The sequence below is a fragment of the Heterodontus francisci genome, chromosome 6, assembly GCF_036365525.1.
Source record: "Heterodontus francisci isolate sHetFra1 chromosome 6, sHetFra1.hap1, whole genome shotgun sequence".
NCBI lineage: Eukaryota > Metazoa > Chordata > Chondrichthyes > Heterodontiformes > Heterodontidae > Heterodontus > Heterodontus francisci.
The window spans coordinates 80,398,405-80,470,493 of record NC_090376.1 but is presented as its reverse complement, the minus strand read 5'-3'; the positions used below and the strand labels follow the sequence as shown (position 1 = coordinate 80,470,493).

Here is a 72,089-nt window from a genome sequence, read left to right as displayed (position 1 = left end):
TGAGTGAAGGAATGCCTCTTCATCTCAGTCCTAAATGATCGACCCTTTATTCTGAGGCTGTGCCCTTGTGTTCTAGATTCCCCAACCAGGGGAAACAACGTCTCAGTGTCAACTCTGTCAAACCCCTTCAGAATCTTGTATGTTTCAATGAAATTCCACTCATTCCTCTAAGTTCCAGAGAGTATAGGCCCAATTTACTCAGCCTCTCATCATAGAATGACCCTCTCATCCCAGGAATGAATCTAGCAAACCTTCGCTGAACTGCCTCCAAGGCAAGTATATCCTTGCTTAGATATGGAGACCAAAACTGCACATAGTACTCCATGTGTGGTCTCACCAAAGCCCAGTACAATTGTAGCAAGACTTCCTTACTCTTGTACTCCAATCACCTTGCAATAAAGGCCAATATGCCATTTGCCTTCCCAATTGCTTGCTGTATTTGTATGCTAACTTTCTGTGTTGCTTGTACGAGTACACTCAGGTTTCTCCGAACAGCAACATTTAAATGTTTCAGATCTTTTAGAACATATTCTGTTTTTCTATTCCAAAGTAAATAACCTGACACTTCCCCGCATTATACTCCATCTGCCACCTTGTTGTCCACTCACTTTAGCTGTCTATATCCCTTTGCAGCATCTTTGTGTCGTCTTCACAGCTTACATTCCCACCTGGCTTTGTATTGTCAGCAAACCTAGATACATTACTCCCAGTCTCTTCATTTAAGTCATTAATATAGATTGTAAATAGCTGAGGCCCCAGCACTGAACTTTGTGGCACTTCACTAGTTACAACCTGCCAACTTGAAAATGCCCCTTTTATTGCTATCCTCTGCTTCCAGTCCATTAACCTATTCTCTATCCATGATAATCTATTACCCACTGTCATGCTGGGTCCCCACCTGCCAAGAATGAGGCACATCAATTTTGTCATGAACATTGATTTTTAATTGTTGTTGGAGCAAAGAAATGACTTGTTAAACAGATCAGCCATGGCTGGAAAAAAACATTTACATACTGACAGACATTGAAGGTGAGGAAGCGCATTCCAGGGCCTGCTAAGGAGGATACAATCCACAAGGGCCAGGACTGGTTAGACCAGCTGGTCACAAGACTACCTGGCTGTTCCAGGATTTTCTTTTGAACTGGCCATAGAGAGTTTGAAGGCAGAAAGTCTGTTTGCTCCTGGACTGAGTAGATCTCTCCTGTCTGCTCCCATCTCTTTCTCACAAGCCTCTGAATCTACTGAAGGCATATGAACTCCAAGAGAGAAAGGTCTCCTACAGCGAACAAGGTTTAAGATGAATACTGGGCCCCAACGAAAAGCAAGATCTACCTACAATCAAGGACTCTACAGTGAACCTGAAAAACCATAACAACAACTCTTCAGATATCGCCTCAAACTTTTCTGCTTTATTTTTCTTCTGCTCTTTTCTGTCTCTTGCATGTGTGTATCGCGTATGCATGATAGCATGGGTGCTTCGTGTATCTGTCAGTGTTCACCCAATTAGAATAAATTAGTTGAATAAATTTCAACTTTTCTTCTTTAAACCTAAGAAAGCCTGTTTGTGCTTGTTTCTTTGCCTTATAATTGGAAAACAGTGAGCAAGGATTCACCAAAGGGAAGCTAAAAACTGTGTTTAAAAATAAAACCCTATTACAGTAAGACCAGGTGAAGGCTGAAAGGGAACCCTAGACCTCTTTCTCACCTGGTGGTAACACCCACAAATTCATGAGCTCTTAACTTGCATATTAATCTTTTGTGTGATACCTTTTTGAATGCCTTTTAAAAATCCAAGTATACCACATATACTGGTTCCTCTTTACCCTACTATTTACATACTCAAAAAACTCTAATAAATTTATCAAACACCATTTCCCTTTTGTAAAACCATGTTGACCAGGGTTGTCCAACCTTTTTGCATGGGGGGCCACATTACAATTTATGTGTTATATAGGGGGCCGGAGAGACAATTTCAGAAATATAAAGGCATTACCTTACTATTAATCAAAGCAACAACAAATGTGTATTTCTACGAAATGAGAAGATTAATTTACTTATTTACTTTCACATCACTATGTTGGACACTGATTTAGTGAGATACCTGGCATTTTTCTGCTTGTACAAGTCGTCAATGTTTGCCCACACACTTGTAGTGATGCAGAATATTCCGGATAGATGTCCATCTGTCAGGAGTGATCTTGATCACTCTCTCTCCCTCTCTCTCTCTCTGTCTCTCTCTCTCTGTCTCTCTCTGTTCCACCTTCTCTCTCTCCTCGTCACCCCCCTCCCTCCCTGCCCCCTCTCTCTCTTTCTCTCTGTCCTCCCTCTCTCTATCCCCCTCTCTCTCTCTGTCCCTCCTGTCTCTCTCTCTGTCCCCCCCACTCTCTCTCTCCCTGTCCCCCTCTCTCTCTGTCCCCCTCTCCCCCAGTCTATCTCTGTTCCCTCTCGCTCTCTCTTTGTCCCCCCTCTCTCTCTCTCTCTGTTCCATCCCCCTCTCCCCTGCCCCCCTCGCTATTTCTCTCTCTCTCTGACAGTTGCAGTGAGCGGCAGTGCTCAGCACAGCAGCTTTGTGGTTGGTCAGTTTTTTTAAAAAACAATAACAAACAAGTTTCACAGCTGACATCAGGAACAGTGGTTTCCCAACTTCAGACAGATTCGGCATTTTCCAGTGGGCTTTTAAAAATAAAAGTTGGGGAACTGACCGGAAAAAGCCCAAGTTTGTCTGAAGTTCAGAAACCGCTGTTGCTGATGTCGGCACCTGTCAGCTGTGAAACCAACTTGTGATTTAAAAAAAAAAGCCAGTCTGAAAGAAGAAAACAATAGAAAATTTCTCATCTCTGAATACAGCCCTGGGCTGGATGTAAACCTTTGGCGGGCCGGATGTTGACCCGCGGGCTGTATGTTGGACAATCCTGGTCTAGCTGAAGCCGAAACATTGATTTCTTGCTTTTGTAGCAGCAATGAAAAGGAATATCAGGGATTATCTTCGATTTTTCATTAAAAAGTGACACTATTTGGGCTAGTATATTAGTGTCATCGTGCTGAGCCGATTTGTCAGTTCTGGTCGTCAATTAATTGGTTTGATGTTAAATTTAAAAGCAATGTGAGAATCAAAGGCTTTGCACAAGGTGAAAAGCATTTGTTTGAAATGATATTCCCTAGACTGGAAATATGATTGTGAAAAAATTACTTTTTAAAAAGTTTAGCATTTATATGAATGTTATTTACGTTCTATTTTAAAATACATTTCTTCCTTTACTGGGAATGGTAGTGTAGTGGTAATGTTACTGGACTAATAATCCAGAGGCCCGAACCAACGCTCCAGAGCCACAAGTTCAAATTCCACCATGGCAGCTGGTGGAATTCAGATTCAATTAATTAATAAATCTGGAAGAAAAAAGCTACTCTCAGTGATATTGATCATTGTAAAAGACCATCTGGTTCAATAATGTCCTTAAAAAAAGGAAATCTGCTGTTCTTACCTGATCTGGCCCACATGTGACTCCAGACCCACAGCAATGTGGTTGACTCTGAAATGCCCTCTGAAATGGCCTAGCAAGCCACTCAGTTGTATCAAATTTCTACAGAAAAGACTAATAAGAATAAAACCTGACAGACCGCCCGGCATCAACCTAGACACTGGAAATGACAAAAGTACACCCTGCCCAGTTGACCCTGCAAAGTCCTCCTCACTAAGATCTGAGGAATTGTGCCAAAATTGGGAGAGCTGTCCCACAGACTAGTCAAGCAGCAGCCTGACATAGTCATACTCACCAAATCATACCTTACATCCAATGTTCCAGAACCCTCCATTACCATTCCTGGGTACATCCTGTCCTACTGGCATGACAGAGGTAACAGCACAGTGGCATGCTGCTGAGAGGGAGTGGCCTTGGGAGTCCTCAACATTGACTCTGGACCCCATGAAGTCTCATGCATCAGGCCAACATGGGCAAGGAAGCCTCCTACTTATTACCACCTACCACTCTTCCTCAGCTGATGAATCAGTACTGCTGCATGTTGAATATCACTTGGAAGAAGCACTGAGGGTGGCCAGGGCACAGAATTTACTCTGGGTGGGGGACCTCAATGTCCATCACCAAAAGTAACTTGGTAACACCACCGCTGGCCAAGTCCTGAAAGACATATTTGCCAGACTGGGCCTGCAGTAGGTGGTGAGAGAACCAACAAGAGGGAAAAAACCTACTTGACCACAATCTCACTAATTAACCTGCTGCAGATGCATCTGTCCATGACAGTATTGGCAGTAGTGACCAGCGCACTGTTCTTGTGGAGATGAAGTCTCCTCTTCACCCTGAGGATACCATTCATCATGGCACTTCCACCGTGCTAAATGGGATAGATTCAGAACAGATCTAACAGCTCAAAACTGGGCATCCATGAAGTGCTGTGGGCCAGCATCAGCAGCAGAATTGTATCCTCATGGCCTGACATAGCCCTCACTCTACCATTACCAATACGCCAGGGCATCAACCCTGATTCAATAAGGAGTGTAGCAGAGCATGTCAGGAGCAGCACCTAGGCATGCCTAAAAATGAGATACCAACCTGGTGAAGCTACAGCACAGGACTACATGCAAGCTAAACAGCAGAAGCAGCATGCAATAGGCAGAACAAACAATGATGTCAATGATGGGGGAGCACAGAACGTCAGTGCAAAGACAAGGTAGAAGCATTTGCAGCTATCTTCAAACAGAAGCGCCTCCTCTAGAGGTCTCCAGCGTCACAGATGCCTGTCTTCAACCAATTCTTGATATCCAGGTAATATCAAGAAATGGTTGAGCATATTGGATACAGCAAAGGCTACCGGCCCTGGCAACATACCAACACTAGTAATGAAGACTTGTGCTCCAGAATCAGCCACGATCCTAGCCAAGCTGTTCCAGGACAGCTACAATATGGCATCTACCCAACAATGTGAAAAATTGCACAGCTATGTCCTGTACACAAAAAGCACAACAAATGCAATTACCGCCCCATCAGTCTACTCTCAATCATCAGCAAACTGATGGAAGGTACCACTGACAGTGCTATCAAGCAGCACTTACTCAGCAATAACCTACTCACTGATGCTCAGTTTGGGTTCCACCAGGGCCACTCAGCTCCAGACGTCATTACAGCCTTGAACCAAACATGGGTCAAAGAGCTGAATTCATGAGGTGGGGTGAGATTGACTGCCCTTGATATCAAGGCAGCATTTGACCAAGTATAGCATCAAGGTTCCCTAGCAAAATTGAAGTCAATGGGAATCAAGGAAAAACATTCCACCGGTTGGAGTCATACCTAGCACAAAGGAAGATGGTTGTGGTTGCTGGAGGCCAATCATCTCAGCCCCAGGACATCACTACAGGAATTCCTCAGGGTAGTGTCCTAGGTCCAGCCATCTTCAACTGCTTCATCAATGACCTTTCCTCCATCATAAGGCAAGAAATGGGGATGCTTGCCAATGATTGCACAGTGTTCAGTACCATTCGCAACTCCTCAGATACTGAAGCAGTCGGTGCCTGCATACAGCGAGACCTGGACAACATTCAGGATTGAGCTGATAAGGGGCAAGTAATATTCGTGTCACACAAGTGCCAGGCAATGACCATCCCCAACAAGAAAGAATCCAACCATTTCCCCTTAAAATTCAACAGTATTACCATCCACCACTATCAACACCATTGACCGGAAACTGAACGGGACCAGGTCAGAGGCTGGGAATTCTGCTACAAGAGCAGGTCAGAGGCTGGGAATTCTGCGGCAAATAACTCACCTCCTGACTCCCCAGAGCCTGCCCACCATCTATGAGGCACAAGTCAGGAGTGTGATGGAATACGTTCCACTTGCCTGGATGAGTGCAGCTCCCACAACATTCAAGAAGCCCAACACCATCTAGGATAAAGCAGCTCATTTGTTTGGCATCCCATCCACCACCTTAAACATTCACTCCCTCCACCACTGGTGCACAGTGGCAGCAGTGTGTACCATCTACAAGATGCGCTCTAGCAACTTGCCAAGACTCCTTTGACAGCACTTTCCAAACCCGCAACCTCTACCTCCTAGAAGGACAAGGGCAGCAGACTCATGGGAATACCACCATCTGCAAGTATCCCTCCAAGTCACACACCATCCTGACTTGGAACTATATCACCGTTCCTTCACTGTCACTGGGTCAAATACCTGGAACTCCATTCCTAAAAGCAATGTGAGTGTACCTGCACCAGATGGACTGCAGCAGTTCAAGAAGGGGGCTAATCACCACCTTCTCAAGGGCAATTAGGTATGGACAGCAAATGCTGGCCTTTCCTGTAACGCTCACATCCCACGAATGAATAAGTAAAAAAAGCTTATATTATATTATAGAAAGAACATTAAGAATCCTACAATAATCAAAAAAAATCTCAAAGATATAAAATGCACTTCAGATAAAATGAACAGAAAGCTACAAATCAGAAAGCAAAATCCTGGAAATGTGCAGCAAGTCCAATCAGCATCTGAGAAAAGATACACTAAAATCTTGGATAGAGTTATTTTGTCAAAAGGTGTACCAATGAATTAAAAAGGTAAAAGTGACATTTCCTTAATAAAATCATTTTAAACTTTGTCCATTTTTAAGTTGTAGAGTTTTGTTCCTTTCTATCTTCAAATTTATACTATCCAAATCACCTTCTTTGTTCATCTTTTCAATCTGATGCAGACACAATGGCTTAGAAATTCTATCATGTCTGTAAACAGCTTGTGCACCTATTCACATGGCCCCATACAGCACATTGAATTCATGCTGGTCCCTTTTAAAATGATTCGGGTGTACAGTCCATGTTACCTGTGCTATTCATTGGCTGCATGCCTGTTTGCCGGTGCTGGTAATCGAGTGTTTTGGCACCACTCAAAAGCAGCCAACACATCATAAAAAGGGAGGTGCCTTTTGGCTGCAGACATGAGGAAATGCTTATAAGGAGAGAAATGGCACGCATGACCTGCAGATTGGGCCCCTAGATTCTTGGATGTTTCTTTAGAGGCTTGGTCCAGGGGATGGACTGGAGGAAGGTGTACACATGTAACATTGCAGCTTTAGTGTAAAAAGCAAAATGATAAAGTGGCCCAGAATTGACTCTTACTGACCAGGAACAGTTTACACTGGCAGCAAGACAGACTGTAATCCATGATATTTTCCATGGATCAAATAACCGATTGACCACCTGGTTTTAAGCAGAGAAGAATGCCATTTCCACCAGTGGTAAAGAAATGACAAGATATCCAGCTACATAGGGAAGCAAGGGTCAGAAACAGACAAGCAGAATCTCTGCATGTCTTTTGCAAATGCTGTATGATTTCCACTTCTGACCACAGGATTGCCAATATTCCCAAGAGGAAAGAGTGTTTTAAATAACAATGAAAAATGTTTTGGAAAAGTAGATGTGTGACAACTTCCTAGTTAATTTTTGAAAAATGGAGTTGGATGGCAAATCCACTGTCCATGCCCACACCATCTCACTGCCCAATTCTGCTCCTTAACTAGTTAATACTCTCAAAAATATTACCATAGGCCAAAGCAGTGGCAGTCGGCGGCGGATCTGGTAGGAGGTGGATCTAGAGCGGGACCTGTGGAAATAAAAAGAGGGGCTCAAGGCCCTCGCCTACCTCAGACCGGAGCAGTGGCAGTCAGCGGCAGACCTGGGAGAAGGTGGATCCAGAGTGGGACCTGTGGAAATAAAGAGCGGGTGCTCTTTGCAGTCTTTCTTTTCTTTTCTGCCTTTTCAGCCTCCACAGTACAGGGGAAGAAGCTGATTGGCAAGTAACTGGTAAGTTATTCCATTTATTACATTAGCAATAGTTAGTTTGTAAAGTTTGTAAAACTAAGTAATGGCTAGGTAGCTCGGCCAAGTGGAATGTACGTCCTGTGGTATGTGGGAAGTCGTGGATGCACCATGTGTCCTTGACAAACACATCTACAGCAAGTGTCATTGGCTGCAGAAGCTTGAGCTCCGGGTTTTGGAACTCGAGTAGCGGCTGGAGTCACTGTGGCGCATCCGCGAGGCAGAGCACTATGTGGATAGTACGTTTCAGGAGGTAGTCACCCCAAAGCTTAATAGAGCACAGGCAGAGAGGGACTGGGTGGCTGGCAGACAGACAAGAAGGTCAAAACAGGTAGTGCAGGAGTCCCCAGAGAGCATCCCACTTTATAACCGGTATTCAGTTCTGAGTATCGATGGGAGAGAGGGTTCCTCTGGCAAGTGCAGCAAGAGTCATGACCAGAGCACCATGGGTGGCTGAGCTGTGCCGGGAGGGAGGAGAAAGGACAAAAGAGCAACACTGATAGGAGATTCTATAGTTAGGGGAACAGATAGGCGCTTCTGTGGTGGCGGACATGATTCCAGGATGGTATGTTGCCTCCCTGGTGCAAGGGTTATGGATATCACCAAGCGGCTACAGGGCATTCTGGAGGTGCACAGCCAGAGGTCGTGGTCCACATTGGTACCAACAATATAGGAAGAAAGAGGGATGAGGTCCTGCAGGTTGAGTTTAGGGAGTTAGGAACGAAATTAGCAAGCAGAACCTTGAAGGTAGTAATCTCCGGATTACTCCCAAGGCCACATTCTAGTGAGTATAGAAATAGGAAAATACACCAGATGAATGCGTGGCTGGAGAGATGTTGCAGGAGGGAGGGCTTCAGATTTCTAGGGCATTGGGACCGGTTCTGGGGAAGGTGGGACCTGTACAAGCTGGACGGTCTGCACCTGAACAGGACTGGGACAAATATCTTTGTGGGAAGGTTTGCTAGTGCTGTTGGGGATGGTTTAAACTTGTTTGGCAGGGGGATGGGAACCTGAGCGCAGTCTTAGATAGGACAATTTCAGGGCAGGGAACAGAAGGCAGAAAATTAGCGAGTGACTCTGAAAGACAGAAGAAGCAAAGGTTACAAAGTGTGCAGTACAGGAATTTGGAAGTGTTAAAGGCTATTTATGTAAATGCAAGGAGTATCGTAAATAAAGCCGATGAGCTGAGGGCACAGATAGACACATGGCAACATGGTATCTTCGCTATAACGGAAACTTGGCTTAAGGAGGGGCAAGAATGGCAACTCAATATCCCTGGATATAGAGTTATCAGGCGGGATAGAGAGGGAGATAAAAAAGGAGAGGTTGTAGCATTATTAGTTAAGGAATCAATAACAGCTTTGAGGAGGGATGATATGCTGAATGAATCATCAAATGAGGCCAGGTGGGTGGAGCTCAGAAATAAAAAAGGGGCAGCCTTTTTTATACTATAGAGTGTACTATAGACCCCTAAATAGTGAGAAGGAGGTAGAAGAACAAAATATGTAGGGAAATTTATGAGTGCAAAAATTATAGGGCAATAATAGTTGGGGATGTCAACTACTCCAATATCAACTGGGATACGAACAGTGTGAGGGCACAGAAGGGACAAAATTCTTGAACTGTGTTTAGCCTGCACGTAACAAGTCCAACGAGAGGGGGTGCAATTCTAGATTTAGTCTTCAATAACGAAGCTGGGCAAGTAGAGGAAGTAACAGTGGGTTACCATTTTGGAGATGGAGACCATAATACAGTAAGTTTTAGCATAATCATGGAAAAGGACAAAGATAAAACAGGAATAAAAGTTCTAAATTGGGGAAGGTGAATTTTAAGAAGCTGAGAGGTGACCTGGTGGAAGTGGACTAGATACAACCACTTGAAGGAAAATCAGTGGCAAACCAGTGGGAGGCATTCAAAAGTGAGATTCTACAGGCACAGTGTAGGCATGTCCCCACATTTGGTACTGCCAAATCGAGAGCCCCCTGGTTATTGAGAAGCTTACAGGGTAAGTTAAAGCAGAACAAGAAAGCTTATGACGATAATAAAAAATCTTAATACTACAAGAATCAATACTTGGGTTCCAGCTGTTTACAATATATATCAGTGATTTGGACGTGGGGATCAAATGTAATATTTCCAAGTTCGCGGATGACACAAAACTAGGTGGGAATGTGTGTTGTGAGGAAGCAGCTTCAAGGGGATTTGAACAGAATTAGTGAGTGGGCAAGAACATGGCAGATGGAACATAATGTGGAAAATGTGAGGTTATCCACTTTGGTAGGAGGAATAGATGTGCAGAGTATTTCTTAAATGGTAAGAGATTAGAAAGTGTAGATGTACAAAGGGACCTGGCTGTCCTCGTCAATAAGTCACTGAAAGTTAGCATGCAGGTGCAGCAGGCAATTAGGAAGGCTAATGGTATGTTAGCCTTTATCGCAAGAGAATTTGAGTACAGGAGTAGGGAAGTCTTGCTTCAATTGTATAGAACCTTGGTTAGGTCGCACGTAGAGTACTGTGTACAGTTTTGGTCCCCTTACCTTAGGAAGGATATTATTGCCATAGAAGAAGTGCAACAAAGGTTCACCAAACTTGTTCCCAAGATAATGGGACTGTCCTATGAAGAGAGATTGGGGAAACTGGGCCTCTAATCAATACAACCTTCTTACTAATACTAATTTCCTTCAATTCCTCATTCTCCCTAGTCCCTTGGATCTCTAATTCTGGGAGATTTTTTGTATCTTCCTCAGTGAAGACAAACACAAAGTAATCATTTCGTTTCTCTGCCATTTCTCTATTCTCCTGACTCTGCCTATAATGGACCCACATTTGTCTTCGCCAAACGTTTCCTTTTTACGTACCTATAGAAGCTTTTACAGTCTGTTTTTATGTTTTTTGCTAGTTTACATTCATATTCTATTCTCCCCTTCTTTATCAGTTTCTTGGTCCTCCTTTGCTGTATTCTAAAATCCTCCCAATCTTCAGGTTTACTACTATTTCTGGCAACTTTATAGGCCTTTTCTTTTAATCTCCCTTTGTTAGCCACAGTTGACTGCCTTTTCTTTTGGGGTTTTTCTGTCTTGAAGGAATGTATAGTTACTGTAAACTATGTAATAGTTCTTTGAAGACTATCCATTGCCTATGTACTGTCATACCTTTTAATATATTTCCCCAATCCACCTCAGCCAATTTGCCCCTCATACCTTCATAATTTTCTTTATTCAAATTTAACACCCTGGCTTCAGATTGAACATCTCACTTTCAAACATAATGTACAACTCCATCATATTATGGTCACTCACCCCTAAAGATTATTTTACAACAAGATTATTCATTATCCCTTTCTCATTACATAATACTAGATCTAAAATAGCCTGTCCTCTAGTCAGTTCCTCAACATACTGCTGCAGAAAACCATCCCTAACACACTCCAGAAACTTGTCCTGCACAGCATTAATGCTCATTAGGTTTACCCAGTTTATATGCAGATTGAAGTCACCCATGATTACTGTATTCCCCATGCTACATGCTTCTCCAATCTCCTGTTAATACCATGCCCCACACTACCACGACTGTTTGGTGACCTATAAACAACTCCTACCAATGTTTGCTGCCCCTTGCTGTTTCTTAGCTCCACCCAAACAGATTCCACATTTTGTTCCTCTGATCTGAGATCCTCCCTTACTAATGTATTAATCCCATCCCTTATTATCAGTGCAACACCACCTCCTTTTCCTTTTTGCCTTTCCTTCTTAAATGTCGAAGACCCTTGAATATTCAGTGCACAGTCTTGGTTACCCTGTAGCTACATTTGCGTAATAGCAATTGAATCATACCCATTTACTTCTATTTGTGACTTTAAGTCATCTACCTTGTTGTGAATGCTATGTGCATTCAGGTAGAGTGCCCTTAACCTTGTCTTCTTGACATTATTCTGCATTTTAAGCCTGGTTGATGCTTGCCTTTGTTTCGCCTGCCTTCTAATTTTGCTTGCTACTTTTCTCCCTCCTGTTACCAGCTTTACTTCCTACCAATTTGTGCTACCCCTCAGGTTCTCATCCCCCTGACAAGCCAGTTTAAACCTTCCCCAACAGCACTAGCAAGTCTCCCTGTGACAATATTAGCTCTGGTCCTGTTAAGGTGTAGCCCGTCCATCTTGTACAGGTCCCACCAGCCCCAGAACTGGTCCCAATGCCTCAGAAATCTGATGCCCACCCTCCCACACCAATTCTCCAGCCATGTGTTCAATCGATCAATCCTCCTAATCCTATGCTCACTAGCATGTGGCACTGGGAGTAATCCTGAGATTACTGCTCTTGAGGTTCTGCTTTTTAATTTCCTTCCTAATTCCCTAAAATCTGCTTTCAGGACCTCATCCCTCTTCCTTCCTATGTCATTGGTACCAATGTGGACCAAGACCTCTGGCTGTTCACCCTCCCCCAGAAGGATGTCCTGCAGCCGCTCCATGACATCCTTGACCCTGGTACCAGGGAGGCAACAAACCATCCTGGAGTCACGTTTATTGCCGCAGATATGCCTGTCTGATCCCCTGACTACTGTATCCCCCATCACTATTGCTCTTCCACTCTTCTTCCTGCCCTCCTGTGCAGCTGAACCACCCATGGTGCCACAGACTTTGCTCTGGCTGCACTCTCCTGAGGAACCATCGCCCTCATCAGTATCCAAAATGGAAAACCAATTAGCAAGCAAGATAGACTCAGGGGACTCCTGCGCTGCCTGCCTGGTTCTCTTAGGCTGCCTGGCAGTCTCCCATTCCCTCTCTGCCTGCATGCTCCTAACCTGTAGGGTGACCAGCTCCCTAAATGTGCTATCCACACAGTCTTCCACCTCACAGATGCACAACAGTGACTCCAACTGCTGCTCGAGTTCACGCTGCACAAATGCCAGGCAATGACCATCTCCAACAAAAGGGAGTCTAACCATCGTCCCTTAACGACATTATCATCATCGAGTCCCCCACCTTCAACATCCTGGAGGTCACCATTGACCCAAAACTCAACTGGACCAGCCACATAACTACTGTGCCAATTAGAATGGGCAATAAATGCTGGCCTTGCCAGTGACACCCACATCCTGTGATTGAATAAAGGTATGTAGTAATAGCTGCAACTATTTGGTTAGCATGTCAGATTTTGTTAACAGTTATCTTAACAAAGGGCTTGTGCAATTTTGTAATAATTGCTTCATGAACAGGTCTTCTTCTTCTTCTTTGGCCTCCTTGTCTCGAGAGACAATGGGTAAGCGCCTAGAGGTGCTTCAGCTTCAACTTCATGAACAGGTAGAGGGACCCAAAGAAGGGAAGAGTGCACTAGTCCCTTGGAGACAGAGAAAAAGAGCTCATGGGATAGAAATTGGTATGTGTTGTGCCTGTTTTACATCCATGTAAACCAGACAAAAAAACGTATCAATTTAGCAGTGGAATGGATTATGCCCAATCTGCACAGGCATTGATCTCACTGCTAAATTAGTGGTGCCCATATTAGAGGCATCTTAATGCCTGTTGAAGAATCACTTCATAAAAATAGTCAGGCCTGCCTTCACAGGATTCTTTAGCGGGCCCTGCAGATGCCAATGACAAGTGCATTTAAAAATGTTTGTTTTAACATTGCAACTTGATCACTGAACCAGCAGGAGCAGAAGTACTCGCCCAATTCCAAATTGTGATTGTTTCCCCCACCACCCCTCACATCCCCATCCGGAATGCGCTTCAGCCTGCCTGCTGGGACTTACCTGAGGACCACCTACATTGAGGCAGGCGGTTCTAAATTGTTTCTTCCAGTTGGGCAAGCTGCCTGTTGAGGCATGACTGGTGCTTACTCGAAGTATGCACAGGATGCCCAATCCATGATCCTCCGATTGCTTGGTTCAGGCGCAGCATTGAGCCTGGACAAATTTCTACCCATAATCCTAATCAATTTTCCCTGTGCTCTATTGTTTTGTGAATTTAACATAATAATAACCTGTTTAATATAAATTAAACCAATATCCTTCTACGTCAGTGTAGTCAGAAATGTCAAAATGTCTCAATGCTGTTCTGGGATAGAATGTCTTAAATATCTGTTGGCAGGATTTTATTCTGCAATAGATTTGACAGAAATTAGCATACTTCTTACCGAAAACTAATGGGAAGCGACAGCTTACCGGTCGAGTTGAACTCGGCCCTGTGGGACTGGGTCGGCCCGGACCTGCTGGAAGTAGACAAGAGAATGCTCCTGGCCGGCAGCATGTCAGAATCCATGAGGAAAGGCATCATCGCCCTCATCTATAAGCGGAAGGGGGAGAGGGCAGAAATCAGAAATTGGTGGCCCATCTCACTGCTTAATGTTGACTACAAGATTCTGTCCAAAGTCATAGCCAGTCGAGTCAAATCTGCTCTGGAGTTGGTGATTCACCCTGATCAGACCTGTACTATACCCGGCAGGATGATCTCTGATAGTCTCGCGCTACTCAGGGATACGATCGCCTATGTACGGGACAGGAGGGTGGACACCTGCCTCATCAGCCTGGACCAGGAGAAGGCTTTTGTCAGGATATCGCACACCTACATGATGGACGTGCTTTCCAAAATGGGGTTTGAGGAGGGAACCTGCAATTGGATCAAACTGCTCTACGCAAACATCAGTAGCGCAGTCTCAATCAATGGGTGGGAATCGGAAAGTTTCCCGATCCAATCTGGAGTCCGACAGGGCTGTCCTCTCTCCCCGGTCTTGTTTGTTTGCTGTATTGAACCCTTTGCTGAGTCTATTAGGAAGGATGCGAGCATAAGAGGGGTGACAATCCCAGGCAGCGGAGGCACTCAGGTTAAAACCTCCCTGTACATGGATGACGTCGCCATTTTCTGCTCGGATCCGCTGTCCGAGCGCAGACTGATGAGCATCTGCGACCAGTTCGAACTGGCCTCGGGAGCCAAAGTTAACCACGGCAAGAGCGAGGCCATGTTCTTTGGGAACTGGGCTGACCGATCCTTTGTCCCCTTCACCGTCAGGTCTGACTACCTGAAGGTGCTGGGATATGGTTCGGAAGGGACGGGGCGTGCACCAAAACCTGGGAGGAGCCAGTAGCCAAGGTACAACAAAAGTTGAGCATGTGGGGGCAGCGATCTCTCTCCATTGTGGGTAAGAACCTGGTCATCAGGTGCGAGACACTCACGTTGTTGCTGTACGTGGCGCAGGTCTGGCCCATAACCCACTCCTGCGCTATGGCAGTCACCCGAGATATTTTCCGCTTCATTTGGGGATCTAAAATGGACCGGGTCTGGAGGGACGCGATGTTCAAACCTCTGGATAAGGACGGGAAAAATGTACCCAACGTCGCCCTCATCCTGATGACCACCTTCGTGTGCGGCTGCATCAAGCTGTGTGTAGACCTCCAGTACGCAAACTCCAAGTGTCACTACGTGCTGAGGTTCGATCTGTCCCCGGTGTTGCGAAGGATGGGCCTGGTCACATTGCCGCGGAACGCTCCATGCAGTTGGACCGTGCCGTACCACCTATCCTTCGTGGAGCAGTTTCTGCGGGAAAACGCCTTTGACCACCGATCCATCAGGCAGTGGTCTGCACGGAATGTCCTCAAGGCCCTACGGGAAAAGGAGTCGGTGGATCATGTCGGATGGTTCCCCGAGCAGACTGCCAAAATCATTTGGCGGAATGCCTCATCACCAGAACTTTCAAACAAGCACCAAGATGTAGCTTGGCTGGTGGTGAGAAGAGCCCTCCCCGTCAGATCCTTCCTGCATGCCTGAACTCTCACCCCCTCCACGCAATGCCCCCGCGGTGGCTGTGGTGGGGAAGAGATGGTTGCCCACCTCCTCCTGGAATGTGTCTTTGCAAAGCAGGTGTGGAAAGAGATGCAGTGGTTTTTGTCAACGTTCATCCCAAGCAGCTCTGTAACACAGGAGTCTGTGCTCTACGGGCTGTTCCCAGGGACGCACACCAAGACAAACATCAACTGCTGCTGGAGGACTATCAATTCGGTGAAAGACGCCCTTTGGTCTGCCCGAAACCTACTGGTCTTCCAGCGCAAAGAGTTGTCCACGACCGAATGTTGCAGACTGGCACATTCCAAGGTCCAGGACTACGTGCTGAGGGACGCACTAAAGCTTGGGGCAGCCGCAGCAAAGGCTCAATGGGGAAAGACCACAGTGTAAGGTCCCCCCACCAAGCTGAACTGCGGGGCTGGATCCATGGGAAACCCCTCGAACTGTATCGGGAAAATTTTCATTTGCTGTAAAATGTAAAAATGGAATTGGCATGACAAATGTGAAATTGAAGGGTTGTGAGGCACACCATGATTGTAAAGAAGTAAACGGACCTCCTTTGCACTGTTTGTATTTTTTGACTTGGTGCTGTTTGAAACTGGTAATGTAATTTTTACAGATTTTTATGAATAAAGTATATTTTGGAAATAAAAAAAAAGTGCATTTTCACCTGCAACGTTGAACCTCACCACTCCTCCCCACCCCGCACTATCAACACCACTGTGATCAAAAGTCATCAGTGTCATTCTTAATGTAGAATATGCAAGTATGATATATCCCTTATTGATGTACAATGATAATGGAAAAAAAATTGTGCAGACTGCTAGTAACTGAGAATTCACTTGTCACTCTTGAAATAAGAAAGAATATCAATCTAAGGATTTGCCTGAGGCAAAACGTTTACAACATTCAACTATTATGAATATTTCATTAAGCTTTCCCCTATATGAATCAGTTCTATATTGTAATTCAAATAACCCGTCTGCATGTTAGGGGAGTTGGGGATAGGAGATGGACCTATTGTAAATTGTATTAACCTCTGCAGGATCTCATTTACCTACTTTATAATGCAGCCTATCCCTTAGCTAAGACATTTCAGACTATGGCCCACTGTAAGGAGAGTGAGATTTGATTCAAATTGTTTTAAAAATCAGTCAATCCACGTGCTCTCACACACCTCCTTGTTGTCACTTAGCTACTTCAGAAGAATTTGGAAAGGTGGGAATTTATATTTAAAACTGTCAGAGCGAACAAATTCTACTTTAAGTAAATTCATTCTAAATATTTTGGATGGTGTGTTTTCTTGGATCAATGCCGAGACAACCGAACTGTTTAAATTAGGTTTCACAGCATTGCACTTTTACATTTCAACTGCCAATCCTGCTCCCACTGTTGGTGCAACTAACTTTTATTTTGCCTCTTGAAATCTGGTGTGTTTTAAAATATGATGAAACAAAATAACTTGAAGAAGTGCTTTGATAATGCTATTAATCAATTCCAAGTGATGTTTATATCAGAGTTATTTCCATAACCACTCATAGTTTTGTTGTAAAACATAGTTAATCAATGGCAGTGTAAAAACTCTATACATCTCTGCTTCCATTCATTGGCAATTAAATTCACAGAAGTAGTACATATGTATGGAATTTGATTTTACAGCTGAGTAAAAAAGGCCAAAAGGTCCAGATGTCATCAATAACAATTGTTTTGTTAACAAGTGTTCCTATAATCATGTCCAGGCTACTGGCAAGTGATTGAGAAGCCAGCCAACATGTCAAGCCACGTAAAATTTATGGAAGTCATTATTTAAAATGAGAAAGAAAGGCTGATTGGGAGAAGGGAACCAGATACATGAAATGCAATAAGGATGAAAGAAATCAGGTCTGGAATTTTATTCTGGTGGTGGGCTGGAAGGTGGTGGGGGGGGGGGGGGTGGTGGCGATAGGCAACCCAGCCTCGGTCTTCCGTCAGACCCCCAGTGGAATTCCACAGCGGGCAGCCAATTAACTGCCCACTGTCAGAGACGCCGTCCCTCTAAGGGAAGAGCTCCAGCCTCAAAAGCTGCCAGTCAATCGGAGAACTGGCAGCTCAGCAGTACCAGCAATGCCACAAGGAGTGGTGGCCACTGCTGGTACTGCAGGACACATGCACAAGCGAAGATGGAGACCCCAGGATGCAGATAAGTCAGGCAGGCCCTGGTGAAGGGGTGGGGTGTGTTGGTGAGGGCAGGGATGGGTCTTGCCACTGGGGGCAATCCATGGCCCTCAGAGGAGAGACTTCTCCTGAGCTGGCACTGTATCCACGCAGTGGCGGGCCCATCCAACATTAATGAGATGGGAGCTTATGGACCTCAATTGGCCTCTGGGCGGGGAGGCTGTCCTCGGCCTTCCCCACCCTGGACTAAATTCCATGGCATCAGGAAGGCAGCAGGCATGTCACCTGGTGCCACACCATGGGCCTGAATTTTACATTGGGCGGGAGGGTCCGCCCACTGGCCGAAAAGTTCGGTGCACACCGGCCCCTGCCGGACACTGGAGAGCCACGCCAGGCTTTTTCACTCCCCAGGCCCTTATTTGGCCTTGGGTGAGACTTCCACCTCCTTGAGGCAGGACGTCCCGCCTAATGGAGCTACCAGCCAATCACAAGCAAGGTGAAGGATGGTCCCCCCAACCAAGGTAAGTTTTTGGGGCCTCACCAGGGACAATTGGCTGGGCCCCAACGAGACAAGGGTGGGAGTGGGTCGGTGGTGGTGGGAGGAGGGGATGCTGTTTGGTGGAGGCGGTTGGAGCTTCAGGGGTGGTCCTCTGTGGGGCACAGGGTACCTGTTCAGTAGGGCTCCCCCACAGCCCACAAGAAGGCCACCAGGTTTTACCTGGTGGTGTTCTTGGGGCTTTTGGTGTCCGACAGCCACAGGTAAAATACCAATGATGGCGGGAGGAGGCCCTTAAGTGGCCACCAGCCCGCTCATTGGGGGCCGTAAAATTCTAACGCATGCCTTTATCTGTGCCCCCCTGCCTCCATAACTGTCTCCAAGGGCAGGATAAAATCCAGCCCCAGGAGGCAGGAACAAGTGCAGACAAGGAGATAATATGGGACATTGTCCTATATAAAATTCTGTTTGAGGTGAGCTGCTTTGATTCCTGTGAAACTGGCTAAGCAAATAAAAACCTATTGATAATGGTTTTCTAGAATTAATATTGTCACTTTTGACTGCTCACCCAATCCCACTGCAATTGTGGTCATCAAAGTCAAGGCTTGGATGGAATTCAAACATCAAATGGAAATAAGAGTTATTAAGTTATTATTTGACTACTGGAAGTTGAGATCTCACTGATTTCTAGAAGAGAGAAGGGCATTTTGGTAGATTTTTTGTTGCTCTGGCCTGGATTTCCTGGAATATTTTGGCTTAACATTGGTGTAAGAGCAGAGTTGCCCTACTTTCTGTGGTGGTTTCTCTCTTCGTAGATGCTGCCTGAAATTGATGAGTATTTCCAGCACTTTCTGTTTTATTTTCAGAGTTTCAGCATCCACAGTATTTTGCTGTTGCACCACTTTTTCTTGTAAGAAATTTGTGTGTAACCGATTAAAAGTAATTTAACCCTGAAACATCGCTACACATGGATTTATTTTATATCACTTTCAAGAAATGTCCGTCAAAACCCTCTGTTGCTCATTTATGTGACTCTGCTATGCCATGCAAAAGACCAGTTCATAGAATTTCCAGTATGCTCAGGCATAGATTTGTGCCCATTTTAGATCTAGTATTGTGCAATGAGAAGGGGATAATTAATCATTTTGTTGTAAAGGAGCCTTTAGGGAAGAGTGACTATCATATGATAGAATTTTACATTAAGTTTGAAAGTGATGTAGTTCAATCTGAAAATAGGGTCTTGAATCTAAACAAAGGAAACTACGAATGTGTGAGGGACAAGTTGGCTGTGGTAGATTGGGAAACTACATGAAAAGGTATGACGGCAGTCAGGCAATGGCATTTAAAGAATTAATACATGGTTTACAACAAATCTACATTCCTTTGAGGCACAAAAACCCAACTGGAGAAGTGATCCAACCGTGGCTAACAAGAGAAGTTAAAGATTGTATTAGATCAAAGGAAGAGGCTGATAAAGTTGCCAAAAAAGTAGTAATCCTGAGGATTGGGAGCATTTTAGAATTCAGCAAAGGAGGACCAAGAAACTGATAAAGAGAAAATAGAATATGAAAGTAAACTAGCAAGAAGCATAAAAATGGACTGTAAAAGCTTCTATAGGTATGTAAAAAGGCAAAGATTAGCAAAGACAAATGTGGGTCCTTTTCAGGCAGAGACAGGGAAATTTATAATGGGGAATAAGGAAATGGCAGAGGAACTAAACAAATAATGTGTTTGTCTTCATGGAGGAAGATACAAAAAAACCTCACAGAAATACTAAAGAACCAAGGGACTGGAAAGAATGGGGAACTGAAAGGAATTAGTTTTAGCAAAAAAATAGTACTGGAGAAATTAATGGGACTGGAAGTTGGTAAATCACCTGGATCTGATGATCTACATCCCAGAGTGTTGAAAGAGGTGGCTGTAGAGATAATGGATGCATTAATGGTCATTTTCCAAATTTCTATAGTTTCTGGAATAGTTTCTACAAATTGGAAGATAGCAAATGTAACCCCACTATTTAAGAAAGGAGGGAGAGAGAAAACGGGGAACTACAGACCTGTTAGCCTGACATCAGTAGTAGGGAAAATGCTAGAATCTATTACAAAGGATGTGATAACTGGACATTTAGAAAATAATGGTAGGATTGGGCAGACAACATGGACGTATGACTTGACAAACCTGTTGGAGTTTTTTGAGGATGCAAAATAGATAAGGGGGAACCAGTGGATGTGGTGTCTTTGGATTTTCAGAAATTTTTCGATAAGCTCCCATGCAGGAGGTTAGTAAAAAAATTAGAGCACATGGTATTGGGGGTACTTACTGGCATGGATTGAGAATTGGTAGCAGACAGAAAACAGAGAGTAGGAGTCAACAGGTCATTCTCAGGTTGACAAGCTGTGACTCGTGGTGTACCTTAAGGATCAGTGCTGCGGCCCCAGCTATTCACAATCTATATCAATGATTTGGATGTAGGGACCAAATGTAATATTTCCAAGTTTGCTGATGACACCAAAGTAGGTGGGAATGTGAGTTGTGAGGAGGATGCAAAGTGTGTTTATGGGGATTTGGACAGCTAAGTGAATGGGCAATAACATGGCAGATGGAATATAATGTTGAAAAATGTGAAGTTATCCACTTTGGTAGGAAAAACAGAAATGCAGAGTATTTCTTAAATGGTGAGAGATTGGGAAGTGTTGATGTCAAAGGGACCTGGCTGTCCTTGTTCATAAATCACTGAAAGCTAACATGCAGGTGCAGCAAGCAATTGGGAAGACAAATGGTATGTTGACCTTTATTGCAAGAGTATTTGAGTACAGCAGTAAAGATGTCTTGCTACAATTGTACAGAGCCTTGGTGAGACCACACCTGGAATATTGCGTACAGTTTCGGTCTCCTTACCTAAGGAAGGATATACTTGCCATCGAAGGAGTGCAATGAAGGTTCACCAGATTAATTCTTGGGACGATAGGATTGCCTATGAGGAGAGATGAGGAGACTGCGCCTGTATTCTCTAGAGTTTAGAAGAATGGGAGGTGATCCCATTGAAACATATAAAATTCTTACAAGCTCAAAGGATAGATGCAGGAAGGATGCTTCCTGTGGCTGGGGTGTCTAGAACCAGGGGATGTAGTCTCAGAATAAGGGGTAGGCCTTTTAGGACTGTGATGAGGAGGAATTTCTTCACTCAGAGGGTGGTGTATCTATGAAATTCTCTACCCCAGAGGGCAGTGGAGGCTCAGTCATTGAGAATGTTCAAGACAGAGATCGATAGATTTCTAGATATTAAAGGCAACAAAGGATATGGGGACAGTGCGGTAAATGACGTTGAGGTAGAAGATCAGCCATGATCTAGCTGATTGGCAGAGAAGGCTCGAGGGGCTGAATGGCCTACTCCTGCTCCTATTTCCCAATGTTCCCAGATATTTAGGTGCAGTATGGCCCAAATTCACCTCATATTGGCATCACTGAGATTTTTTGAGTTTGATAGCGTAGGACATTCCATGTCAAACAGTCCACTGAGTTCAGAACCACGGAACAACCAATGCAAGACAAAGATTTCTGGAATAGGCTCCTTTTACTTAAATCAGCAAGAAAGTACAAGTAAGCATCCAATAGTACTGTTAGCTAGTAATCTCAGATTACACATAAGCTTGCACAAATTTATTCTTTTACTTTAAGCTCCAGTGACTATAAGCAAAAACCTCAAATATACAAACACCAGCATGCGGTCAGTTCGACTGTGACCAAGTTGCCCTTGACTGCAGCCCCGAGTATCTTTTTACAACATCTTTTATACCCTTTTTCAGGGTTGGACCTGGGTGTTATATTGACAGGATCTTATTGTCCTATAAAGATTCCCCTGAATACAAAATGCCCAATAGAATGCCAAGTTCTTTATCTAAACCATGAGGAAAAAATTGCCCTAATGTAATCCACATGAATGTAACTCCTTCACTCAAAAAAGGAGGAGACAGAAAGCAGGAAACTACATGCCAATTCACATAACATCTGTCATAGGGAAAATGTTAGAAGCTATTATAGAGGACGTTATAGCAGGGCACTTAGAAAATTTCAAGGTAATCAGGCTGAGTCAACATGGTTTTGTGAAAGGGAAATCATATTTAACCAATTTATTGGAGTTCTTTGAAGAAGTAACATGTGCTGTGGATAAAGGGGAACCGGTGGATATACTGTACTTAGATTTCCAGAAGGCATTTGATAAGGTGCCACATCAAAGATTATTGTGGAAAATAAAAGCTCATGGTGTAGAGGGGAACATATTGGCATGGATAGAAGATTGGCTGGCTAACAAGAAACAGAGAGTAGGCATAAATGGGTCATTTTCTGGTTGGCAAGATGAACGAATGGTGTGCTGCAGGAATCAGTGCTGGAACCTCAACTTTTTACAATTTATATAAATGACTTGGATGAAGGGACTGAAGGTATGGTTGCTAAATGTGCTGATGACACAAAGATAGTCAGGAAAGTAAGTTGTGAAAAGGACATAAGGAGGCTACAAAGGAAAAATAGATAGGTTAAGTTAGTGGGAAGAAATCTGGCAAATGGAGTATAGTGTGGGAAAATGTGAAATTGTCTATTTTGGCAGGAAAAATAAAAAAGAAGCATATTATCTAAATGGTGAGAGATTGCAGAGCTCTGAGATGCAGAGGGATCTGGGTGTTCTGATGCATGAATCGCAAAAGGTTAGTATGCAGGTTCAGCAAGTAATTAGGAATGCTAATAGAATGGTATCATTTATTGTGAGGGGAATTGAATACAAAAGCAGGGAGGTTATGCTTCAGTTATACAGGTCATGAGTGAGACCACACCAGAAATACTATGTACAGTACTGGTCTCCATATTTAAGGAAGGATGTAGCTGAGTTGGAAGCAATTCAAAGAAGGTTTACTGGACTTATACCTGGAATGGGCGGGTTGTCTTGTGAGGAAAGATTGGAAAGGCTAGGCTTGTATCTGCTGGAGTTTAGAAGAGTAAGAGGTGACTTGATTGAAACATATAAGATCCTGAGGGATCTTGACAGGGTGGATGTGGAAAGGATGTTTCCCCTTGTGGGAGAATCTAGAACTAGGGATCCCTATTTATAAATGAAGGGCCACCCATTTAAGACAGAGATGAGGAGAAATATTTTTAATGCAGAGGTAGATGGATTCTTGATAGGCAAGGGGTGAAAGGTTATCGGGGGTAGGCAGGAATGTGGAGTCGAGGTTGCAATCAGATCAGCCATGATCCTATTGAATGGCAGAGCAGGCTCAAGGGGCTCCTGCTCCTAATTCGTATGTTTGCACCTTCCATGAGCTTCTAGAGCCTTCTGTCCTTGATCAATCCTATTCCCTTTATCTCACCATATGCTGTTCCCCGTGATCAATCCCACGGCTCCCTTGAGACATCCCATCTCTGACCTTCAAATGAACTTTCAGGGTCTTCATTGTTCATGTTTGCCTGTTAGCAGCTGTATATGCTCAGAGCAGTTCATCAAACCTACTAATAGGCTGTTCATAATAGTTATCCAGTTCAACAGTCCTCATTTCATAAACTCACTTATCAACTTTCACATTCCAACAAGAGTTATTTCCAGTTCTTCTTAATCAGTGGTTTGTTGATCATCCATAGGCCTCAAAGCTGGACATGCCATGGTCTGAAGATATGCTTGTTTTTCAGAATGGTCCAATGATTCGTTCCTGCCCAGGATCTTCCTTATTTGTAAAATAAACAGCCTGCAGCATTCAGCAGTTTTTATTTTATTTTAAAAAGTCTTTTAGCCTTGCAAAGCTTGCTGGTACATGAAATTCAGACAATTCTTAAGTTTGGTCAAGTTACACCAAACTGTACAGCAGTAATCTGTATTCTTACAATAGCAGTTTTCTTCGTGATTTTAAAAAGATTCTCATTGAGTCGTACCATGCTTCAATAAAATGCCATCAGTCTTAGGCTCCCCAATTTTTTTTTGAATCCCCAGTGGAATAAGAAGGACTAGGCAGCTGGAATGGACTTCCCACTGGGCACCTTCTTGCTCTGCATAATAACGGAAGAGCTCTGGAGCAGAAGAGTCAAGAGGTTCTGAGAGCATAGCCCGATATGTTCCTACTGTGGATGATTTATGCTGCTTTCTATTTTCCGGTACTTGAGCTCTGCAGGAATTTGGGCATAACTTTTTGTGCTGAAGAAGGATGTATGACCCTCCATTCAGTGGCAATGTGACTTCTCCCAACCAGAACTTTCTAATCCTATTTCTCTGTTCTTCATCACAAAATTTTTCTTTCAAATGTTGATCTAAATGTCTTCTAAATGTTGTTATTAAACTTTTTCTACAGAGCTCGTGGTGTACAGGAAGACATTTCAAAACCCTGTACATTAGGAGGGAGAAGGAACAGGTGCCAAACAGAAAAATGGAAAGTTCAAAATATTAGGATGGGAACCAAAGGCATGGTCAAAGAGAAAGTTTTTTTAAGCATGGAGGGATGTGGCAAGATAGACTGAACTAGGAAGAAAATTCCAAAGGATAGGAGCAGCCACCAGTGGTACAAAAAAGGGAGCAAAAAAAACATAGAAAATAGGAGCAGGAGTAGGCCATTCGGCCCTTCGAGCCTGCTCCACCATTCATTATGATCATGGCTGATCATCTAACTCAGAAACGTGTTCCCGCTTTCTCCCCATATCCGTTGATCCCTTTAGACTCAAGAGCTATATCTAACTCCTTCTTGAAAACATACAATGTTTTGGTCTCAACTGCTTTCTGTGGTAGCGAATTTCACAAGCTCACCACTCTCCGGGTGAAGAAATTTCTCCTCATCTCAGTCCTGAAAGGTTTACCCCGTATCCTTAGACTATCACCCCTGGTTCTGGACTCCCCCACCATCAGGAACATCCTTCCTGCATCTACCCTGTCAAGTCCTGTTAGAATTTTATAGGTTTCTATGTGATCCTCCCACACTCTTCAGAACTCCAGCAAACATAATCCTAACCGACTCGATCTCTCCTCATACATCAGTTCCACTATCCCAGGAATCAGTCTGGTAAACCTTCGCTGCACTCCCTCTATAGCAAGACCAAAACTGCGCACAATATTCCAGGTGTGGCCTTACCAAGGCCCTGTATAATTGTAGCAATACATCCCTGCTCCTGTACTCGAATCTTCTCACTATGAAGGCCAACATACCATTTGCCTTTTTTACCGCCTGTTGGACCTACATGCTTACCTTCAGCGACTAGTGTACGAGAACACCCAGGTCTCACTGCATATTCCCCTCTCTCAGTTTATAGCCGGTCAGATAATAATCTGCCTTCCTGTTTTTGCTACCAAAGTGGATAACCTCACATTTATCCACATTATACTGCATCTGCCATACATTAGCCCACTAACTCAACTTGTCCAAATCACCCTGAAGCCTCTCTGCATCCTCCTCACAACTCACCCTCCCACTCAGTTTTGTGTTATCTGCAAATTTGGAGATGTTACATTTAGTTCCCTCATCTAAATTATTAATATATATTGTGAATAGCTGGGCTCCTAGCACCAATCCCTGCGGTACCGCACTAGTCACTGCCTGCCATTCAGAAAAAGACCCATTCATCCCTATTCTTTGTTTCCTTTCCGCCAACCAATTTTCTATCCATTGCAATACACTACCCCCAATCCCATGCGCTTTAATTTTACACGCTAATCTCTTATGTGGGACTTTGTTGAAACTTTGTCAAACTTTGTCGAAAAGACATGGTATATCCCACTATCAAAAGGAGCAGAGAGTGCATGCTGGAGGGTACTGCTAAGGTAGGGTGTGGTGCGAAAATACAGCAATTTCAAAGCAGAAAAAAACTTTGTTATGGCATAAGGAGAAAGTGAAGCTTGGAGATGACAGCATGGGTGAGGGCATTGGATGATAGCTAGATTGGCTCCTGGTTCAAACCCTCCAATTTAGTGTTTCAGATTCATTTAAACGTGGAAAGATTGAGGGAAGGAGACTGAGCAGGAGATTATTGGAGAAATTAATCCTCATAGTGATGAAGGCATAAGTTGAGTTTAGTTGACAAGTGGTAAGGAAACGTAAGGGTGGTAGCTGATAATGTTGCAGTCCTGATCATGGAGTGGAATTTGGGGGAGGAACCTCGGCTCATGGTCAAATAGTTTGCTGAGATTCTGCATCTCCTGCTTTTCTGTAATCAGATAGACACTTGGAGTAAAGCTTTTCCTGTTTGATTACAGAAATGATTTGTAACCATGGAGGAGATACAATGTAAATTCACTAGGATGATACTTGGGCTGCGAGACTTCCAAAAAACCTCGGATTGTATTCACTGGAATAGAAAAGCTGACATGGAAATTCTTCTGGAAGTGTTTAGAATTGTGAAATGATTTGAGAGGATCCATTGTAAAAGATTATTCACATTGATTGGTCATAAATTTGTGATTAGTACCAGAGGCATAAAGGCTTAAGCCCATGTGTTACTGACACTCTCATCCGCATCATTGTCACTTCCAGAGTTGACTATTCAAATGTTTCTCCTTGCTGGCCTCCCATCTTCCACCCTCTGTAAACTTTAGCTCAAGGGGAGGCGGTGGCGTAGTGGTATTATCGCTGGCCTAGTAACCCAGAGACCCAGGGTATTGATCTGGGGACATGGGTTTGAATCCCACCACAGCAGAAGATGGAATTTGAATTTAATTAATAAATCTGGAATTAAAAGCTAGTCTAATGATGGCCATGAAACCATTGTCGATTGTTATAAAAACCCATCTGGTTCACTAATGTCCTTTAGGGAAGGAAATCTGCTGTCCTTACCTGGTCTGGCCTACATGTGACTCCAGACCCACAGCAATGTGGGTAACTCTTACATGCCCTCTGAAATAGCCTAGCAAGCCATTCAGTTGTACCTAACCGCTACGAAATCAATAAAAAGGAATGAAACCGGACGGACCACCCGGCATCGACCTAGGCACCGGAAATAACAACGGCAAATGTCGACCCTGCAAAGTCCTCCTTACTAACATCTGGGGGCTTGTGCCAAAGTTGGGAGAGCTGTCCCACAGACAAGTCAAGCAACAGCCTGACATAGTCATACGCACGGAATCATACCTGACAGACAATGTCCCAGACACTACAATCACTATCCCAGGGTATGTCCTGTCCCACCGGCAGGACAGACCCAGCAGAGGTGGTGGCACAGTGGTATACAGTAGGGAGGGAGTTGCCCTGGGAGTCCTCAACATCGACTCCGGACCCCATGAAGTCTCATGGCATCAGGTCAAACATGGGCAAGATAACCTCCTGCTGATTACCACCTACTGCCCTTCCTCAGCTGATGAGTCAGTACTCCTCCATGTTGAACACCACTTGGAGGAAGCACTGAGGGTGGCAAGGGTACAAAATGTATTCTGGGTGGGGGACTACAATGTCCATCACCAAGAGTGGCTTGGTAGCACCACTACTGACTGAGCTGTCCGAGTACTAAAGGACATAGCTGCTAGACTGGGTCTGCAGCAGGTGGTGGGGGAAACAACACGAGGGAAAAACATACTTTACCTTGTCCTCACCAATCTGCCTGCCGCAGATGCTTCTGTCCATGACAGTATTGGTAGGAGTGACCACCGCACAGTCCTAGTGGAGATGAAGTCCTGCCTTCACATTGAGGATACTGTCCATCGTGTTGTGTGGCACTATCGCCGTGCTAAATGGGATAGATTTCGAACAGATCTAGCAATGCAAAACTGGGCATCCATGAGGCCATCAGCAGCAGCAGAGTTGTACTCAACCACAATCTGTAACCTCATGGCCCAGCATATCTCCCACACTACCATTATCATCAAGCCAGGAGACCAACCCTGGTTCAATGAAGAGTGCAGGAGGGCATGCCAGGAGCAGCACCTGGCATACCTCAAAATGAGGTGTCAACCTGGTGAAGCAAAATGAGTGTCAACCCAGGACTACTTGCATGCCAAACTGCATTAGCAGCATGCAATAGACAGAGCTAAGCGATCCCATAATCAACGGATCAGATCTAAGCTCTGCAGTCCTGCCACATCCAGCCGTGAATGGTGGTGGACAATTAAACAACTAACAACTAACAAATATCCCTATCCTCAATGATGGGGGAGCCCAGCACATCAGTGCAAAAGATAAGGCAGAAGCATTCGCAACAATCTTCAGCCAGAAGTTGCAAGTTGATGATCCATCTCGGCCTCCTCCTGAAGTCCCCAGCATTACAGATGCCAGACTTCAGCCAATTCGATTCACTCTGCGTGATATCAAGAAACGACTGAAGGCAATAGATACTGCAAAGACTATGGGTCCTGACAATATTCCAGCAATAGTACTGAAGACCTGTGCTCCAGAACTTGCCGCACCCCTAGTTAAGCTGTTCCAGGATAGCTACAACACTGGCATCTACCCGGCAATGTGGAAAACTGCCCAGGTATGTCCTGTACACAGAAAGCAGGACAAGTCCAACCTGGCCAATTACCGTCCCATCAGTCGACTCTCAATCATCAGCAAAGTGATGGAAGGTGTCATCAACAGTGCCATCAAGCAGCACTTGCTTATCAATAACCTGCTCAGTGATACCCAGTTTGGGTTCCGACAGGGCCACTCAGCTCCTGACCTCATTACAGCCTTGGTTCAAACATGGACAAAAGAGCTGAACTCAAGAGGTGAGGTGAGAGTGACTGCCCTTGACAGCAAGGCAGCATTTGACCGAGTATGGCATCAAGGAGCCCTAGCAAAACTGTAGTCAATGGGAATCAGGGGGAAAACTCTCTGCTGGTTAGAGTCATACCTAGCGCAAAGGAAGATGGCTGTGATTGTTGGAGGTCAATCATCTGAGCTCCAGGACATCACTGCAGGAGTTCCTCAGGGTAGTGTCCTCGGCCCAACCATCTTCAGCTGCTTCATCAATGACCTTCCTTCAATCATAAGGTCAGAAGTGGGGATGTTTGCTGATGATTGCACAATGTTCAGCACCATTCGTGACTCCTCAAATACTGAAGCAGTCTGTGTAGAAATGCAGCAAGACCTGGACAATATCCAGGCTTGGGCTGATAAGTGGCAAGTAACATTTGTGCCACACAAGGGCCAGGCAATGACCATCTCCAACAAGAGAGAATCTAACCATCTCCCCTTGACATTCAATGGCATTACCATCGCTGAATCCCCCACTATCAACATCCTAGGGGCTACCATTGACCAGAAACTGAACTGGAGTAGTCATATCAATACCGTGGCTACAAGAGCCGTTCAGAGGCTAGGAATCCTGCGGCGAGTAACTCACCTCCTGACTCCCCAAAGCCTGTCCACCATCTACAAGGCACAAGTCAGGAGTGTGATGGAATACTCTCCACTTGCCTGGATGGGCGCAGCTCCAACAACACTCAAGAAACTCAACACCATCCAGGACAAAGTAGCCCGCATGATTGGCACACCATCCACAAACATTCACTCCCTCCACCACCGACGCACAGTGGCAGCAGTGTGTACCATCTACAAGATACACTGCAGCAACGCACCAAGGCTTCTTAGACAGCACCTTCCAAACCCGCAACCTCTACCACCTTGAAGGACAAGAGCAGCAGATGCATGGGAACATCACCACCTGCAAGTTCCCGTCCAAGTCACACACCATCCTGACTTGGAACTATATCACCATTCCTTCACTGTGGCTGGGTCAAAATCCTGGAACTCCCTTCCTAACAGCACTGTGGGTGTACCTACCTCACATGGACTGCAGCAGTTCAAGAAGGCAGCTTACCACTACCTTCTCAAGGGCAATTAGGGATGGGCAATAAATGCTGGCATAGCCAGTGATGCCCACATCTCATGAAATAATTTTTTTTTTAAATCCAAAATGTTGCTGCCATTTCCTCTCCCACACCTAATCCCATTCACCCATCATCCCTGTCCTTGCTAATTTAGGTTGACTTCTGGATCAGTCTCTCCATTTTAAATTTCTTATCTCCATATTTAAATCCCTTCATGGCCTCACTCCTTGCTATCTCTGTAACCTCCTTCAATTCCACAACCCCTTCAGAACTCCCAGATATTTGTGTATCTCTCCCACCCCACCCCACTCTTTGTCCTAACAATGGTGGCGATAATTTCAGCAGTCTGGAATTCCATCCCTATACTTCCCTTTCCTTTCAAGAGCCTTCTTAAAACCCATCTGTTTGACTAAGGTTTTGGTCACCCCTCCTAATAGTTCCTTCTTTGGCTCAGCATCTACTTTTGCCTGATAATGCCTCTGTTAAATAACTTGGAACAGTTTTCTACAGGAAAAGTGCTTCTATAAATGCAAGTTGTTGTTGTGGTTATAAGAAATGTTTTCACAAAGACTTATCAGAATATTAAATATGAAGCCCACAAAGTCTTGTCATTTAAGAAGGCATTAAACACTTGAAGAATAAAAATACTGAAAAGTGCAAAGAAACAAAGAAATGGGATTAAGGTAGATAGCTCTGATCTGACGGGGAGATGTTGCAGGTACGATTTGCTGAATGGCTTTCCTCTATGCTGACATTTCGAACTCCTGATGTTATATGGAATCTATATATTTTTTAAAATCCGTCTCCAGTCTGTGGGTGCTGTCAAAACGGTTGGCAGTTACACATTTTAAAAAGTCAATTCAAGAAATTGAGACACAATGAAGTTTCCTTATTCATTGCTTTATTGATTAAAATATTGACATAGATTGCATTAGAAATTGTCTACATTCAAAGCCCACAGCTCAGTTGAAAGTGAAAAGTAGTCATTGGATCTTAAAAACAATTCTCAGTGCAGGACAGTACATCTGATAGTTTAACAAGGCATAAATGTTTGGATTACAAATTAAACAATTTTGATCTTTGTGCACAAAAATTAATTCTGTTAAGTTTACAAACAGATGAATCTAAATGCATATGGATTCTTCACCACTTTGATAGTCCAACCAGGTGGGACTGTATGAAAAACAGACAAAAATACTGTTATACATTTCTCCCTATGTTAATCTTCTTGCTGAATAAACTGAAGTTTCAGACATTTTACACAGCAGATACTGTGACTATTGCTTTGAGATATCAAGCATTAAAAGTAATTGTTCTAAATTTTGACACTGACTTTTACATTCTTTTTTAAAAATATATATATACGCTATCTTGTTCAAAGGCAATCATTACACACATGGTTATATTTTGTGGCCAAATAATTTATGTCTTTTTGTCATTGCTAGCCAATAACAACTTGCTCATTTCCTTTTGAATAGACATTCACTTCAGTTAGCCCAAGGAAGTTCAGCTGGCATCGAATCAAGATGCTTACTCCACATTATTATTGCTTCAGGTTCAAGTTAAGACAAGTGAATAACCCCATCAAATGTGATTACAGTCATTAATGGTGAAACTGGGCAAATTACAAAGATTTATGAAGGTGCTATAATGCTTAAGTCACAAGTTGATCTGTGTTGATCAAATTACAAATTGAACACTTTTGATAATCAGTGGGTACCCTCTCATCTCTTTTTGTTTAGTTCATAAACATACTAGCCAATATCCTTTTAACCATGTCAGTGTTTGTTTGCACAAAGATATAGTGATACCCAATAATACTAGTCGCTGCAGCAGAAACAAGGCATTGTTAAAGCATATTAACTAGTTCCAAATAATTTCAGTTGTCATGTTCCATAAGGTTCAGTGAATAATCTTGTACAGATCAGACATACTTTCATAGCATAAATATTGCTTCAAAGTCCAAATATTAACTGTTACTGTGATTCACCCACAAGAATGCATTCGCACTGCAGTTACTTGTCTCAGACTGGTAGTCACAATTGTCAGTTCCAGCTAGTGAGTAACCTGCTTACAATGTATGGGTTGAACTCAGATTCCTTTACTCAGGACAGAGCTCTGCACGTTCTTTTAACCATGCATGGGCAGAGTTCCTCTACTAGCAGTTAAATTATTAGATAGTGTGAATGGCAGGATCCATTTATTTTAAATATGTAAATTAATTGTAGTTCAGTTGAAAAGTATCTGCAAAGGTACCAGAGACCACAGTGAACTTTAAATCTTGTTAGATATTAGACTGTTGTGTCAAACTAAAGCAATGTGAGATCTCCTGCTCTAGAGATTCTCAATGTGCTTCTCCCTGGTGTCAGGCTGGGTCCTGGCTCTGGATTTTCACTGCAACTTTGACAATGGTAAGAAGTGAAAAACTACATTAACATTCAATTTTGTGTTCCAGTTAGCCACCTCTTAACTGAAAGGAAGGATAAGGAAAGCGAGTGAATTAAAATAGATATAAAAACAAAATGGAATTTATGATAAATAGTCTGCTATCATTGTGACCCAGACATTCAAGTTATGACCAAGGTCACAGGATTGAGTGCGACCAGAATGTATGGGATGGATAGCTAGGTTTAGCAAAGTTTAAAAGATGCAAAAGTATAGATACAGAATTTCACATGAGCGTTTTCCCCCAAACCAGAGTAAATTTCCATGAAAACTAACCACTATTTAACAGCTATTTCACTGAAACCAATTCAGTTAAATTTCTCACTTTCCTGGCTCCAATACAGTCTTTGTGATGCCCATTGATAAACCTTGGTATCAGTATCAGGTTACCTTAAAATTGATACACAAGTACTCTAAGCTGTAAAGTTCTACTCACTAAGTATATACTGAGATGTTGTAAGAATTTTCCATGACATGACTAAATATTATGAAGTTGCAAGTTCAATGTCTAGATTATTAATCAAGGATTGGAAAAGGTAAATTTCAATTTTACGCAATGAGAACATTCAAGTCCTCTTGCAGGTATTATGTGCATTACGAAACTTATAGAATTTACCTTTTTGAATGATGAGACTTTTTAATCTAGGTGCTCACTTTCACTGAGATGCAGTGGGTCTCAATCAAGTTGTTCCACACTGCATCACACCAATCATTCAAATGGCTACACAAAATATTGGCTCAAATGAGAACTTTCAAATACACATAATTGATGTATAGCATAATTTATTGTGCTGGATCAATGAAATGTAATTATGGAGAAAGTGTTAGAATATCCTGAATATTTCGGATGTGAATTGCATTATTTGGAATAGCATGCACACAGGATTACAAAATACTGTATAAACTTAGAACAATGTTTGTTTAAAAAAATGCAGTAAATCAATTAAAAATATTAATGCATGTCAATAACTGCACAATTGATCAACAAATATCAGAATAGCATCAAGAAACTTTCATTAAATGTTTAGCTATTTCGAATGTTAAAATTGGTGCACTTACTGCTGGAGTTTTCATCTGTGCCCCAGAAAGACTTTGAATATTAGTTGCATAGTTATGGAAACAGAAAGTTATGTTGCGAAAGTGCTTCTATATTTTTTGTTAAGCATATGTTTTTGACGACTTATATTTAAATTGTGAAGATAGATTCATTGGAAGGCTGAAGATTTCATAGAAGCTGGACTTTGCTTTGTTGCTGACAGTTCATTGAAAGAACACTGAGATGTTGTTTAATAACAGTCTTGCTGGAAGTCATGTGCTTTAAGCAATAAACAGAAACCTTGGTGACCTGGGGAAGATGTTTAGAGAAGTGACAGGTCAAGATTTATAGGGGTTAGGAGGCTTGACTCTTGAGATATTGTTTTTGGTTTCGCTTTGGACAGTGTGTTGGGGTGTGAACTGTTTTGAAGACAGTTGGAGAAAACCAGCCAATACAGCAGCCACTATCAGCTCACCCTCTTCCGTCTCTTTGAAAACTTCCTGAGAATCAAGTGTAAGAAACAGAGAAACTGATGCTGCATTTCTGCTGAAAAACCTGCCAGAAACCCCTGATGCTGTGTTTCTCTTGGAAAGCCTGCCAAACTGATCCTCAACATCGCCCGAAAAGAATTGCTCCAGAAAGATGTCAGTGACAGCCGTCTATGCGTATTTGGGACACCAGGCATCTTTCCATATCTTCTCTCTTTTCCTCAAGAATTAACAAGTATTTTGGCCAAAGTATTCTTTTTTGTCTTGTTTTGTAACAGACCTCTGCAGAGAGAATTTCTGTATTTTTTCAGTGTGTGTATGAGTTTGTGTGTGGAGAATTTAAAAAGAGAAACTTTCATATTTCACTCTATGTTAATGCTTTGCTTCGTTACTGGTTTATAATAAGCTGATAATTTTGTTATTTATTAATAAACCTGGTTGGTGTATTTTATCCTGGGATAAAGAGCATATGATTGACTACATCGGTAACTGGGTAAACATTTTAAAAAAATGTTGAGACCTGTGAAACTAGAAAAGACAGTGCACTCCTCCCACCTCGATAGTAACAATAATCACAGCTATTTCACAGAATGAGATAGCTTTATCTGCAAGTTTCACTTTTTTTTTAAGAAACTTTACAACAGTAAAAACACCTTGTAAGAAAAATGACAGTAAATAAAATGTACAAGTGTCTCAATAACATAAAGGGGCAGAAAAACCATCCAATAATGTATGTTATGAAGATGAAATAACACTGCAGTTCCCAAATCATTACCAGAATATCATTTGAAGGGGAACAAAAATCTGCCATTAAGTTGAGACTGAAACATGTTCCTTGAGGATAATGCAAATGGAGAGTTGATTGGCCATCCAAACATCAGCTGATATTTCGGACAGGGAAGTCCAAGAAAGAGAAGACCTAAAAATAGGAAAGCCGAAAAATTGGCCTTGTGCTAGGATGTACAGGCTGAGATTTCACTGGACGGATACAGCTGCAAGAACACTCAAGAATCTCAACACCATCCAGGACAAAGCAGTCCACTTGATCGAGACCTCATGTACCTGCCTCCGCATCCACCAGATGTGTATTGTGGCTTCAGAGTGTACAATCGACTGGATGCAGAAACTTGCTAAAGCCTTTCCACCAAACCTGTTATTTTATACCATTTAGAAGAACTAGGGCAGCAGATGCATAGGAGAACCGTCACCTGGTCGAGTGGAGCGGGGGGGCGGGAACCCAATCATGTTTGAAGGCTCCATGGCCCAAAAAGGGGGTCCTCAATGGTAAAGGCCACTTACACAGCCTTGATGCTGGAGGGGTTACACCTCCAATCACTGCAGACTACCTGCCTGGCCCCAAGAGAGAAACAAAATTTAATGCCACTGCAAGGGCACCTCAAAATGGAGGCGCCCTCTCGTTCTCCTTGCAGCCTCAGCAGCGACGACCTCTGTCTGTGCTGCTGCCTAGGCTGCAGAGCTGCCGCTGGCCCTCTGATTGGACCACTCCTTAATTAAAGAGGCCCCCACCAGGAAGCTTGCTGCTGCAGTCTGGGGATCCACACATAGTCCCGAAATCTAGACTTAAGCCCTTCTGGGAAAATCCCAGCCATTGTATCACATCCCCAATAAATTGTCATTAATAGCTTGTCTTGGAATTCTGGCCCAGGGCAAACCATAACCCACAGCATAATTTCAGAAATAACATTAATGTGTACGAAAATATCTTTGAAACACTGCTCCCATATTTTTGTACTCAAAATGGGTGGCCTTACAAGGGTAAAGAAAAATCACCACAGTTTCTGTAAAATTACATTTGTCTAGTCGGATACGATTTCCATATTTAATACAGTGATTCAGTTAGGATGGAATGGCCTTTTAGAAAATCTCAGCTCATTTGAAAACTCATTTTAAGTGCTCTAACATTTTTAGAAGCCTTCGTTATTAAGACATCAACAGGCATTTAATGTATCTTATTTGATAACAGTATTTAAATTATTTTGAACTTTATGGCTGGCTGGGAGAAAAGAAATTATTACATTAAACATGGCATATTTTAAGTGAGCTCCAAAATCCAGCCTGAAGAAGCTATCAAAAGGAATACTTCCTTTAATTCAAGATATCACCACATTTTCAAGATAATACAAGCATTTTAAAAGCTTTTTTTTCTATATTTATTGAACTCTATTGCAATACTTTGTTCTCTTTTGTTCACTCCCAGTGACAGAACAGCTGTACCCACAGTAAAATAAGTTTTAGAATTGAATATTTTTGTTTGTGATACAAGAGTTTACCAGCTTGCATGGTAAAAAAGCAGAGCAAAATACTTTAAGATTTCATCCATCTCTACAGTCAACAAAATTTCCTTTGATCCAGAAACAAATCTGTGCATATTTCAGAGGAGTGATCCGAACAGCCACATTGTAATCTTGCTGCACACCATTCTTATCCACCCATTGGTGCCCTGAAAATATTCCAATCACTTTTCGCTCCCATTTCCGACTCTGCCTTTTCCACATTCGGATGTAAACACCTGACCCACTGGCTCCTGGCTGAGCATCACAGTGCTGATACAGGAGGTCGTAAGTTTCATCTTTGACCAAGCAGAAACGATAAACAAGATCTCCTGGACGATCATTATCAAATCCAGAAAAGTGAATCCTGCCACCAGGCAGCCTTCCCCGAGGAGGAGTGACTCCTATTTTCATAAAGGGTTTCTTGTGAGGCCTTTTCAATTCCAGAAGTGCATAGTCATAATCCATACCAATATCATTCGCTGAACCTTTGATCCATCCCTTTGGAACATGTGTCCGTTTTACTCGTATCCAATGGAACCTAGGTTTTTCTGGAATAATTGAGTTGCTTTGATTTGTAGCTTTCCCATTCTCCTTTTGTTTTGGTTTAAAAAATCCAACTTTCATCTTTTGTGCACCCTTCACGTAGCTCTTCCCATCGTGAATACAGTGGGCAGCAGTTAGAACATGCTTCTCGGCTACTAGAGTTCCAGTGCAACCTGTGGAGATTTTCACTGAAGTTGAGAAAGGAAAGCTCAACAGAAAGTTTCTCGCCAAGATGCTGTATCTGCCATCCAAACCAAAGATTTGTCTTTTTGCTCTTCGACTGCTCCTGTGACTCTGTTTGTTTACCAAATCGGCAACATTGAAACCATAGATGTCCACGTTTGTAAGAGTTCTGCTTCCATTTAGGTACAGAGTTTCATAAGACAAATATTCTTTCAGGTCTTCATACGTTGGCAGGGGTGCTCTTTTATGGCACTCTAATTCACATGGAGAGATTACTTCTAGCTTTGCTTTGCCCTGAAAATGTGCTTTCTCCAGTGTCACGGTTGCCTGAGGCAAAACAGCAGGTATCTTTATTTTTTGCCATTCTGCCTTAAGCATTATTACATGCTTAATAGAACAAAGAAAAATTACTAGTATTGGCACTGTTATCATGATGAATGGCGATCAGCTGTTGAAAGAACAGACTTTGGTTAGTGATGCTAATAACTTCATACAATTGCAGTTCTAAAGGCTAGCTCCAGAAATCAACTCCTACATAACATTCATGAAATACTAATCTGATAATTGGGTAGCACCACATTCTGCTGACTAGTTGTAAATATAACAAATTCACTTTTTTCACTGGGGAACTATATACAGTGCACATCCACCTAATTACTGTGAATAAACTTAAAAATGCAATAGACCAGCTAATATATAAATGTGTTTAATCATTCATATTTAAAGGGTATTATCTCAATTTGGCACAATAATAATGTCACACAAAACTAGCAATCGCTTAATGGCATCTGACACAACTGTTATTTACAGACACATAAGGGGCATCAGTTGGGGAAAATGCACAGGCCAACTCCCCGGGGGTTTAGAGGGAGGCCTGAACCATGCTGAAGGCCCAGCCTCATTTAAAAAGCACCAGCAAGCTGCCTGTTCCATGCAAGCACTCAAATGCAGCTCGCCAGATTTAGTCTGGCGCGATATCAGGTAGCCTGGAGCTGCATGGCCAGCCCCAAAAATGTCCAAAGGCTGGGGGGAATAATTTTCCTGATTGCATGAGGGACCTTAGGGCAGCAGCAGCAGCCCATATTATTATTTTTGGGGCGCAGAGCGGAATTTTGGTACCAATCTGCCCAAGTCAGAACGTCTAATGGAGTGTTGCACCATCTAGATGCCATTTTTTGGATGAGACATTAAACCGAGGCCCTCCGTCAGAGTCATAACAGCACAGGATGCCATTAGGCCCATCAAGTCCATGCCGTCTCTCTGTAAAGCAATCCAGTTAGTCCCATTCCCCCACTCTATCCCAGTAGCCTTGCACATTTAGTTCCAAGGGCCCATCTAATTTCCTTTTGAAATCATTAATTGTCTTTGCCTCCACCACTCTTGAAGGCAGCGTGTTCCAATTCATTACCACTTGCTGCATAAGAAAGCTCTTTCTCAGGTCCTTGTGCTGCAATCGAAACAGACATTGGCAAGCAGATACTGCATCATGGTTGGATCCACAAGTGTTCTCACTGTGCTGGCCACCATTTTCACAATGGAAAGGTTGGGCTTCAATCTCTGCGTGAAGCCCTGTGCCAAGTTGGAGCTGGTCTTCTTCGTGCTCCTTGATAGCAACTACAGGCATTCTGGCAGGCCTGCCAATGAACCAAGAATTTCTGTGTGTATACCCACCTGCCTTTTACTGTGCACTGCCCCAATTTTCTCATAAGTCTTCTACAGCAGAACTCATGTCACCACACCTGCCGGCAATCTGGCACCCATGCTACCCTTTCCCACTGTCTGGCTGTAGGCCACTCGTGCCCAGTGACTTACCATGAGCAGATCCTGCATTTAATCCACCCTCTAAAGTACATGCAGTGTCAGTCCCTGAGCTGGTGACCATGTGTGTGAGATCGAGTGATGGTCTTTCATCATCATAAGCCCCTTCTTTCTCTTTCACCTCACACTCCTGCACCACTGCCTGCCCAGAGGTCAGTGCTTGGGTATCCGAAAGGAGAAAGTCACAAGGATAGGGTTACAGTGAGGGGAGGCAGGAAAGCAAGAGGTGCATGCTTATATCATGTGCAGCTTGGGAATCAGAGATTTTGTGATTGCGGGGTGGGATTTGGATGTGAGGAGGAGGATTAGGTACAAAGATACTGTCATCCTCAATTGTTTCAACCCCGCTGCTGGCCACAGCCACAATCATGGCTGTTCCAATGATGGCGAGTACTATCTCCTCTATCGAGGTGAAAAAGTTTTCGTAGTGCCAACATTGGATCAAATGGGAACGGGTTAATCAAGCATCATGATCCCTGTGACCATTTTTGGGCCATATCCAATGTCTCGCCCCGCGAAGCTTACAGCACAGATGGAGGCCATTTGGCCCTACTTGCCTATGCCAACTCATTGAAAGACCTGTCCAATTTAGCTGGGGAGTGGGGCTATTTCCCCAAAACACTGCAAATTAATCTTTTTCAAGTACGTGTCCAATTGCCTTTCAAATCATACATTCCAAATCTTAACTATCCTCTGTGCGAAATAATTTCTCCACATTTCCCCTCTAGTTCCTTTGCTGATTATCGACACACTTTCCTAAGCAAGTAGTTTCTCCGTACTTGCTGTATCAAAACTCCTCATAATTTTGAGTATCTCTATTAAATCTCCCCTTAACCTTCTATGCTCTAAGGAGAGCAAACACAGCTTTGTCAATCTCTTCACGTAACTGAAGCACCCCCCCACCCCCCATCCCTTGTATCACCCTGGTAAACCTCCTTTATAACCTCCTTTGGGCAGTGCCCAAAATTGGACAATACTTCTGCTGAGGCCTAATCAGTGATTTGTAAAGGTTTAACATGACTTCCTTGTTTTTATATTAAATGCCTCTATTTACAAAGTGAAGTATTCCATATGCTTCCCTACGCATTTTCAATTTGCCCTGGCACTTTGAAGATTTGTGAATATGCACCCTCAGATCCCTGCATTAATGCGTTCCCTCAAAATAGGACTATTTAGATTGCACTGCCTCTCCATTTTGTTGCCCTCCTTCACAATTATCCACATTGAATTGCATCTGCTATGTGGCTGCCCAGTTCACCAGTTCGTCTTTGTCCTCCTGAAGTCTGTTACTATCCTGCACACTATTTATTCCATTTCCAAGTTTTGAACTGCTTGTAATACAATAATATCACAGCTTGAGCCTGTTGAAATGCTGAGTGAACTCATCCATGTCCACTGATCTAGAAGCCCATTCATGCTGGACATGGCACCCCGCCCATATGTCAAAGCATTAGTGAAGAGCCTAATGGCTGCTCTCTCAGGTGGACGCAAAGGATCCCACAGCACTATTCGAAAAAGAGCAGTGGAGTTTTCCCAGCATCCTAGTCAGTATTTACCCCTCAACCAATACTTGAAACAAAGGATTTGGGCATTTATTTCATTTCTGTTTGTGGGATCGAGCTGAGTGTAAATCAACTCTCACGTTTCCTAAATTACAACAGTGACTGTGCTTCAAAAAAGTACTTCTTTGGCCATAAAACATTTGGGGCGTCTTAAAAGGTGCCTTATAAATGCAAGTCTTTCTTTTCTGCTCCTCCTGACTCCAGGCCTCCAGCTACACCCCTGGGCAGTTGGTCTGTGCATTTCCCCCAACTGATAACATACCCCATCATAGTTTGTAAGTAACAGTTGTATCAGATGCCACCACGAGATTGCCAGTTTTGTGTGACCCACTATTATCCCACCAAATTGAGATAATACCCTTTAAATAATTTTTATTTAATACCTTTCGGGGAAATTTGCTTATTGGTCAACAGGTTCTATCAAGCTGAGCATCCAGAGCAGACGCTTCATCCAGCAGGCCACAAGAATGTCATTGAGGTCATATCTCCAATAGGATCCTGATCTAAATGCATTCAGGAGGTTCCCAACTTAACTGCCTATTAAACCAATGGCAGGGCTGAAACCCATCAGTAAGCCTATTGCTCTGTACCACTCTGATTCCCCAAGGTGGAAGAAATGAACATTCTCCCTACAAGTTTACTGAGAGATACTTTGCCAAGGTGACAGACTTCTAAGAAAAAATATTTCCTTTATGTGGAGCAAGAAATTGAAAGTGGTATGTGTTTTATTTATCACAGAAAGCTAAAACTGCTGACTTTGCTTACATCTTACTCAAAATCATTTGAATACACTGTGTTCCAGTTTTATAATATCACAAATCCCTAGCTTTAGCATTAGCCAATATCCGGGTGGGTGTTTCAGACATTTGATATTTCAGGAAAAGCAAACAAAGGGATACTGTCTCTTCAAATAACTAACTGGAAAAACAATAGCTACACAGTATTATGAACTATGTCAGCACACATTGTGTTGCCAATTGAAAGGGCAAAAAAGCTAACAGGGTATTGTCTACGTTTTTTTTAAACAATCCATTCAACATGTGGAAAGGGACTGAAAATGTTTTCAACATCTCAGCAAAAAAGAACATCTATAACTTTTGATCTTGACAATATTTGTACAGTTAGCCACTGAAGAATGTACTCAAAAGTCATTTTAAACTGATTTTCAGCACTTATTTAAGTTAACCATTAAGCCGATGATTAGAGCTACTTTCTTAACAATCTTCATAAATGTTAAGGTCAGCTAGAGGCGTAGGTTTAATGATACACGGTAACAATTCTATCCATTCAACCATGAGCAGAAAATGTTCGTTTTTGCTGCTTCTGATGGTATTACTGCATCATTACATTTTGCATCAAGGACATAAAACAGATGTTATGAATTACCATTTGCCAACCAAAATCACTAATTATTTGCATGATTCCCCCTGTATCTCCCGCCCCACTTTTTCCTTAGTCTTGTGCCTCTCCCTCCCTCGGGGAGGACAGGTATCTCCTGAAGCAACCTGGCTGAAAGTATGAAAAGAACAAATAATTTATGCTACCATTGGATTTCTGAAATTACTGGCTCAGGTTGATTTTACCTCATTTAAGAAATGGACTTGAATTTGAGGTGCCCCCTAGTCAGGTAAAAGGGGAATCCCACTCTCCTCCCAACTGATGCCGATTAAATTGTTAAAGAGCTTGTTGAAGGGGGAGGGTGGAATATTTAAAGCAGCCAAACAGGTTTCAGAAGCTGACATAGTGTGGAGCCAGTCAAGGCTGCCCAGGGCATCACCCCAGCCTCATAAGAGGGTCAGTGGGGCAAAAGGGGACTTGGCCCTTGGTAAGTAGGTGCCCTTGGAGCTGCGCAGGTAGCAAGGAGAGTGGGCACTCAGACATTGAACAGGGTCATCAGCCCACTGGCAGCAAGGGGGCAGAACAGCAGGGGACAAGGCTGCCAATCACAAAAGGGCAGCCACCTGTCTAAAAAGGAAGTCTGCAACTGGCATTGGGGGCATCACCCTCCACAGGAAGGACAGAACACTGGGCATCAGGAAGACACAGGAGAGGAAAAAGAGGATCAGGAAGACAATGCAGGCCAAACCCTCAACACAGGATCTATTGCCAAAGATGGAGCTACTTGGAGATGACCCAGACCCTGTGCCACAGGACACTCGCCATGCAGACGGTCACTGACATCTGTGCCCTCATCGCTGAAGACCTCACATCACTGGTTGCCATGCCCTGCCAGTAACTGTTAAAGTCACTGTGGCCTTGAACCTCTTTGCAACTAGCTCCTTTCAAGGACCAGCTGCAGACCTTGTGGCATCTCGCAAAAGGCTGCAAGCCACCGCATCTCGTCATTGATGCCCTCTTTTCCAGAGCTGGATAGCATTCATTTGGGAACAGACATGGCCTCACAGGGACAGAAGGCATTGGATTTGCCTCTATTGCTGGATTCCCCCAGGCGCAGGGCATCATCGATTGCACTCATGTGGCCATCAAGGCACTCAGCAAGATCCATCAACAGGAAGGGCTTCCACACTCTCAACATCCAACTAGTCTGGGACCACAACAGCCTGTGTTTGTGCATTCACTTTCCTGGCAGCTGCCATGATTCCATCATCCTCCACCAGTCTACGCTGCTTCAAATCATCACTCCTACCTCCAAAGAGCATGGATAGATCCTGGGGAACGAGAGATGGCTAATGACCCCTCTAAGGGAGCCCAAAAGGCACAGAGGTGCTATAACCAATGCCTCCTGCTCAGTAGGACAACCATTGAGCAGGCCGTCGGGCTTCTGAAGATGCAATTCCAGTGCCCGGACTGGTCGGGTGGTGCCCTCCAACACCCTCCTGCAAGGGTCTTGGTCATTGTAGTGGTCTACAGCACTTTCCATTATATGACCCTGCAGAGAGATGTGAACCTTGAGGACAATGAGGCCCTGGAAGGAAATAGCTCATCAGGAGGAGGTGAGAGAGAGAGGAGAAAGAGGAAGTGGAGAAAGATACCCCTGCTACAAGATGTGTTCTCCTCCTGCCACCCTCTGGGAAGAGGACTTCCCTCCTCTCCCTCACTGCCTCCAGCAATAGGTCCAGGTCAGCATTGATGAAATGCGGGGCTTCCCTGCCCTAGGTGCCAGGCCCATGGGTCCCGTGACATCTCACCTCCCTCTGGTGCAGTGGAAAGCTTTGGCACAAAATGCAGCTCTCTCCTTCAGTCAGGATAATCTGCATCCTCAGTGAAGGCTGCTGTGGGAGTCTAAATGAGTCCTACATTTCCCCTGACCCGCCTCCATTCCAGCCCCCACTGACTCTAATTAGATAGGAATCCCATCTCCATACCAAGGGCTTCCCCACATGAAAATCTGAACTTTATCCTCCCATCCACCCCACCACCCCCGGAGATTGGTTTCTGACCGATAAACAGACTCAGCTCCTGTTTCCCACCTCAAATGGCGAAAATTCAGCTAATCCAATGGTGTACATCAGTCATCAGGGCCATCATTCCTTAAAAATGAAATTGGTGAATGATGCCCAGAATATAATACTGCAGGCATTTGTGAAATATTCATCAGTCATTCAATCTTAGCTGTTTTCATGTTTGAATAAATCAGGTACATGATAACCATACTCAAGACTGTATTTTGGTGAATCTAGGTCAAAACCATAGTTATGACATTTTTGTACCACCTTAAAATTTGAGCAATGTAATTAATTATACAAATGGGAAATATTCATTATTCAAAGAACATATTGTATGTGAAAGCTGATGCCAGGATTCCTTATCTATTTGTACCCATCATACGGCACATGGAAAGCGCCTAAATTATTTGTTTGGCAATCAGGGTATTTTCACTTTGTCATGACTAATGAAGGAAGCGGTGGTCTGGTGACAGATGAAGAAAAATTGCAACTAGTACATCAGGGAGCGATACCCTAATATTAGCCGAGAGGCTTCTGCCAGCCTCTGTGCAGCACACTTTAATTGAAAATAATCTGTCTCACCAATGTCACAAACCAAGCTTGTAAATATACTGACAAGCAAGGTGATGGTACATAACGGGGCAGATTTTCTTGATCTTAACCCCAGGGAAATAACCTTTTATGCCCAGGGAAAAAGTAAGAAAATAGGGACCTGGATCCCACTCATATCAGAGTGTTTGTAGAGGCCTGACATCAAGACTCAGAAAACCTCATCAAGAAGTAGAAACGTTTTTTGTTTTGGAGAATGATCTTCAGGTCTTGGGGCCTACTGACTGCTGTTCTCCAACAGCAACCTGAAAGCTCTGAGGCCAGCTTGGTCTATACCTGCACTCCTCTTTCTACTCCTATGTTCTCATGCAATGCCCTTCCAAGCTGTAAGCCCATCTGGGTGTGCAACCAGCACCAATATCTTCTGGTCAGATACTATAAATGCTGATCAAATTAGCTCAGCCAAGCAATCTAAATGACAAATAATTCGCCAAGAAATGATTAAACTAAGTATATAATAAAAAGCATTGAGATATTTGTGCTGTTTTCATGTAGTTTACAAGCCTCATGAGATATAAACTACATAAAAACATCAAATTAAGGCAAGTATAAACAGAAAATGCTGGTAATACTCAGTAACTCTGGTAACATCCATGGAGAGGGAAATAGAGTTAACATTTCAGATCTTTTGTCAGTATGTAAAACTATTACAGATGAACAGCTTTTAAGCAAGTACAAATGTGGGTAGAAGGAGAGGAACAAAAGGCAAGGTCTGCGATATGGCAGAAGAGAGAAGTGATTAAATGAATAGCAGAATCATTGACAGCACCTGCTATCTGAAAAAACTGGAGCAGTGCTTATAATCTGAAATTGTGGAATTCGATGTTGAGTTTGGAAGGTTGTAAAGTGCCGAAACGAAAGTACTGTTCCTTGACCTTCATTGCAACAGTGTAGGAGGCAAAGGACAGAGAGGTCAGAGTGAGAGCAGAATGAATAATTAAAATGGCAGGTGATCGGAAGCTCAGGGTCACACTTGCAAATTGAATTGGAGGCGTTCATGAAGCAGTCTTCCAGCGTAGAGGAGGCTGCAAAGTGAGCAGTGAATACAATATTCTAAATTGAAAGAAGCACAAATAAATCACTGTTTCACCTGAATAAAGTATTTGAGGCCATGGACACGGAGGAGAGAGGAGATAAAAGGGCAGTTGCTGCATCTCCTGCACTAGCTTGGAAGGTTATGGGGGAAGGGGAGGGGGATGTTGGGAGTGATTGAGAAATGGATCAGGGTGTGGTGGAGGGAATGGTCCCCTTAGAATGTCGAAAGGAAGAGGAGGGGAAGAAGTGACAGGTGGTGGCATCATGCCGGAGGTGGAGGAAATGGCAAAAGATAATCTGTTGCATGTGGAGGCTGGTGGGTTAAAAGGTGAAGACAAGGGGAACCCCACCATGGTTCTGGGATAGAGGAGAAGTGGCGACAGCAGAAGTGCTTGAGATGGGATTGACACAGTCAAGCGCCCCATCAACCTCAGTTGAGCAAAAAACACATATCGGAAGGAATGATGTGGTAGGTGGCGTCATCAGAACAGATGCGATGGAGACAGAGAGACTGCAATATGGAATGGAGTTCATACAGGAAGTGTAATCAAGTTAGCTGTGCAAGTTAGTGGGCTTAGAGCAGACATTGGTTGACAGCCTATCCCCCACATGCACCTGAACCCATACACATCTTCATGATAAATCTGATACAGAGGGGAATAACTCATACAGTAAAAGCTTTGTTACCCGGCGTGTGCCGGACCTGAGAGGTGCCAGATGATCAAAAATTCCAGTTAATCAAATGTTGTACGCGGAGCTGTGGAGCAAAATGTGTCTGACTGCAGCGACCAGAAAACCCATTATAGTGAATGGGGAACCAATCACCGAGGCAAGGTAGAATTTCCAACCGCAGATGGCAACCTTAATTCCCACCCAATAGGTTGGAAAGTCTCCCAACCAGCTTCCTGGCATCTGACCTGGTTGGTTCGGGTACCGTTGGATGTCCCTTGAGCCCCGCTACCACCAACCGACGCACTGAGAAGGTCAGCCTTGTGGATTCAAGAGACGGAAAGCGTTTTTTCCTTTCCTGTTGTCACCTGGCCGGATAGATGTCCAGCCAGAGGACACTGGTACTGCCCACTGTGCCTCACCAAGCCCCATCACCTGCCGCTATCTGCCCAGAGATTGGACCTTCCATCCCAAAGTTATGCTAGAGGACCAAAGGGTACCCAGGACCCAGCAATGGGAAAGCTGATTTTTAAATTTCCCTTAATTCTTTGGGGAGGGTGCACCAACATACCAGCAGTTGGAGAGAGAGTCAGCCCTTTCCAATGTTGGCCAGGGGCTGCAAGAAGTACAGAATCTGTTACAAACTGCTGGATAGTCCTGTAACCCCGATATCCCAAGCACCCAGCCTGAGCCTGAATTAAGAGGACTTAGTCCCACGTGATGGCCAGGATCAAGTGGGTGAAGGGAATAAAGGGGCCAAGGGGGAGTTGACTCCGCGCCACAGTTTACACCAACAAGCCTCACAAACTAATGCCAAGAACAATCGACTGCACTTGGGAAAACTCAGCCCGGGAGAGCTTTGGGAGATAATGGAAATTCTGGATAATAGAGCTTGCTGGTTGGAAAAGTGCCAGATAACAAAGCTTTTACTGTAGATAAAATGACAAAATAATGTAAAAGTCTACTTAGCTATATTATGTTTAATTGAAAGTCAAATACCGTAAACCAGGATTGGTGAGCGTGCCATCAGCATTACATCTACAATGTCTCTTTGAATAAACAGGGCTTCCACCTGTTTTGCTGTGACTAATTCTATATGGACCTGAAGCCCTCAGACTGCACCTCTTACTTGTCAGTTTTACACAATTTTTTCGAAAGCTTTCTTCTTTTTGTATGGTTAAAATGCTTTCTATTATATTCAATCATATCATCACAACATGTCCCAGGCTTGTGCAATTTCAGATGGCACCAAATACAGAGCCCAACCAGGCCAGTCTCCCTCACAATGACCGGAATTTTACACCCCACCCTTGCCAACGAGGAGCTGTTGGGGGGGGGGGGGGGGTGAGAGGGCACAAAATTGAGTGGGAGACGGGAGGCCATTCCCAATGCCTTCCCACCCCCACTGCAATTTTACACAGGGTGGTGGCAAGAAATGGCCCACCCGCCCCAGGCCAATCAAGGCTCTTAAGTGGCCAATTAACTGCCACTTAAGGGCCTCCTCCCGCCATGGCGCATATTTTACCCTCGGCGGGTGGATGGCAAGGTCCCATGAACACCGCCATGCCTTCTTGAGGGCTGGGTGGGTGGGGGTCTCCTGATTGGGCACCCTGTGCCCCATGTAGGGGCGGCCCGCCCCAAGACCCAACGGCCCCCATCGCACAACGCTTCACCACCACCCCACCCCCCACCTCGCCGGGGCCTGGCCTATTGTCCCTGGTGAGGCCCCAAAAACTTACCTTGGTTCCAGGGCCATCATTCACCTTGCTTGTGCTGGCTGGGTGTAGTTCCAGCAGTGGCCACCACTCAAGGCGGTGGAAGTCCCGCCCAAGGGCAATTAAGGGCCTGGGAAGCGAAAAATCCCAGCGTGGCTCCCCAGGCCCAGCGGACGACGGGGGGGTGGGGGGGGGCCTTTCTGTCTTCAGCTGGTGAGCGGGGGCCTCCTGCCCAATGTAAAATTCTGGCCAATGAGATTCATCTAAGCCTACATGAACTTTGATATCTATTTTCAGCAGTAAAGTTGCCATTTTGTGATCAGTTCTTTGATTAAAAGCACCTTCCAGCTCATCACTGACAGTGAATTCTGCACATTCATTCACTTGTGCAAGTTATCTCATGCCTATTGCACTTTTGATTTGGGTGTCTCAGACAGTCGGAGAATAATCCTTTAATGGTCCAGCAGTATTATCATTGAGTCTAAAAACAGAATGTGCCAAATAAGCATTTTTACATAAGTCCACTGAGTGCACCTCATCACTTAAGGCATCTGATAAATTGGGAAGGAAATATTTTAAATCAGGTTAGTATGAATCATTTATTAAAAAGTGAACCAAATCTATAAAAGCAGCTTTGAACGTTTATTTTAATTAAATCCCACTTTTTGGATTTAGCTAGTGAAACAGCCCAAATGTAAAATGTTGACATTAGTGTTTTTGTTCAAAGCATCAATAAAGCAAATAAAACTAATGAAAAATTGGCAAACCCTGAAGCTTTTCCTAACTGCAGAGCCAAAAATTAATAAAATATACACATGGGGACCTCTAGTTTTAAAAGACTGGTCTAAACAATTCCACCAAGAAATTCACTGAAGAGTTTTATTCTGCTTATGTACTACATGAAAAGCGGACAAATCAATTTACTGTATTCATCTTTTGTCTAAGCAATACTTTTCTCTACCCATAGATGGCAATAGTAGATCAAGGATAATACCTGTTTAAACAAGCCAGTGAAGAAGTGTCTTGCTCACTGCCTTCTAACACATTTAACATTGGCTGGATATTTATTCTTCAACATAGGTTTTTACTTCCCATTGACATCACTTATTTTACCTTAGCTTAATCTCTATAATAAGCAACTGTTCTGACAGCCTATTGCATTTTTTCCAAAAAATATACTTTATTCATAACAATTGTAAACGGTACATTACCTAACAGTTCAAATTTGACATTATATAAAGTTAAATGCTGTTCAGTGTCTTTAATACAGTATGTGGCATTCTGAGGTGCCTCACTACACTTTTACAATTACAGATTATATTTACAATATACATTTCATGTCAAATATACAGCCTCAGGGATTTTACATGGGTTCCAGCCGGGAGGGCCTTAAACACTGGCCTTTCCCCATTGAGCCTTTGCGGTGGCTGTCCCAAGGTTTAATGCATCCCTCAGCATGCAGTCCTGGACCTTATGCCAGTCTGCAACATTCAGTCATGGGCAGCTCTTCGCACTGGAGGATTAGCAAGTTTTGGGCAGACCAAAAAAAAAAGGTCTTTCACTGAAGTGATGGTCCTCCAGCAGCTGTTGATGTTTGTCTCAGTGTGCATCCCTGGGAACTGACCATACAGGACAGAGTCCTGCATTACTGAGCTGCATTCAGGACAGTCTATTGCAATTAATGAAAGGGCAACTCCATTGCAGTTGTTTGCACTGAATGTCATTTGCTATTGTTGACCCAGTTACAGATTCCACACACTCCTTTTGGAGTGTCTGCACACTTCCTGACTCAACTGCCACCCACTTCTGGTTTCATATCTATGAATGCAGTCAATTTGCACTGATTTTCTGCTTTCAAGTTGTTACTATGGACAAGGGTTCCAGCAAATATGCAGGTAGCAACTTTTAAATTTTTACAAGTTTTTTCCAAATGCTGCCTCCTCCCATGATGCAAGAGCAATGCTGTCTCAAATAATGTTAAATATTTATATTAAAATAAACCAGAAATGCACTATTCAAACCTCACAATTGATAGATGTTTAATGTTGTTGTGTGATGTTGTTATGGACAGGTGGTAAGGGGTGTGGGTGGTTCCCACTGTTCATCTCCTAACTGATCGCAATCATGTTTTGTTAAAATGATGCTTTAGCCCGAGTATCTTTAGGGTCAAATAAGCAGACAAATGACTATTTTTCTGCCTACAAGAATACCTACTATTTTTAAACAAATCTCAAAATGATCGCTACCTCACTCACATATTCACTCCCCCCACCCCCCCAAAAATACAGACAAGAATAGATAGAGAAAAGGGTAAGAGGTAGTTTAAGTCTCAAGTGAGGAAAGTGTTTGTGGCTTATAAAAGATTATTGAGTCTTCTTGGGAGGAAAAGTCTTTTTAAAAAAAAAGTTGCAGGCCTGATTATTTGCAGTCTTGAACTTGGAGGTATTGTAGAGCTCTCGTGGTTGTAACACTGCCCAAAGCTGGTGGTGTATAGTTTGTTATCTTCACAGATGATTAGTCTCAGGCACTGTGATGTCTCTGGTGTGATAGCTGTTCTTGGTCAGCAGGGTTCTTCTCTTGCCAGCTGGACCTTTATCACAGGTTTTCTGTGATGTTGGCTTGATCTCCCCTCTCTCTTTTTAGGGTCAACATCTATCACATTGGAGTTTCTGTTAGGAAACACATGGCCCTCTCCCCTGTTGTAACCACACAGTGGGCCAGGATGATAATCATGGCCATAATTTGATGCTGAATGGAAATCATTCTGTTATGATGTTACTGCTTCATACCTTATTCATCTTGGTTTGGCTTTGAGTTAGACTGTCTCCAGCATCCTCTGTGAGTTCATTCATGCAATAGCTCTTTTTAATTTCACAGGGGTTCTCCCGAGAGCTATTTCAGACGAGGTTAACGAGCCTCATCTTTGCAGACGAGTTTGTGGATTTCCAGGACAGGAGGGGGTCACATGGCCACTACTCCATTTTCACTGTGGTTCACATGTACAAGTTCTTGTGATTTAGTTTTAACAGTTGACTCTTTAACTTCATAATTCCTCCATTTCATTGTTTATTTCATCACGGCTCCTTCCGTACATGACTATGTTTAAAAACTGTAGGCAAAATAAGCGACATTTGGATTTATCCATATTAAACAGAGCATCATACTACCAGAGTTCACATCATCACTCGCCCCCATTCACAGAGACACTCTGCATGTTTGACATACTTATTACTGTTGGTCCTGGCTGCAATGCCCAAACAGTTCCACTTCAATCCGGGGTAGGACTCTGTACTGTGGGTAGAAATTTCCAAATGAATAATAAGTACTTTCCTATGATTCTAAGTAAATAATTCCCACCTTCAGCACAAAGCGAGGTCCAGGAATGAAGCAACAGCATCGGGAATGAGAAGTAGCCCTGAATATTGGCCTCTGAACATGTCGTTATATTGAAAGTACATAGTGGCATGAGCTTGAGTTACTAAAGCTCCAAATTTATATCACTTTTACGATAGAAGTTTGCCATAAATTGCAGAGATTATCTCGCTTTTCTTGCAGAGATATTGTGAGCTATTACGAGTATGTAATAACGTTGATGGTAGAGTTGTTTAAAAATTGTGATAACAGATGTATGTATGAAAATGACAGACAGGAAAAGGCCAGCTGGTACATTGTGTCTGTCCCATACCTTATGGTGCAACTGCACATTATTACCCCAGTCAATCCCCCTCCCACATCCAAATGCACCCACCTACCCACCAGCAGCCATCAAATCTCCTGGGAGGGGGAAAAGTAGAGAAAATCAAATAGGACCATTCAGGGATAAAAACAGAAAGTGCTGGAGATACTCAACAGGTCTAGCAGCATCTGTGGAGAGAGAAGAAGAATTAACCTTTCAGGTCTGTGACCTTACATCAGAACTGAGGTATTATAGGAGGACGTGGTAGTGCTTTTTTGATCCTATTGAATTATCCTTGAAATACATCCAAATACTCCATTTGCTTTTTCTGAAGTCACTCCTGTTTTTCTCCTCCCTGGGTTCAAGATGCCATTCTTCTTCTTCCCTACAGTTCATGCTGACAATTGACTCCGTAACTCCAGTTCACATTTGATACTTCCTTTCTCTACCCTGTTCACTCCACTGCCTCCTCCCTCAGTGCTTGCTGGTGCTCAGTTCACACTGGCAGTCTTTTACTCCAGTTCACGTTGTTACTTTTCACTTCCTCCTACCTTAGTTTATGAGCAAGTTTCATCTCTCCCTGCTTACCAGTTCCAAATCCTCCATCCTGAATTCATGTTGTCACCTTTCCACTCCTTTCATGCTAGGACTTTTCAACTCTCCTTTCCCTTGCACCCTTCAGTTCCTGCTGACACTTTCTTTCTGCCTATCTTTCTCAATGCCTTTCCCTACATCCCAGCTCCTGCTACTCCACAGTTTAAAATGCTATGTGGGTGGGAATTCTTGTTTCTTAAAACTACTTGCAAGAATTCACACCCACAGCAGCATTTCATCTCTCAAAAGAGCAGGAGGTAGGAGCAGAAATGGCACTAAGGGATAAAGTGAGAGCTCCAGAGGAAATTAAAAAGTGCACGTCAAGTGCATTTACTACATACCCAGGTACTTGTATTGACCCCGGGATCACTTAGTGCCTCCCCAAATCAATATCACTCCCCTATCAGATACCCACCTGTTTTCTTTCTATATCCATGGAATTAGACTGCTGTTCATATGGAGGATAAGCACCAACATGGATTGATTGGGTTGAACAGTCTGCTCCCATGTTCTATCTTCCCAGTCATTTGAAGTACATCTAGGTTTTATTATTATGAATTCCCACTACTTTCCATATTAATAGCAGCCTCTTATAATCAAGAAACATGTTCTGGAAATCAAGCCATGTCACTTGATATTTCACAACCCTTTGGAATGTGCTTCCTTCAAAAAAAGTCCAAGAAATTGGTCAGGCAAAATCTTTCTTCTTCTGAAGCCACATCTGGGGTGCAATTTTCCCAACTTAATCCCTGGCCACACGGCGGCATCTGTGGCTGGTTGGGAACTCAAATGGTAAGCGAATGGGCTTTGCCGAGCCTCTTTTAACATGCCACAGCATGAGCATCCTATCTCTGGGTTCCTTGACCAATCAGGGAGGGTGGGCGGAATGATGTGCTGGATTTGTAAAAGAAATGATTCATAAAAAATAAAATAAAATAAAAAATAATTGAAGGGTCCACAGCATGGGTTACAATAGCTAAACAGAGTATAGATATTTGAGGCTGCAGCAACCGCAGGAATGGAGGGTAGACCTGGGAACACTGCTCTCCAGGTCTCTCACTCCTACCTGGAGGTCCTGCTGCAGGATCTGAAGGGCTGCAGTGAGGTGATCTTTCCCAATGACAGGAGGAAAAGGATAACTTCTCCAATCAAGCAGCAGGGGTTGTGCTCCCTCCAACCCAGAGACAGTGCGCCAAAGAATGCAGGATCTCAAGAGGACAGGAAAAGTGACTGGTAGAACACTTTCAGGCACCAAGCACCACAATGACTTTTTCAGCATTCTCCTGCACAGCACAACACACTTTGCAGCTGCTTCACATCCCCGCCTAAACAGCCAACAGTGTCACACACCCTCAGCCTATTGCACTCTCACATCCACCCTTCCCTTCCCTTGTTGTCCTTCCCTGCTATCCACACAAGCCATGAACACTCAGCTCCCTGCCTTCTCTCCTTGCAGAATAGAGCACACAAGCTCCGGGAGAGGCAGAGACCCATGGGGAGGGGTGGCTCTCCAGTATCAGGTAACATGTGCCCACCTGCTCCACTTGGAAGAAGATCTTGTTCCAGGAGGCTGCAGATGTAAGCAGCGACCTGTCATGAGAGCCCGTGCCTTCTGAAGCACAAGCACACAGACATGTCGCGAGAGCTGATCCTCGGCCTGTCTTGGGGGTCTCTCCTCCTGCCAGCTGGATTTCAGTGTCCATCCCATCTGCCCTACGGCAGAGAAGGTAGCTGGTGTTTCTGCCGATGGGTGTTGCTTCTCCTCTTGGCCCTCCTCAGAGGTGCAAAGGGGAGCTACATAAGCTGCTCTCACGCCGTTGGCAGCAAGGAAGCATAGCTGAAGGTGAGTACAGTGCTCGACAGGTGTGCCTTCCAATAAGTTAGCAATTACCTGTCAAGCAGTGATAGCACTCAGAGATGTCCTCTGGACAGCAGCCTCTCATCTCGCAATGGCTGGAACTCTTCAGTTTCACTGAACAAAGGCTTCCTAGCCTGTCAGTTTCACTGAAGAAGCGCTGTCCAGTTGCCTTGGTGATCCTGGCAAGTTGCTGACAGCTCGGAAAACAGATGCCCTCGCCGTTAAAGCCAGAACTGAGGGTTAAAACAATACTTAATTACCTATGATAATTAAATGCTCACCTTCAAACCTGCCCGGGTGAAACCCAGAAGTGGGTGGGTGATGTTGGGATCCCAACCCAATGTCATGTTTATGAGATTTAACTCCCAGAATGCACCCAAACCCACCTCCCCTTGCCTGGGAAAATCCCCCCTTGATATTACTAGATGTTACAGGTCGTCTTCAGATATAGTCCTGACAACTGACTAATTAGTTAAGAGTAAAGTGATTTCAAGTATTTGAAAATGCATTTTTTCTATAGTTAAAAAGAATTCTTTCCTATGTGATCTTGCCAACTGTGCCGGTATGCATTGCAGCTACCTTCCTCAATAATCCCCTGTTGCCATTCAGTTTCCTCTCTTCATTTTAAATAAATATTTTAAATTAGATTACTATAGACATCAGACACAAATGCCTTATTTGAGGCTTATATTTATCTATTACTTGGATCATCGTATTTAAGCTATCAGAATGGAAGAGTGGAATTACAGTACACTTGTAAAATATTAACTGTGGCTTGTAGTTTTGCATTTTTTGTTCATTGTAAAACTGTCTTAATTCATCATTTAAATATTATAATACGTCAACTGCAAATTAAATCAGTCTTGTACAGGCCACTGCTGACCTGTAAAATCAAAAGGTATCTTTTGAGTATTACATTAATAAACTGCCTAAATGAATTAAAAGCTGTTGTTTATGCAGTGTATGCTATGGTGTGTTATCATTAATTAAAGAACAGTGCCCTGCCAGTCACCACTTTAATCCTTTCCAATGGGTGTTGTTCTATTAGATTCAGGGAAGGCACTCTGCAGGCCCTTTCTTACCTACGAACATACGAATTAGGAGAAGTAGGCCATTCGGCCCCTCAAGCCTGCTCCGCCATTCAATAAGATCATGGTTGATCTGTTTGTGTCTCAAATTCCACACTCCCATTTACCCCCAATAACCTTTGATTCCCTTGCCTAACAAGAAGCTATCTACCTCCGCTTTAAAAATATTCAATGACCCCCCACCTCCACCACCTTGAGGCAGAGAGTTCCAAAGTCGCACAACCGTGAGAGAAAAAATTTCTCCTCATCTCTGTCCTAAAAGGGCAACCCTTAATTTTAAAACAGTGCCCCCTAGTTATGGACTCACCCACAAGAGGAAACATCCTCTCCACATCCACCTTATCAAGACCATTCAGGATCTTATACATCTCAATCAAGTCTCCTCTCACTCTTCCAAACGCCAGTGAAAATAAGCCCAGTCTGTCCAACCTTTCCCAAGACAACCCGCTCATTCCAGGTATCAATCTAGTAAACATCCTCTGAACCGTCTCCAACACATTTACATCCTTCCTTAAATAAGGAGACCAAAACTGCACCCAGTATTCGAGATGTGGTCTCACCAATGCCCTGTATAACGGAAGCATAACATCCTTACTTTTATTTAAATTCCTCTTGCAATAAAGGATAGCATTCCATTAGCCTTCTTTACGACTTGCTGTACCTGCATACTAACTTTTTGTGACTCATGCACTAGAACACCTAAATCCCTCTGCACCTTGGAATTCTGTAGTCGCTTTCCGTTTTAAGTAATACTCTGCTTTTTATTCTTCCTGCAAAAGTGAATATCTTCACATTTTCCCACATTATACTCCATCTGCCAGATTTCTGACCACTCACTCAACCTATCTTTAATGGGTCTGCAAGCTCCTTATATCCTCTTCAAAACATACTTTCCTACCTATCTTTGTGTCATCAACAAATTTAGCTACCATGCCATCGCTCCCCTCATCTAAGTCATTGATATAAATTGTAAAAAGTTGAGGCCCCAGCACAGACCTCTGCGGGACTCCACTTGTCACATCCTGCCAATCAGAAAAGGACCCATTTATGCATACTCCCTGTTTTCTGTCAGCCAGCCAATCTTCTATCCATGCTAATATGTTACCCACTACACCATGAGCTCCTATGTTGCAAAATAACCTTTTATGTGGCATCTTGTCAAATGCCTTCTGGAAATCCAAGTACAGTACGTCAACGGGCTCCCCTTTATCCACAGCGCATGTTATTGCTTCAAAGAACTCCAACAAATTGGTTAAACATGATTTCCCTTTCGGAGTTTGCAAGTTCTCCCTGTGACCGCGTGGGTTTTCGCCGGGTGCTCCGGTTTCCTCCCACAGCCAAAGACTTTCAGGTGATAAGTAAATAGGCCGTTGCAAATTGCCCCTAGTGTAGGTAGGTGGTAGGGAATATGGGATTACTGTAGGGTTAGTATAAATGGGTGGTTGTTGGTCGGCACAGACTCGGTGGGCCGAAAGGGCCTGTTTCAGTGCTGTATCTCTAAATAAATAAATAAAACCATGCTGACTATTCCCGATTACCTTGAGTTTTTCTAAGTGCCCAGCTATAGCCTTTTAAAATGATTGATTCTAACACCTTCCCACCACAGACGTCAAGCTAACTGGCCTATAGTTACCTGCCTCCCCCATACACCACCAACACCCCCCCCCCCCCCCACAACCCCCAAACATGGCATGGCCTCTATGTGACTCCAGATCCACAGAAATCTGTTTGACTCTTAACTGCCCTCTGAAATGGCCTAGCATGCCACTCAGTTATATTCAAGACAGGGGCTCATGACCACCTTCTGAACAGCAAAATGGCCATGAAGGATAGGCAATAAATACTGGCCTTTCCAGTGACGCCCACATCCCATGAATGAAGAAAAAAAAGGAGTATCTATCATTTAAATGCAAAATAGAGAAAGCTGCACTCGTATGCAGATGATTTAAGACTGGAAGAAAACTAGTACAGAACAGTTAATCCCAGTTAGATCACAATGTAATCTCTTCTAATGCATGTAATATTGTCCAAATATAAGAGCACAAGTCAGGACTGATATTCACAGATCTATACCATAAGTCTGAAAAAATACAAACAACTATTTAAAATGGTGCAGTTTTTATGGAATACAGGAAGAATAAAAAACCTAAACTTCATCTGATCTGTGTTTTATAAAATAAAACTGCTGCAGAAAAATTGCTTTTCTGTTCTGTAAACTAAATCAATGACTTGTACAAAGACCAATTCTATCTGGAGCCAATAATGTGAATGGTAGAACCTCAGCCACCCCAAGAATTGGGTAATTTTGTGGAAGGATGAATGTTGGTTTACAATGGTTTTTTGTTGCAATCGTGCAAAAGAGGAAAGAAAAAATGCCTGTTATTTGCACATACACATTCCACACTGCATTTTGTGCATGAGAAAAATAGTTGGCTTCCGAACCTTTAGGACTTTACATAACCACTACTACAGGTAGCAATTTGCAACAGCAGGAGTTTGAGTACAACAGCAACTGAATTATTATTCCTGACAACTCGATGGAAACCAGAGGATTGAGAAAGTTGAACTGAACACTTAGCTTAAGAAAACATTCTCTGACCCTGACATCAACTCAAAGACTGTGGTCAAAATTATGCTGCATTCTTTGATTTGTTTAGGTTTATCTTGTCTTGACACTGATTGTACAAAAAAAAAATCCTTATTTGCACAAAAATTGCATCAAAAGACATAATTTCAGTCAATAGCCAGATGAAAATGTTTTGCATTGTTAACCCACAGTTCAGCACTCTAATTTCCAGTAAGGTCAACTGGAATTTCATCTAATCACTCGACTACAGGAGTTTTTCCACGATATTTGACCCCTTATGTGTGTGTTCCTTTGTACCAACACACAATATATAGTACCCAAAATTCTTGGGGACCTGCTCCACTAACAATGTGGCATGGTGGGATTTCCATTCACCAGCCTGCTGCACACCTGACCCTGTCCCAAATAGCGATGAACCATTTTCCGCATCATTGGAGCACTCTCCTCATGGCAAGTTAAGGGGGCTATTCTATACTGGCTGAGGATACTTAGGAAAGTGAAACATTTTCACAATTTCAAATCTGCTATCGGGAAGCCCAGAATTAAAACATATTGTAGACCCCAGATCTACCAGGGTCTGGTGTGGGACAGTGGTATGCCTACCTGCATAAAGAAGCACCCACCTATCCTCACCTTTAGCAGAATTTGGCATAGCAAAAGATGTTTTATTTTAAAATAGGGTTGGTAGCCCAGCAGAATTGGGTCCTACACCAAATTCCAGGCCATTAATCCTGACTGCGCTACAATTGAACCCCACCACTGCACTGCCATCAAGTCCATTTGGGGTAGGTATACCCACAGTGCTGTTAGGAAAGGAGTTCCAGGATTTTGACCCAGCGACAGTGAAGGAACGGCGATATAGTTCCAAGTCAGGAGGGTGTGTGACGTGAAGGGGAACTTGCAGGTGGTGGTGTTCCCATGTATTTGCTGCCCTTGTCCTTCCAGTTGGTAGAGGTCGCGGGTTTGGAAGGTGCAGTCTAAGGAGCCTTGGTGCATTGCTGCAGTGCATCTTGTCGATGGTACACACTGCTGCCACTGTGCGTCAGTGGTGGAGGGAGTGAATGTTTGTAGATGGGGTGCCAATCAAGCGGGCTGCTTTGTCCTGGATGGTGTTGAGCTTCTTGAGTGTTGTTGGAGCTGCACCGATCCAGGCAAGTGGAAAGTATTCCATCACACTCCTGACTTGTGCCTTGTAGATGGTGGACAGGCTTTGGGGAGTCAGGAGGTGAGTTACTCACCTCAGGATTCCTAGCCTCTGACCTGCTCTTGTAGCATGGTATTTATATGGCTACTCCAGTCCAGTTTCTGGTCAATGGTAGCCCCTAGGATGTTGAGAGTGGGGGATTCAGCGATGGTAATGCCGTTGAATGTCAAGGGGAGATGGTTAGATTCTCTCTTGTTGGAGATGGTCATTGCCTGGCACTTGTGTGGTGCGAATGTTACTTGCCACTTATCAGCCCAAGCCTGGATATTGTCCAGGTCCTGCTGCATTTCTGCACGGACTGCTTCAGTATCTGAGGAGTCACGAATGGTGCTGAACATTGTGCAATCATCAGTGAACATCCTCACTTCTGACCTTATGATTGAAGGAAGGTCATTGATGAAGCAGCTGAAGATGGTTGGGCCTAGGACACTACCCTGAGGAACTCCTGCAGTGATGTCCTGGAGCTCAGATGATTGACCTCCAACAACCACAACCATCTTCCTTTTTGCTAGGTATGACTCCAGCCAGCAGAGGTTTCCCCCCTGATTCCCATTGACCTCAGTTTTGCTGGGGCTCCTTGATGCCATACTCGGTCAAATGCTGCCTTGATGTCAAGGGCAATCTCTCTCACCTCACCTCTTGAGTTCAGCTCTTTTGTCCATGTTTGAACCAAGGCTGTAATGAGGTCAGGAGCTGAGTTGCCCTGGCGGAACCCAAACTGAGCATCACTGAGCAGGTTATTGCGAAGCAAGTGCCGCTTGATGGCACTGTTGATGACACCTTCCATCACTTTACTGATGATTGAGAGTAGGCTGATGGGGCGGTAATTGGCCGGATTGGACTTGTCCTGCTTTTTGTGTACAGGACATATCTGGGCAATTTTCAACATTGCAGCGTAGATGCCAGTGTTGTAGCTGTACTGGAACAGCTTGGCTAGGGGCGCGGCAAGTTCTGGAGCACAGGTCTTCAGCACTATTGCCGGAATATTGTCAGGGCCCATAGCTTTTGCAGTATCCAGTGCCTTCAGTCGTTTCTGGATATCAAGCGGAGTGAATCGAATTGGCTGAAGTCTGGCATCTGTGATGCTGGGGACTTCAGGAGGGGGCCGAGATGGATCATCAACTCGGCACTTCTGGCTGAAGATTGTTGCAAATGCTTCTGCCTTATCTTTCGCACTGATGTGCTGGGCTCCACCGTAATTGAGGATGGGGATATTTGTGGAGCCACCTCCTCCAGTTAGTTGTTTAATTGTCCACCACCATTCACGGCTGGATGTGGCAGGACTACACAGCTTAGATCTGATCCGTTGGTTATGGGATTGCTTAGCTCTGTCTATCGCAAGCTGCTTACGCAGTTTAGCATGCAAGTAGTCCTGGGTTGTAGCTTCACCAGGTTGACACCTCATTTTGAGGTATGCCTGGTGCTGTTCCTGGCATTCCCTCATGCACTCTTCATTGAACCAGGGTTGGTCTCCTGGCTTGATGGTAATGGTAGAGTGGGGGATGTGATGGGCCATGAGGTTACAGATTGTGGTTGAGTACAATTCTGCTGCTGCAGCTGATGGCCCACAGAGCCTTATGGATGCCCAGTTTTGCATTGCTAGATCTGTTCGAAATCTATCCCATTTAGCATGGTGATAGTGCCACACAACATGATGGATGGTATCCTCAATGTGAAGGCGGGACTTTGTCTCCACAAGGACTGTGCGGTGGTCACTCCTACCAATACTGTCATGGACAGAAGCATCTGCGGCAGGCAGATTGGTGAGGATGAGGTCAAGTATGTTTTTCCCTCGTGTTGGTTCCCCCACCACCTGCTGCAGACCCAGTCTAGCAGCTATGTCCTTTAGGACTTGGCCAGCACGGTCAGTAGTGGTGCTACCGAGTCACTCTTGGTGATGGACATTGAAGTCCCCCACCCAGAGTACATTTTGTGCCCTTGCCACCCTCAGTGCTTCCTCCAAGTGGTGTTCAACATGGAGGAGTACTGACTCATCAGCTGAGGGAGGGCGGTAGGTGGTAATCAGTAGGAGGTTACCTTGCCCATGTTTGACATGATGCCATGAGACTTCATGGGGTCCGGAGTCAATGTTGAGGACTCCCAGGGCAACTCCCTCCTTACTGTATACCACTGTGCCACCACCTCTGGTGCATCTGTCCTGCCGGTGGGACAGGACATACCCGGGGATGGTGATGGCAGTGTCTGGGACATTGCCTGTAAGATATGATTCCGTGAGGATGACTATGTCAGGCTGTTGCTTGACTAGTCTGTGGGACAGCTCTCCCAACTTTGGCACAAGCCCCCAGATGTTAGTAAGGAGGACTTTGCAGTGTCGACAGGGCTGGGTTTGCCGTTGTAGTTTCCGGTGCCTAGGTCGATGTCGGGTGGTCCGCGGGTGGTCCGTCCAGTTTCATTCCTTTTTATTGACTTCGTAGTGGTTAGGTGCAACTGAGTGGCTTGTAAGAGTTAACCACATTGCTGTGGGAGGCCAGACCAGGTAAGTACAGCAGACTTCCTTCCACATTAGTGAACCAGATGGGTTTTTACAACAATCGACAATGGTTTCATGGCCATCATTAAACTAGCTTTTAATTCCAGATGTATTAATTAAATTCAAATTCCACCTTCTGTTGTGGTGGGATTCAAACCCATGTCCCCAGAGAAATACCCTGGGTCTCTGGGTTACTAGTCCAGTGGTAATACCACTACACCACCGCCTACCCACTTATATATCCACTTTTCTTTTGAAAGTTACTATTGAATCTGCTTCCACCATCCTTTCAGACAAAATATCCTAGATCACTACAACTCACTGTGTAAAAAAAATTCCTCCATACCTCCCCACTTGCTTCTTTTTTGTGAATTATCTTAAGCCTGTGCCCTCTGGTTACCAACCCTCTGCCAGTGGAAACAGTTTCTCCCTATCTACACTATCAAAACCCCTCATCATTTTGAACAACTCAATGAAATCTCAAACTTCTTTGCTCCAAGAACAATCCATCTTTGCCACTCAGTTGATACAATGGAAATAATGACAACTTATGACAAACTATATACAACACAGTTTGCAGATCCAGCTGGTGGGATGTCGGACCACTGGCAAGATTGGTTTGTTGTGGTTACCCAACCTCAATCACTGGAACCAGTCCAAGCTGGGAGCTCCTCAAAAAGTAGCAACAGCTTAAACACAACAAATTTTAGATATTTCTTGTGGCTCTGAACATTTTAGCTCTACTGTGTAATACTAACCATTACAAATGTAAAGTAAGTCATTATTCTAACGTTATATGAAAAAATAGGTTTGAAAGCGGAATAGACCTTTCCGTGATCAAAAGAATTAAACTACTGGGTAATGACAAATACATGTGGTGGAGTAGCTCTTGTGGTCAGGTACTAATCTCCGCGCTCGCAAGCTTGCTTTAATCCCCATTCTTCCGTGAAGCCAATTCTCTTCAACGGGTGAGTTCCACTGGCTCCTGGCCAGGCAACGTACAGCATTTTGCTGCAGTGCAGCACTCCCCCGCCGGGGAAGGAAATGGACCGAGAGCCCTCACTGTCGGAGGTCTCCCGACCTAAGGCTCAGTGCTGGAGAAAGGAGAGTGGAATGGGTTTCTATCAGAGACACGTAGTTGTGGTAGTGGAAAAAATTAAATATGGTTTGAAAACAAGCCCCCTATCAGAGGAGGAAGGGACGGTCTCCTGTACTTTGAGCAGCTTCATCACAAGGTGTTACTTTCATCTTGTATTCAAATAAATAACTTTACCCTCCGCAGAGTGAAGCCCGACGCAGTTTGCGTGTATTGGTAAATTGTATAATGTACTTTCTCTCTACACTTTACTCAACCCGGTGAAGCATATTTGAGACAGCTGTGAAAAAGGTTAATTAATAGCGAGATTAAAGCGCATTCACAGCACAATTATAGAACAAAAACACAATAGCGAACCTCTGCTATATGGAGAATGTCCTCCACACTCTCGGTCTTTGCCTCACCCCAAACCACAGCAATGGGACCTCCTAATGAAAACGGTTAAATTTCAGGTTTTGTCGCTTCACAACTGTTACCAAAGTTATTTCAATCCGATTGTCGAACATCGAGTTCCCAAACTACCAAAAAGGGACAACATTTGCGCGTCAAGCCATTCCGTTTTATTGCAAATTATGGTATTTTCGTAACTTACTTTCATACAAACTTTGTTTTGAATTAGTTGAGAATCCACGCTTTTCGTTTTTTTTTATTAATAGTGCTTGACAGAATTATCCTGGTCCGGATGCATCGGTTTAATTAAATCAAAAACAGTTCAAAACGTTCCCGTGAAAGTATCTTTACTAAGTAACTAAGGTAGCGCATTACCACACGCAACCCTTTAACAGACTCCCATTTGCAATGAAATATTAATGTAAAAACCAAAAGGACTCAATGCAACAACGTGACACAACATACCTTATCTCTGTCCGAAGAGCCTTATCTCACTTGTACAGTTTATCAGTGATGTCGCTTTTGCTCAGACTCCGGCAGGTGCACAGCCGTTCATTCTGCGCTCTCTCTTAAGATTTACTGTCAGGATCCTCAGCCCTTTTTATACAGTTGGGAAATCCAGTTGGTTGTTTCCCTTCTATGTGAGTTGGACTGTTTCTTTCCCCCTGTAGGGATGTTTGTTTTCGTGTAGCTGTGAGAACTGCACCGAACAGCTGTTTATGGCTCTCTTTAGCCTCTCCTCCCCAAACCCTCAGCACAAGATCCTGGGAAAGTTTGTCTTCTACTGAACTTTCTCTCTCTAGCTCTCGCTGTGTGTGTGTGCGGCTCATCACGTGGGTCCAGGCGACGCCCGACGTTCACATCAGCCCAGTTCTGTACCCTTCCCCCTCACTCACCAAACACTAATATATAAAATTATTATAACCTTTCAAAGAGAGCTTTTCAATAAAATGACCACAGTTAGTTTCAATGCAATTATATTTCAAAAAGGCTTTACAAATGCTTCATGGGACACATGGATGAATAGATTTCCAGCATTTGTATCATCACAAATTATTAACAGGTCTGGTTGAAAATTAAATAGCACCTTGCGTTTTAGTAACGTTGCACTTACTAAACCTGCCAGTTTGGCAGGAGCACCTAAAGTTACTAAACGCATGTTCTGCTCACTGGCCTCCAACTGCCAAGTAAACTTTTATCATGAGAATTTTTAACTTAAAAGCTTTAACATGGTTGAAAAGAACATCAGAAATGTTCAAAGCAGTCACAGCAACAATTCGGCAGACGAAGCAATGCACAAACACCCACGCCAGGTGATCTCATGCTGTGAGAAAACCGAATCGAAGTGTTTTCGTGTTTGCTCCTCCTCCGTTGGTGCAATGCAAAATCCGCTCAATCAAGATGTGCTGTAGAACTAAAAAAAACTAATCTGATGGCTACGTATTCGCAATATTTGTGATCTGGTTGTGCAGACAACTAAATCTGACTAAACCTCTTAAAATAATATTGGGCAGATTATGGTACATTGTTGTCTACCTACCTATTCATTGGTGTTATGCTCATTATTTAAAAAATGCGCGAGGGAATGAAAATTAATCAGCACATAGGAATGTGGGAGCATGCAAACAACATCCAGATCATTCATCATCCAGGTCCTGTTTCAGGCCACATTGACTATTTTTCATCTTTTCCCTAGCTCCATTCCACAAATACTGTATATCTTGGTTGGTGGATCATAAATTGCTCCAGCTTCCCTTTGAATACCACAGCTGAGTCCTTGCTCATTACTCTAGCTGATGGTCCAACTCATAAATCGACGAAAGCTGAAGGATGTAAAAAAGGTCATTTAGCCCATTCCATCTGTTCCCACCATAAACCAGATATTCTGTGTCAAATTGTAAACTCTATCAACCCTGTGTAACTTATCTTTGACTCCAGGTGTAAGCGAAGCTTCATTGTATTATGGTCTACTAATAATTCAAAGTCAGGTTGACACAACAAAATGAATCACCCAATAATTTGCATGAAGCACCGTAAAGTGTGAACTAATTGCTAAAATATTGAATTGTCAGATAATTTGAATGAAGTGAGTTTGAATTAAGAGAGAACAGTAAATAAATTCTGCTTAACATTTACCTCTCAATCAACAGCAATCTGGATTGCTGTTTGTGAGATATTGTGGTTTACAAACTGGCTGCCACATTGGCCTACCTTACAACAGTCATAGTTTCATAGAGTTATACAGCACAGAAACAGGCCCTTCAGCCCATTGTGTCTGTGCCGGTCAGTCACTGCACTTAAAAATAATTAGTTGACTGTGAAGTGCTGAGGACCTGAAGGAGACCATATAAATGTAAGTTTTTATTCCTTATGTCAGACCTTCTGTTTTCAAAGTTTTGGCCAAGCTTGCAGCCTTTCTGCAAGAGAGATGCTGGATACAATAGATTTTAGATCATATCATTAAAACTGGCCAGTCTGGATTTTGTTTTCTTTTTCAGGTTTCCCAGGACTGCGGGTGTCAGTGCTTGCAGGCACCAATCAACATTGAGCAATGGACCTCTATAAAGTATCACTGATACTTTTCCTTATCAGGGCAAGTAATTATTTGTTTTCTACAGTGCAAGCACTCAAGGTAAGCCAGTGATTAAGTAGCAGGTAGATAAAATAGATGGCTGAGTGTATCCAACACTACAGGTAACTTGCATCAAAGAAACCCAGGGGATAGGTAAAAGGTCACTCAACCCATTTCACAGCCGTTATTTCACCAGTTCTCAGTTCTGAATCTTGAGAGACTTGGAAATGTTGGTATTCAGATAGATCTGGATGCCCTGGTACACAAATCACAGAAAGTTAACATGCAGGTACAGCAAACAATTAGAAAATCAAATGGTATATTAGCCTTCATTGCAAAGGGATTGGAGAACAAGAGTAAAGATGTTTTACTGCAATTGTACAGGGCCTTGGTGTGACCACACCTGGAGTACTGGTCTCCTTGTCTAAGGAAGGAAAAACTTACCTTAGAGGGAGTGCGATGAGAGTTCCTTTAACTGGTTCCTGGCATGAGAGCATTGTCCAATGATAAGAAATTGAGTAGGCTAGAGTCATTATGACACAGAAGGAGGCCATTCAGCCCATTGAGTCCATGGTGGCTATCTAGGCCTACATTCCCTAGAATTTAGAAAAATGAGAGCTGATCTCTTTGAAACATATAAAAAATCTTAAGGGGCTTGACAGCATAGATGCTGAGAGGATGTTTCCCTTGGCAGGGGAATCTAGAATTAGGCTGAATAAGAAGTCAGCCGTTTAGGACTGAGATTAGGAGAAATTTTTTCACACAAAGGGTTGTGAACCTTAGGAATTCTCCAGCGCAGAGAGCTGTGGATGCTCAGTCATTGAGTATATTCAAGTCAGAGAGTGACAGACTTTTGGATACTAAGGGAAGCAAGCGATATGGACATACTGTGGGAAGGTGTAGCTGAGGTAAAAGATCAACCGTGATTTTATTGAATGGCGGAGCAGACTTGAGAAGCTGAATGGTCTATTCCTGCTCTTATTTCTAATGGTCTTATGTTCAGTAATGCAAAACTGCAGTTTGGAGCAATTCTCACACATATTTCCTATTATTTAGATTCAACTATTTACTGCATGTACAAGCATGTTTGGCAGTTCGGTTCTGATAACTGGTGTTATGGCTATTATGAAGCAGCCTCTTCCCTCCTAAACATGCATATCAATGTGGAACAAAATGTGGGGGGGCAGTGAAAAAGAAAAATAGATTGTCCAATACTTTGTACTTTTAGTGATATGGACCCTTCATACACCACGTTCCAACCACTTCCTCCCCACAGATCCTGCAGAGGTATAATTTTGGTGGTTAGAAGTAAGTGTTTAGTTGGTTTCAATTTAGCTTATATTAATGATTATAACATCAGTTGTCATAATCATATAGGTCCTGGAGCTAATATGTGAAGTGGGAGGAAAATCACTAATTGACTGGAGCATCATGATATTTTTACTTGTGTGCGCAGAACATGGTTTCCCCAGTAGCTTCAATGATTCATTGTCACAACTGTCATTCTATCTTTTTACAATATAATTAATATTTCACCTTATTTTCAGCTCATCTTACCTACATCTTTTGCTCCATACAAATTGTAACACACTAAAAAGTATGAAAACAATCTAACTGTTTCCAATCTATGTATTTTAATTATGTATACATGAAACATTCTAACTCTGGGATAGATTATAATATTTACGATCTTCTCTGTTCTCTTGTTTGTTTCTGTCCTTAGCTTTATTTGTTCTGTTTCATGATTGCTTTCCTTTCTTCCTCTGCTTCCATTTCTCATGAGTTCTTTCATTTCATTTTACTTTTCTCTCACCCATTCCCCAATTTCCCTCTGCCTAGTGTGAAAGACAAAAGACAGTTTGTGCACTGTGGCAAAATAACCATCAAGAGAAAACTGAAAAATCATAAATTTTCTTTAAGAATCTCTACAGCTGTTTCAGCTTTTTGCTTAGTGTAGAACATTGACAGAAGATTCTTCCTGTGCCCAGGTTTGGATTATGGTCCCTATGGAAACTGGACATCAATGTTTGAACATCAATGTTTAGACTTCAGGGCCACAAAAGTTGATAAGGCCCAAAAATAGGCATGGGGATTGTGATGTGCAATCAACCTGTGCTCCTTCCTTCCAGTGTAGGCAGGATGCAAACTTTGTGCTGCCCTACTTATTACCATGATTGTAACATGCAGCCAGTGCTAAGTGCCCCGCTGAGTGGCTGCATGCCAGAGCAGGGGGTGTAATATCATGTGAGGCTAGCAACAGTTAAAGCTAGCCTGCTCTATATAAAGCAGGCTGCACCTCACAAAAGGGTGATGCATTCTGGCTGCAGCAGGTGCTGGAAGTGGCTGGAGAAGAGTGTCCAAGCAGGAAGAACACTGAAAAATGGTGCAACCGGGGAAACAGCATGCTCCAGTGTTCTCTGGCGTAGCACTGGAGTCCATGGTGCAGAGGTGGACAAGAGGAGAGAGGTCCTCTATCCACAGAGGACCAGGAGCCCTCCAGACAGACAAGGCAAAGGCAGTGGGAGCAAACAGCTGTCGCAGTCAATGCAAGTAGTGTAGCCAAAAGGACCTGGATGCAGTGCCACAAGAAGTTCAATGACCTCACACGCGTGGTCAAGGTCAGTGAATGTATCTTCAAATGCCATTGCCTTCCAAATGAACCATTCACCTCACGCACTCCTCAATTCAACAGCGCACTCCCTTCACTCACCTACCAACAATCTCTATTTGTCACAACATATACCTCACATTCATAGCATCACCTCACCTTCCAACACTTAGCACTGCTGGAAGTCTCACACCCACATCTCTCAGTTTTCACACACTGCCAGCTATTCAATCATGAGCGTCACATCACCCAAACATAATGCACCACACTAACTGATATACTTCCCTCTCTCTTGCAGGACAAGGTGGCAAATAACTGCAAACAGCAGCGCCTAACCTGTGGGGAACAGACATAGCTGCATGTCCTCAGCCCCATGGAGGAGATGGTGCTTGGCATCATTGGAGTGGCCATGACTGAGGCCGTGGCCAGTGTTGGGGCTGAAACCATCAAAGATGATGGTAAGCTTCACACCTAATCCTCCTTCTCACAACCCACTTCCCCATCATCTCACAATCTCTTCTGATTTGTAAGCTTCAGATGGTTTAAGCATGTACCTCTTGTTTTTCCCCCTCCCTTCACACTCTACCCTTGTGTCTTCTCTTTTCAGATACCCAAGAATTGCAAGCTGATCAGGCTGTGGCGGAAGAGCAAGAACTGGAAGAAGAGACTGATGATGAAGAAACACCTCCACTCCCTTTCACACTTGTAGCCACCAGTTCAAATACTGACACCATGGGTTGAATTTTATTCCGGCGGCAGGTGTCCCAGTGGCGGGCCGGAAGGCGAGAGGGAGAGCCTGCCTTGGCCCTCTGTCACACCCCCATTGCAATTTAACAGCCGGCAGCCAATTAACTGCCCAGCATCGAGGACATTGTCTCTGTAAGGAACAAGTTGCCGCCTCCAGAGCTGCCGGCCAATCAGAGGGCTGGCAGCTTTGCAGTACTGGCAGCATTATCAGTAGCGGTGGCCACTGCTGGTACTGCAGGAGGCCTGGCGTACTGAAGACATTTGAGATCCCGGGACAGGTGAGTGGGATTGGGGTTGTTGGGACCAGTCAGGCAGACCCTGGAAACAGGATGGTGGGGGGTGGGGGGAGGTTAGTGAGGGTGGGGACAGGTCTTCCCAGAAGTGGTGATCATCTGGGGGCCAAGGAGGGAACTCCCACCCACCCCACCCCACAACCCCACTAGGAGGCTGCCTGGTCTCACCTGACAGCGTCACCACATGGTGGTAGGCGCCTCCATCCTCCAGAAAATTAGACTGGAGGCAGGAAGAGGCACTTAAGTGGCCATTAATCCTGCCCTATGTGCTCTTTATAGGGTAGATTAGAGGTGGGATGTGCACATGGCAAGACATTAGGTATGAGTGACCTGCAGCCAGGGCAGGAGACAAAGGTAGTGCAGGTGCCAGGTCCCAAGTGGGCGAGATCATACACAAGTTCTGCTGTGGAGGACTCACACACAGCTTTGCAGAGAGCTTGGAGCCCATCCTTTCCAGCATGGATGCGCTGGCCAACTCCATTGTGGACCCAACCATGATACAGCATCTGATGGGTGAAGTCTCAGCTTCCAATGTAGCACAAGCAGAAGCCACACAAAGTCTAGGTGCTGCAGTGGAAGCTCAGACTGAAGATATGCAAACTTAGTTTGTTGCCATGCAAGTTCAGCTTGCTGCCACACATGCTCAGACTGCTGTCATCATGGCTGTGAATACCAGGCTTGTAGGGTCTCACAGCAATCCTGCAATCTGTCCTCCGTTACATTGCTAGAATTGTTGAGACGTCACCCTGGAGGAGTGGCACTGTGGAGTATGAGCTTGCTATCCCTTCTCAGGATGGAAGAATTCATCCTCCCAACACTGCCACTTCTCCAGTGCCCTTGCTGTTGCCTGTCAGCCAGCCAGACTGCTGCTGCCCATGCTGAGATGATGCAGTCCGAATCCAGGTCTTCTAAGGCTAGAGCTGCTTGAGGTCATCCTGCAAGGCCCTAACAATCTCCCCGACTGAATGTCAGCAGCTTTCGACCAGCCATGTAGCAGCCACAGGGGTAACACTGCATAGGAGCACTAGGATAAGTAAAGGCACATGGAAGACAGGCACTAAGGGAATGCAACAAGGTTGTTTAGTGACTTTTGTGTGGAATATTTGATGGTTCGATTGATAAATTTAGTTTGGAATGTTTGCTTGGCAGTGGCTTTTATTTCATTGTGACCAAGAGCTGTGATGGTCAGTAACAGAGGGAGAGTAAGGTGTGGGACAATTGTTAAATGGGAAATTGGGGTTACATTCACTGGTACTGGAGTTGGATGAGCTGATCACAGACAGTCTGGTCAAAAAGGGGATATGTTGATTGCCTCCTTTCTTGCTCCTCATCTTCTTTCTCCTTTTCCTCTTCTTCCTCCACCTCCTCTTCAGCTGCTCACTGGACACCTGGTAGCAAGGACTGTGACCTCATAATGATGAGGTTTTACAGGATGCAGCACACCACAATAAATCACGACATGCTCTGGAGAGTACTTTAGGGCTCCTCCAGAGCAGTCCAGATAGTAGAAGTGTTGTTTAAGTACCCAATGATCTGCTCGATAACATTTTGTGTGACAACATGGCTCTCGTTATATGCATGCTGCCCACGTGTGCATGGGTTGCGCACTAGAGTCATGAGGCAGATGGTCAGCAGGTAGCCCTTGTCACCCAGTAGCCACCCTGTAGTTTCTGATGATGGTTCTGATGCTGATGGTACAGCAAACTGGCACAGACTAAAGGCATCATGATCGCTGCCAGGATACCAGGCACTGAGTTGCATGATGTGCTGATTATGGTCTCCATTACAGCATGTGCTTTGCAGTACTCAACATTAAACTGTCTCGAAGCTGTTTTCTTGGATTTCTGTAGAAATCAGAGTTAAAACTGTAACTGAAGAAAATTAATTAGCAGGTTTTCTTTTAGCACCTTTTGTAACAAGAACATATATTAATATTTTTCCTAACTGTAATATACCCCATCCTAAACACAGCTTCTTCCGGTAGTTCAAATTGATAAAACATTTGAGGTATCAGCCTTTGTTTTCATCCTTTTAATTCCATTATGCAACACCTTTAAAAAAAATAACTTTCCAGGTGCTGAAGAGAGATGAAACTTATCTTTGCCTCAATTTTATTCCTATTTTATTTTTGATTTTGAACATTGTTTTTAAATTATACATGATTGCCTGGGTTTTGTAATAGGAGTAACGATGAGTCTCGCGGCACTAACTAATATGATGGAATAAATCGGACAGAAACATTTGGCGTCAGCACATGCCTCTGTATGCCTCTCTCCCTCCTCTGTTTTCCAGGCTTTGCACATACAAAGTGTATGTTAACTATATGTAAATCAGACGAACATTGTCTCTGTTGTGTTTCCCACCATTTTTAATGTTTGAATACTGGGTGTAAGGGCTGTCTGTTTGGGCCAGGCACCCAACATTCAATGGTTGGTAAAAGTAGACAGGAAATTCCTGCAACCATGGGTTGTGGAAGTGCTCAGGAGCAATACCATGCACAAGATCAAAAAAAGTTTGAATTTTGTGGGGGGAAGGGCAGAGGATAACATTTTGCAGGCCTGTAAGGGCCTGCCACATCAGAGTTCCACCCTCTTTTCCGCTGACTCCTCAGTATAGACTGGGAACCTACTTCCCACATGATAAAAAACCCAAAGCCAGAAAGTCGACAGGAATCAGTGATTTTTTTTGTGAAGAGGTAGTCCTGAAGAAAATGCTGCGGGTGGTGGGGGGGAGGGGTGGATGGTCAGGGGGTCAAGTTTCTGCTTTGAATGTAATTGGTGATTCCAATGCTAATTCTACCCAAAATTGTGCCCGTTTTATAAAGTGATTTTTTCCCTGATTTTCCACTCAAACTCATTTCCATATCACTGATCACAAAATTTGCCATGAACTGTCAGGCAATGTTTTAAACTGTAATATTACTTTTAAAAATTCCTTGATATAATTAAGAATGGTAGCTTGATGAAGTTTGATAAATACAACTGTAATTGGGTATATCACAAAATATGCATTTTAATCACAGTTTCAATTCACCACCTGTGAACAACCTGACTTTAAATTACTGAAAA

The 72,089-nt window shown here is 43.7% G+C and overlaps 1 protein-coding gene across 1 annotated transcript; it reads right to left on the bottom strand.

Annotated features, from left to right (window-relative positions):
- Positions 1-30,897: 30,897 nt before the first annotated feature.
- LOC137371409 (serine protease 23-like) lies at positions 30,898-63,735 on the bottom strand. Its single transcript, XM_068033970.1, has 2 exons — positions 63,267-63,735; positions 30,898-37,450 (listed from the first exon to the last, which is right to left on the bottom strand). The coding sequence occupies exon 2, from the start codon at positions 37,432-37,434 to the stop codon at positions 36,316-36,318; it is 1,119 nt and encodes a 372-aa protein (XP_067890071.1). The 5' UTR covers positions 37,435-37,450; positions 63,267-63,735; the 3' UTR covers positions 30,898-36,315.
- Between the last annotated feature and the right edge of the window lie 8,354 nt (positions 63,736-72,089).

What these genes read in the sequence shown, in the direction of transcription:
- LOC137371409 (XM_068033970.1), bottom strand. Translation starts at nt 37,434, where the DNA reads ATGATAACAGTGCCAATACTAGTAATTTTTCTTTGTTCTATTAAGCAT.